General features: G+C 39.9%; 1 long non-coding RNA gene across 1 annotated transcript; it reads right to left on the reverse strand.

Annotated features, from left to right (window-relative positions):
* Positions 1 to 29,212: 29,212 nt before the first annotated feature.
* On the reverse strand, positions 29,213 to 57,454 carry LOC137154148 (uncharacterized). The gene is made up of 3 exons (XR_010920111.1): positions 57,370 to 57,454; positions 45,839 to 45,938; positions 29,213 to 30,084 (listed from the first exon to the last, which is right to left on the reverse strand). It is a non-coding gene; the product is annotated as an uncharacterized lncRNA (long non-coding RNA).
* Positions 57,455 to 72,089: the final 14,635 nt, after the last annotated feature.

The following is a 72,089-nucleotide window of genomic DNA, read 5'->3' on the forward strand; positions in this document are numbered from 1 at the left end:
TGGCAGACCAAGAAGAGAGGAAGCATAGAAACTGGGGCCCTTCCAGGCAATTCTTTCGCTTCCTCTAAAAATAGTATGTCTAATAATAGTATGTTAGCCCAGCACTGGTTTTTGTTAACAACACCCACTTGAGCTCTGCTCTCAAGATTTATTATAGCACCATTAAACCCCTTGGGGTCATTACAATCTTGCCTTTCATCAGGTCTGTACATAAATAATTGATCATCATAAGGATCGAAAACTCTGGAAATGAAGACAACTTAACATAGATATTCTTTATGACATCAATTACAGGGGAAATGATTTGATGTGAATAGAGAATATTTCAAATGGTACAATGATAGCTACTAAAATTACTTTGTAGTCTAAATGAAATGTGTACACTGATTGGTTCTGTTGCCCGTTTATGGAGAAAGTGTATGACGGTTCAATTAAAAAGATGGTTAATTATCTGCACACATAGAGGACCTGGTTCACCACTGCTTTAATGCAGTTTTACACTTGCGTGACTCCATTGAAGTCACCAGCCCAAAACTGGTATAATGGAGGGAAGTGAATCAGGCCCATACTTTGTAAGTAATTTACTGCTGTCAGTTGCAGTGCTGAAGGAGGAAATGTTTTGGCTTGCTTGTTGCTGAGAGTTAAGACCCCTGAGTGTGCATGCTATTGTCAGTGGAATGCACTATGCCAGAGGTGTCATGAGGTTAAGGTTTGAGAGTAGTGGTTACAACAGTAGCTGAAAACATTTGACACTAGAACTTGGTAACATGCTGAAATACTGTAAACAGCATCACTGAACCTGTTGAAAGGATGTCAAAGTTCAAATATTTTTGTATGAGGCAGTTTATGTAGTGTTGACTGCTGAATTTATACTTGTGGGGATGGGCACCTGGAAGCTGGTTTGGTTGAAGAGGGCTTTTTCTCTCATTGTTGTCCGTTGTGGTGTTCATATATGGCATCAGTCCATTCTTCCCACTGGCACAGGCGATAGGTAGTTTGGAGAGTATTCAAACTGTACTGGGAATGGTGTTAAAAATCCATACTAATGGTAAGTATAGAGGTTCAGTGTATTCCAGTAAGACAGGAACAGTGACTGTAGTGCTTGTCTTCTGTTATTTCTTTAATTATAAGGGACTTACTGAGCAGATAGAGTAATAATGTTGTTTTATTTTATATGTCAGTGGGAAGGGTGTTATGCCAAGTGAATATTGGATTTTTAATGTGAGTAAGCAGGTGAAAGTATTTCAGTGAGCAGTGCTGAGTGAAAAGTTGCTGGTCTGTATCTTATGGTGTGTATGTTATGGTCTGGCTATTGTGGTAGGGTCAGACCAGATGGCTACCGGCAAGTGTCCCAGGCTCAGCAAGTCCCTTTTCCCCTGGTAGCTGAGCAGTGGTTACTCCAGATTAATTAACACACTGGAGCCAATCAAGGCCACCCAAGACTCGTTAAAAGCTCCCCTCCAGAGAAAGGGTGTGTCTGGAGTTGTAGGAGTGAGGCAAGATACCAGAGACTGTGTGAGCAGGCAAGACGCTGTCAGAAACCAAGAGGGTTTAGGAGAAGAAGCAGAATGTACTTGCACGGCTCTCTTCTGGCAGCAAAGACTGTGGGAGGGAAATCCCTGCCCAAAGGGGGCAAAGAACCTTTCCCAGGCCTGGAGGCCTGAGGGAAAAGATCCTGCCAGAAGGGGAAGATAGAAGTTCACATTCGGTTTGGCACTACCACGCCCAGTGGGGCTGTCAGAGGTCAAGAGCCTCCCCTGGCAAGGAGGCCAAGAAGGGCCCCTGTCCGAGCAGGGACCAGACATTAAGTCAAGGGGCACAGGGAAATAATCCAGGGAAGCTAGCTGCTTTCCTGAAGCCACAGCATGAGGCTGCTACTTATAGGGTTCTTGGGTTGGAACCCAGAGTTGACCCATTCACTGGAGGGGCAAGACCCCCAGCAAAGAGGCAAGGGCCTCTGAGAACCAGAGACAGGATTGGGACTCAGCAGGGAGTGACCATTTTAGAGAGGTTGTATTCCCCTCCCCCACCACTAGAGGGTGGAAGAACACTAAAGGGTGAAGCAGTTCCCTGATCTACCACTAGAAGGAAGTGCTGGACCCACCGAGCTAGAGGAAGAGCTTTGTCACACTATATAGAGAGCAAGTTCTAGAGGTGTGTGACCTCCACTGAAAATATTTTGCCTGATGGTCCTGAAGAGTTTAGCAGCAGGAAATTACATCAATTGGGTTGTGGAAGGAAAGTGAAACAGTAAGTTTGAGTTCACTTCATATTGAAATCAACAGGACTACTCACTAAGTAAGGTAACACACACAAATGAAGGTGGCAGGGCCTTGAATTTTGACTGAATTATCATATTAGGATATTAATCCTGAATCCATTGATGGATTGTATTATTATTTATTTGTATTTTGGTTGCACCTAGAGGCCCCTGTTATATGTGTCATTTTGTGTAACAATAATAATAATTAACCATCAATTGGTTTGCGAGCAGCACCACGAGTGGAGAGGTTTTTCCATACAGTGACTGAAGGCAATAATGTAAGGAAGCTCTCAGAATGCTTTTTGGATGAGGCAGTCCATGTGGTGGAGAGGTCTGCCGAGGAGGTAGCTGTCTTTGAAGTGATAGGTTTTAGCTTGATATAATTTTCCTGGTATGCTTTTCGTTTAATAAAGTAATATTTTCCCTCTTCTCTGTTCCCAGGAGATTGCCAACTTGAAGCAAGACTTCAACAAGTCTGCACTTCCCTGGGCAAAGATGTGGAGCCCAGTCACCTCACCCCAACTAAGTTTCCATTTATGTGGCAATTCTAGGTAAGGGAGGAATTTAAAGACACCGATGAGAGGGGCTAAGCCAAGGTCCACCACCAGATGGTGAGTAGGTACAATGGTGAGGTTTCATTTGTTGATGTTGCACTGTGTTACACAGCAACACCACAAAACCTTTTCTTTACAGTCTGGCCCTAGCCAGCTGTCTTTTTACTTTCAGATCAGAGGAGTGGAGATCTTAATCTAGCAGCAGCCTGAGGAACATAAGTGTGCACTTTTACCCTTTCTGATGTATTTGCATGAAATCTTGTATCCTAATGAGGATCTTAGGTTAATTTCCTTTTCAAGACCTTGTAAGAAATGGTTATAGCTAGCAATTTATTTTTTGTAAAAAGAGAAATAAAGATTTTTTTATTTTGTGGGAAATCTATATTTTTTGGTCTCCCCCCCCCCCCCCCCCCCCCCAAACACTTGCATGACAGCAGGAAGGCTGGGCATCAGGAAAATCACAGGTGGCAGCAGGGAAGGTGCCTCAGGGGAACAGAGAAAGGTTCATGAAGAGGCATTTGGGCAGCAGGAAGGATTGCACAGTGAAGCCAAACTACACTTGGACTAGGTTTCAAGAAAAAAGTGGCAGGCTGGATAGGCAGAAGATAGGGGAAGTAGGAGGCCAGGCAATACTTAAAATGGCTGCTTCCCTATAGCAGCAGCCATTTTAAACACCACTTATTCATACATTGTTAGGGACAGATATGTACAAATAAATTACCAGATTTCTGTACAAATCAATTCCAGTTTGGGAAAATCCCAAATGAAATAGAATATGGATGTGTGGTAAAGGAGGTTCAGTGCTTAGGACATAGGGTTCATTTTCAAGGGGTTAGAATTGTTCTAAGAGGCTTTATGGGAATCGCAGGGTGTGATATGATATCTGGCTGATTTAGACTGAAGTTTATTTTCTGTATTACATAATTTGGGGCATATTCAGTTTGAAGAATGGATCTGTGGATGTTAATTTGTGACTAGCACGTACGGGGGAAGAAATATAGTTTAGGAATGATTTTAACAACAGATTTCTTTGGAAGGTATGTTCAAGCAATACCACAAGGGGTTATCTTTCTGAAAACAGATATGTCTGTGGGACATCTCTAAATCTCCACTGGGAAAAAAAGCCATCCCAACTGAAAAATATTGAGAGGAAGCAGGGTCTAAGAGGTTACTTGTAAATTCTATTCCCACTGCAGACCGATGTAATTTGCATGCTTGTTAGTTTGGAACCTTTTCAAAGTTGTTTTCCCACTGCAAATAGCAGCAAAGTGCTCTGGGGATGGGGGAAACAAGAATTACATTTTTAAAGTGGGCTGCCCACTACCATTAATGGCCCTTCCAACCAGAGGGACAAAGTTAAGGTTGTGGAAACCACAGTAAGTTCAGTATATCTGGGTAGCAGAAGACATTCATATTCTACACACACACACACACAAAGAAATAAGAGAGAAGAGGGCAGGGTTTGGCATGTGTGAACACTGACACAATTTACACCTGGCAACTGGACGCTAAGCACTGAACTTTTCTAATGATCACATAAGAAGCATATTTTAATTCTAACAATACTTTCCACTGATATGCTTTAACGCGTTTCTATCCATAAGTCTGCAAGCACTTTACAAATGGCAAGTAAGCATTATTAGCCTGATACCTGTTTTCAGGTTTTCTGTGGAGTAGGGGGAAATCACATTGCCTGATTCTACCAGGCTGATCAGCCAACCCATCCCCCACTCAATCCCTCAGAGATTGGGCCTGCATGGGGTAGAAAGCAAAGGAAGGAGCAGGTCAGTCAGTCACTTTTAGAAGACCTGGAGGACAGCAGCAGGCATCCTGGTTGGGCCTAAAGTAAGAAACCAGAGATGGAAGGGGTAGCAAGCCAGTAGGATTTCCCCTAGGAAATACGCAATCAAGAAAGGAAGACATGGAGGGCATATGATGACTTCCCCCTTCTCCCTATAAAAGGGATATGTGAGTGGGGAGGTGAACATTTCAGAACCTCTAAAAACATTTGATTTGAGTTTGAGTACTGAACAAAGGTTCAGGAGAGTCTTGTTTTAGCCAAAGCAGTTAATCAGTCTCTCTATATTACCACTTCGTTCTGTTCCTTACAATCTAACCATAATCACCATTCCCCTTTGCCAAAATAAATCTGTCTTAATGGGAAGAAAACCAAAACAAATGCATCAGTTGATTTACTACCTTGGCAATATGTTAATTGCCAGATGCTAGCCGTGGTTGTAGCTACAGCAGAAGTTGCTCTTTTTCAGTTCCTGTTGCAGCCCCCTTTTCTGCTCAATGAGGGATGGGGTAAAAGGAAAGCAGTGATTAGGGAAAACATTTCTTGTTTATAGCATGGATTTGCTATTTCAGTTACTCCCTTTCCTACCATATTCTAAGTATAACTATTGACATGGGAGGTGTTCCAATCTTCAGTTTTTTAACATTTTTGCTAAAAGCGTGCAGTACATTCCTGCCTCCCCATAGTAAAACTACATACTGTACACAAGCCTGCAGTATCTTACCTCCCTCCCATCAGCAGAATGAGGTATAAAAATCACACTGTAAACCCACCAAAACATTGGAAAAATACATATAAAAATAGGGATGGAATCCAAAAGTTAGGGGCTAGTGACCAGGGTTCAAAAAATTGAGACTGCTTCCAATAAGCATCTAAAAATGTGGATCGTCATTCAAAGTATCCAAGTCTGTACTGAGCTTTGTGGCTCAGTTTCGCAACAGGCCTGGGAACAGACCCTTCTCTCCTCTACCTTGTGCTCAACACTCTTACCCATTGTTTTCTTAGTGGGCAGGATCAGAACTAGTGACCTAGTCAGCCTATTCTGGCAAATCTTCCCAACTCCCACAACTTTTGGGAGGCTCCCCCTTTTCTCCCTTCCACACAAGAAAAACGAGTCAAAATGTCTCTGGTTTACCCTCCCGAGCACATAAGAATCAGGGAATCTGAAGAAATATCACATGATTTCAACTAGGCGGCTTTCTCCAGGTCACATTTGAAATTCAGAATGCACTATGTAAAACAGCCTCTAATGCTTCCTGGGCAGCAGACAGCAGGAAAAGTGTGTCCAGATCTGATGACATGTCCTGATACCATTGCACAAAACCCTGCATGTTTGTAAAAGAACCACAGATTTAAAAAAACAAATGTTGACTATCTTTCATTTCTCTTTGAACTTCTTACAGCGTTCTCCATATGAACAGTTACTGAATTATCATGATTTATATAAAATACCAACTACTGGAACCATTAACCAATTTTTAGAAAAACTCTTTGATCCAGATTTTTAATGACAAATCAGATTTCATATGAAGTGACAAGGGTGACAGCAGCCATTACTTCACCGGAAAATAACAACCAATGTTAAATGGTCTCCATTTAGATCATTTAAGCTCTTGCTGGCATTTTAATACGGTAAACATACACTCTGAAACACACTGCTGAGACGTAAAACACATGCCAGGTGGAATACAGCATCTGCCATGGATAGTTTTAATCCGATACAAGTGTCTATCTTTTCAGTGGCACAAGAACAGCTGCATGTCAGAAGCATTAACTTCCTAATGCATGGCATCCCCAGAATTGTCAGTGCTTCAGACTAACCTTGTGCTTTCCTCCCTTGCCTTCAATGGGATTATTCATTGCTTAAAGTTGGGCACATGCTGAAGTACCATGCCAAATCACAGCCTTAGTGTTGCACACCTAGTGTCCTGTCCTGCAAGGTACTGAGTGCTCTGGGTATCAATGGGACTAGAGAGTGCTTAGCACCTTGCGGAACTCAGTCCCTATAGGGCTCCTGAGTGCAGGCTGAATGTGTCAGGTTGGAGTCCAGTTATCCAGAAGTACCAGTGCTGAGGATAGCAACATTAGTTACATAGAGAAACCAGTGAGATTTGTGAGAAAAGAGAGTCCAAAACTTTGTTACAATTGTTTAAAAACAGAATTGCATTGGCCGGCAGCTTTTGACTCAGTCAAAACTTCCTTGGATTTCAGTGGGAAATTTACCTGCGTAAGGAATACAGAATTAGATTCTATAAAGAGAAACTTCAAATATATCCATAAATGTTCCTTGTAACTGAGTTTTGTAATTGTCTTCATAGTACTACTGCTTTATATTTTTGTTAATTATTTAGAAGTTCAAAAACCTGCTTAATGCATTTTTAAAATTACCGATGAGTTGAATTTTTTTTCCAGTTGTTTGAAGTGTATTTTATTCATGTGTGTATGAGAGAGAGAGAGCTTGTGTCTGTCTTAGTTATAAAGTGCTGCTTTGCCACAGATTTGTTGGGTGACTTTGACCAAGATGCATAACTCCTCCGTGTCCTCATATGTAAAATAGAGATAATGAAAATCACTTCCTTACGGTGCTGTGTTGAGGCTAGAATCATTAATGTCTGTAAAGCACTTTGAGAACCTTGGATGGAAGGCACTACATGTATGCAGGATATTATCACTCAACTAACACTCCTTATCGTACTCGAAAGAACTGAATTGTTATCTTGTGCTTGCATTGTCAATATTTAACAAGAAGAATTCCCCTTCCCTTCTATGTGCTTCACTGTATTTAATATATTTTAAGAAAAGCAGTAACATACAGCAGCTACCCTCCTCCCCTACCCAGTCTGAACCCTGGAGTTGTTCTACTGCTTCTTTAAAAGCCTCTGAAGACACAGCAACATAACATCAAGGCCAACTTCTGCGTGTTGAGAGAGATGATCATTCGCTTACTTTTTTTAAGTTAATTCAACAAAGTGTTCATACGTCTAGAATGAGTTCTTAGACCTATTGACCTATTAGGGTCCTAGGGGTTGTTCTCTTCTTAAGGCCTGAAGGCCCAGATTGGTCAACCCTCCACTGAAGGATGAATCCAAAGTACTCCTAAGGAAGAAAGTTTGAGTAGCTGTATGGGGGAATTTTTAGAAGCGCTCAATGTTGGCCCGACCTTTCTCCTATTGAAGTCAATGAGGAAAAAAGTGCTGCTTGACTTCATTTGGAGCAAAGTTAGGCCTACACTGAATGTTTTTGGAAAATCCCACCCTGAGGGTCGACCAAACCAATACTGGAGGTACTTGAACTGGTTTTCTTTTCCAAAGGTGAATTATGTTAATCCTACAACAAAAAGAAAGTACTTGTCAAAGGAAATGTAGTATGTCCTTTTATCAAGACCTCTCTTATTCAACTGCTGGCTCCAAAATTGATGTTTTCTCCCTTTCGGCGGGTTGTAGTAGCCTTTCAAGTAATGGGTTTGTGTATAAAAAAATCCCTAGTGCCGTTAATGGTAACAATTTAAAGGAGGTAGCCTTGGTAGCCTTGGTAGCCATCAGGGTGACTTAGTAGTATGGTTGTCTTCAGACCAACAAGGTATTTACTACAGGATTATTTCTTGGAATCAGCTTCCTGGGGCCTACAGGTGCTTATTAAATTTAAAAAGGAAAGAACTTCATTCTCCAGAATGGTCAGTCAAAAGACTAAAGCCTGTCATGGGCCAGACATTTACTTACACATAATTGTCAATAGAAAGCACCACTGGGACAGTTGTAAAACTCTCTCTGAGGACTGTTTTGTAGCACCAACACATCAGCAAAAGGGATAGTTGTGATATTATCATAAATGTCTTTTTGGTAAGAACTTCCATTCAGCCAATAAAGGAACTTGTGCTGATATATAGCATCTGCTATCACCTTTCATCAAATACTGAGGAGAAAGGAAATACAGGATACTTCAGATGGGAATCTGATACATGTGCATGAAATAATCTTTGTGCATTTCCTGTGATTGTTAATGAATGACAGTGGGTGTGTTACTGATCTTGTTGAAGTAGTATTTGTGCTAACTGCCATACCCAAGTGATTGCTGTTTGTTACTGTAGTTTGCAGTATTTTTTAGGTAGCCCATTAATTTTTTCAGTAATCCTTACTGAGAAGGCCCTGCTGCTACATGTTCTGCAGCACAGAGGCTTAGGAGGTACAGAGTAAATTTCCTCCTATTTTTCTTAAAAGGTCCCTTATTTATTATTCTTAGGTTATGGTAAAGGCTCATTATACACCTTGCAGTGCCCCAGCATACTCACCAACACTAATTTCCCCCCTTAAAATAACAAATAAATAAATGAGACTCTTTGCTAGGCTCAAGTCCTATTTTTCCATCACTTCTGGTGTGGGATGTTTTGAGATTGTGACCACTTATAATTTCTATCTTGTTTTGAGATATTCACTTATGAGTCATTTAAGTTTGTCTTTGTAAATCATCCCTTTCCACAAGAACTTCAGCAGTGAGGCCACTTGTGTATTGGATGAATGGTCACATCTATTGGTAACAGTATAAAATAACAGAACACAGTTATGGAATCAGGCCGTTTGGCTGGGGAGTAAAGAAAGACCACATAACATACAGGTGGTAGAGGCTGTGCCGCAATGAGGCCAAGTATTGTCACCTTGTAATTATTGAATGCAACACTGAGTCAAAATATCCCTGTATTGGGTTTGAAAAAGTAGTTAATTCTGTGATTATGAATTTCCTGAGCCTAATGTGTGAGCTCATTGCTTCAGCTGGCTCTCCTGGATATCCAGGTAATAGTAATAGTTTATACACTCCATGTTTATAGGAAATGATGGTGGCCATGTTGCTGGAGTGGCCAAAGGGGTAGTGCCCCCAAAATGATTGACGGGTGGCTGGGCCAAATTTGAGTGAGCAGCATTTTGATTTGGAGCATGGGTTTGCAGTGAGATTCAGGTTTGGCGCCTACCATTGATAGTGCAGGGAGAAACTTGCCTGACCCAGCCAGGCCCAGATCCCACCTCGTTACACCAGATCCAAGGAGATCCGCCAGGCCGAGAGCCTAGGACTAGGGACATGGTCAGGGATACCACGTGCACCAGCGTCAGGGCCAGAGCTCAGGATGAGGCAAGACCAGAAGCGACCTCCCCAGCTCCATGCATGGTAGAACCCCACCTCCCATTTCTGCAGAGAAGGTAGTGATCCCACAGGCATGGCCCTCTCTGACACCTATCCTGTCGCCTCTTCTTGAACTGTTTCATCTCCATGGTAATTTTTGGAAGGGTGAGAGACTCCCTTTCAGATTTTGCCCCAGACCCACCAAAACCTCTGAACAGCCCTGGGGAGAGTTGCATTCAATTCTTCTCGGCAGCAGAAAGTCATCTTTGCAGGAGGCCATTGAGAGGGAAAAGGTGGGGTTTTTTTTTTTAATGTGTGTGGGGACGGACTGATGGAAGGGAGAGTATTTTGTTTCCTAGTATGGAAAGAGGATTATTGAGAGATTTGGGAGTCTGTCTTGAAGTAGGAGAAATCTGAAGACAGAAGGAGACATGAGTGTGTAAGAGCAGGAGACCATATTGTTAATGGCAGGGGACACTGTTTGTGGGGAAAAAAGGACAGTTTTCATTTGGAATAAAAATGTATAGTGTGGTTTTCCCATAGCTGATGTTGGATATTTTTATTTAGAAAAATTACTTCACTGCCAACACTAAAAGCAGGACATGAAACCTTTGAAGCAGACTAAAAGTAATTAGAGTGTTTAATTTTGAGAATCACAATGAAACAGAGAAAAGTACAAAATTCTCCAGGCTGTGATCCAAAACCAAAACCTGACTGCCGGTATTTTGGTAAATGATGCTGGATTTTTCCCCACCATCTGTAAGACACTTCCTGTGTGTCCTTTAAGCTCTTGTCTGGAATGTTGAGTGAGCAAACACAAAACAACAAGAAGCATTACTGCACTGTATGTCTGGCACTTGCTGGTTGATATTTTTTAACTTAAGGCCAATAATGCTGCTTGCACTGTTCAGTTGTGTACATCAAATAAGGAGCCAACTTTGGCAAATATGGCTTGCTGCCTCTTCAGTTTTAGAAGAAGTCATGTTACGTTTTAAGCATGAAGAATCCTTGTCCGGGTCTCTGATGGGGTGCACAAATCTCATTCTAAGCAAGATACGAAGGGTTTGCTAGTCCATTCTGGAGATGGAATTAAATTGTCCTCACGCTGTAATGCCTGCCAGAAGTGTAAAGTTTAGTAGAAGTGTACTCTGTGGTTAGTAATCAGGACGCAACAGGAGATAATGGATTCAAAGAGCTGGCTGCCTTGATAGACGGAGGATCCCTCTCATGAGTCTGGAGGGAACTGGATCCCAGTTGAGGTGCAACCAGCAAGATAAGGAGCTTTCCAGGGTGAACACAAACAGACCACCCATAACCCAGCCTTCCTGACATCCTCTTAAAATGTGGCCACCCTAGGTTTGTTTGTGGCACAGCGTGGGAAAGCTTGACTATCCACCAAACTTGATTGTCCAGAGGATAAAGAAAGTCAACTAGTGGAATTGTGGAATAGCTTTGGTGGACTTCCAGAGCATGTTGAATAGGGCTGTGTCTACACTGCAAAACAATAGAGCTTGAACCCTGGGGCTCAGTTTGACTCAAGCTCAGACTCACAGAAAGGCTCCAGCAGCAGGGAGACGGAGGGACATTACACTGCAAAAAAGAGCAGTATAGACAGGGAGAGGCGCTGCTTGAAAGAGTATAGTACTTACCCGAATACATACCCACAAAGTTCAAGCATCTCCTTACTCTACTTGCCTAAAAAGTGCCTCACTGTTTACTCTGCTATTTGTACCCATGTTAGGAGGGCATGCAGTGTATGTATTCTACATGCCATGCTGTGCAGTGTAGACGTACTTTTAGTGCCAATTGTGGTGGTGGTTTCTGTGATATGGATATCTGTACACTTAATACTGGACTGAGAACAGCAAATTCTTCCCACCCAGGGCACTGTACAGCTATGAGCTGGTAATAACTTTTGGTTACAACTGACCTGGCCTGGATTTGAGAGAATGACCTAGAGATAACTTAGTGACCACTTTTTCACATTATTTTTATAACACAGTTTTTACAATTGTTTGATAGGCATATTGTTTGACCTTCTTTGTATTCAATTTTATTGCCCTCTCTTGCTTACAAAGGTGGTGATCCACTAGGAATTTGAAATGCAGAGCCAGGGTTTCAAAAATAGTTAATGAAATGGGTTGATTTTATTGCAAACTGAAAAATTACTTTAAAAATGGATACCATTGATAAACATTTTAACAGCATGTTAGCAAAGACTCTGTAGCTCTTCTGACATGGAGGAATTCCAGAGAAACATCAGAAGTTCTTCTCATCTTACACTCTGTGTGCCAATACTAACCTAATGCCAACTCCATGGAGCGTTGGGAACTGTACAGTACTAAACATTGGTGATATGCTGTGCTCTGTAGTATGTCTGAAGAAAGTCACTGAAGAAACATGTTTCATTACCAGCTGAATGTTGACATTGCAGCTAATGCACTTGTAATAAATGTAAACGTTGTAATTATGGAGAGCTGCCTCAGCATGCTTTATAAGCTAAGGATCACTTTCATTTTGGTGAGCCCAGAGTTCTTGTATTAACTAAGGAAACTGATTAATGTTGTCAGAAGCAGCTCTCATGTTACCGACACATGGGCTTGATCCTGTGCTTATTGCAGTCAATGGCAAAACTCGCATTGATTTCAGTGGTGAATGAGCTGATGTCATGCGCACAAGAGTACGGAGACAATTGTTTGAGGTTTATAATCTCAAATTTAGGGGAGAATTTGAATGAAAATTATGTAGAATGGGTTTTATTACAGTGTTGGGGGAAGACCTTTAAGAGCAGACAGAGAAACACATCATATCCTTAAGGGAAAGCTACAATACAACATACATTCTAAGACTCTTTCTGACAGCCAAATGAACAAATAAGAAGATCTGTTACTAGACATGGACATGAACCAGAGCTGCGGATATAAACATCCCTAAAGTTTAGAAGAATCTAGATCTGAATCTGAACTTTGAGTTGAACTCATCTAGCGCTAGATGGGAATTTTTTGACAACAGATTTTCCTGACTCCATTTACACTTTCTAAATGAAAAGTTCAATTTTTTTGTTTGAAATGACTTTCTTTTAGAAATTTAAGTTAATTTATAGTAAAAAAAAAAAAAAAAAAAAAAGTTAAATTAAAAAGGCTGAAATCTAGACAAAACATTTCAAAATTATCAAAATAAAATATTCTGATAGATCAAAACATTTGTTTTTTAATTGGTTTGTGAAAAAATTGACTTTTCATCACAGTTTGGGACAGGAATGTTTTTTTGAAATCTCAAAAATTTTTCCTGGGACTAGGAAATTGTTTCTAACCCAGCTCTGTTATATGTTCGGATTGCCAAACAGTGCAATGGGCTGAGATGACAACATGCAGGCTTTAAATGTTTTTAACTGTTCTGAAAGATTTTTACCAGTTCTAGGTAAAACACTTCTACAGGGACACTAAATTTGAAATTGCAAACACTGAGTAATGTTAAAAAGATATTTTTTCTGATAGGCAGTCCTTTATATAGCATGTCCTGACCTTATAAAAATGAGTTCTCTCTTCCTCCTGATGTTTAGAATGGAGTTTTTTTTTGGATCTGATAGCAACACTACCCAATATGCTCAAGCCTACCTCTTCTCTCAGTGCACCTCTGCCTATTGCCACTTAAGCTTCAGCGTTGCTGCTACTCTTGCTAGTAAACAATCTTGCCGTGCCTGGGGAAGAGTGTTTATGAGAGCAGTATTAACTAGTGTATGAAACAGGAAATGCAATTGACTATTAACAAACAGTGAAAGTGATTATATACAACATGTTCTCCAATGCACAAAGTAAACAAACTGAACAAATATTTTTGTCTAATCTCTTTCAGTTATTTTAATTAGCAACACCAACAGGTACAACATTATCAGATAAAAAATTGATTTTCAAGTTAACATTATCCTTTTAAAATGCACTAATTATACAGGTCAAAGCATATTGCTCTATTAGCTTCCTAGTTGGTTGACAGCTTCTGGTAGTAAAACTGCTGACAAACAAACTACTGGCAGAGACAGAATCACTTAATCTAAAATTGTAGAGCCCCAGCAAAGGGTAAATCTAATATTTGATAGAAATACATTTAGGGCTGCTGTTCTATAAGAGATCAGAGAAAAATTATCGGATATTACAAACATCTGAATTTGTTGAAAACTTTTGAAATTAGACTGCAAGCTCCTGGGGGCAGGGAACTGTCTTTCAGCCTGTTTGTATAGGTCCTAGTGTGGCTTGCTCTGAGCACCACAACAATACTTCTATTACAGATGCACATTTTCTTGGTTCTTCTGCTTTATTATGTGCTGTCAAAAATACTTTAGGAAACAATCTCTTTTGAAAAAGGACATAAATGGTGTCAAATTACAAGTAGATGAATATAGTCCTTATACATCCTCAGAGATGTGAGCAACAGCCTAAACAAACATTTTGCAAAAGTTTCATTTATTCAAGACTTCTGCTGCTACTCTAGCTGAAGCTTTGCTACTGACTGAGACACACACGTGGCTTAGAGTTAATACCAAGAAGTCTCAGCAGAGGGGAAGTGAAGCTACAGCATGCTTTAGGCAAAAGGACATATCAGAAGATATCATAAAACACATCTTAGACTGGGATTTTTAGTTGAAACCAGAAACTATTATCCTGTGGGTTGAAAAGTAATCTGTGGCTTTAGGCATTTAGTAATTTTTGAAATATGATCTATCCTTCCATCTCCCCTTCCCCAACTTGGGGAGCAATTGTTTTCGCCCACAAACCTCAACTCTAGACAATACACTTTGTAATTAGTTTATAGCAAGATAGCTTTCATAGCCTCATGAAAAATAAAAATAAATAAATAAATACTGGAGAGTCTTTAAAAATGGCTTCAATTTATTTTATTGGTTGACACAGTGAGATAACTGTATACCACTTCAGTCTCTGGAAAAGGCTTGCAGCTTACTACCCTCATTAAATACATATATATGTTTATAATAAATTGATGTAAGATCTTTATTTCCCTGTTTTATGATGTGGTTGTGGGGGTTTTTTATGGAATATGTATTAGTATGACTTTTGGCATGTTATGAATGCTACTTTGCTAAAGCATGTGAACTGCTTTGGTCAAGAGCCACGTTAGCTGCTCCATCAATTACACTTTTAAATGCTTGTCACATTAAAAAGCGGCAGCCCTGGGCCATTGAGGATTTTTTTCCTTCTTTTTAGGCAAAGATTTGTGTGTCCTCCTACTGCTTTTGATCTTCTCCTAGAAATTTGCTTGTCTCTTTTATCGAGTGGAAAGTTCTTTGTCTAAAGAGCAGCTTTATTAAATATAAAAACTCTTTGTGAAACCAAAATATTTGAGGTATTTTTATTTGTATTACTGTCAAATTTCATATGCAGTGGTTAACAATTGACAAATAGTGACAATTTAATGGTATGGCAGAGTGGGACAGTAACTGAGATACTGCCATTATTTCTTATCGGGAAATACTGTGGTATTTCAGTGTTAACTTTTCAGGGGTGACCATTGCACTCAGGGCAGGCTAAACTATTTTCCCTAAATACATTTCTTGTTGTGCAGAAGCTTTTCTGCTTTTAAGAGACAGGTAAGGAAGAGTCTGAAACAAAATATCTACTGCCCTTCAGAATCCATGGGTATTTAATAAAACAACCTTTATGTCAGTAGGCCAGGGATTACTCAAATGGATATAGTGGATCAGAACAGGCATTAAAGACACTATTATAAAATCAGCATCTTTGACATAGGATAAGGGAGATGAACTAAAAACATGAGAAGGAAAAGAAAAGGACAGATGTGTAAAGGGAAAAAAAGTTAACAGTCCTATGCTTTCTAATGGTTCCCACTCACTGATCTCAAATAACACAGCTGGCAGACATATGAAATTTTTATAGCGTATATTCAGGTTTTTCTAGAAATTGCACAATAAATAGATAAATTTGACATTATAGCCAGCCACGTATTTTGCAAGGATGCCTCCTGACACACTGGCTGATTATGCTAAAGCATCTTTCCCTGAAGAAAGCAGTCCATCTGGGAATGATATTATAGTGCAGGCAAATCATCAATTTTAGTGCTATAACATCATGTCTTTCCAGACACAGTATACCTGGAACCCAGAGGAAAAGTAAAATCTCTTCCCCAATCTCCAGCTGTTAGGAACCCCTAAGATATATAAAAGGGAACCTGATCCTCTTTCGGGTTACCTGCAGCAACCTAGTTAATAGCAGACTACTCTTCCTCTGATTTAAGTTACCACTCAATGAAAGAGCTCAGAATCTCCTTTGCTACATGTCCCTACCGTTCAGTGCTTAGTTAGTAATGAAAGAGGTGCGCGGGCTCAAGCCATTTTTTTACTCTCGTAACTGACACACAAGCCCAGAGATGCTGGGGTGCTGAACTGCCGAGCCTAGAGGTGCGGGGGCTCAGCCCTGGCACAAATTAAGCACGGCTAATGTTCCCGCACTGTGTTTATGTTACTTGACTCATCCATATTTTATTATATTTAGTTGTTGGTGATAGTTAGATTAAAATTATTTCCAGATTATAATAAAGGCAACCTTACGCTTAATGAGTGCTGTTAGATCACTAACCATATTAAAACAAAATTTTAAGAAGGCCATATATCAAACTATTGAGGAAGCTGTTAAAAAAACTGCCGCATTATTGGCTTAAAGCAACTGCTGAACCTTGGGAAGTGATTTGTACCACGTTTCTTATGACACTATAAAATCACCAAGGATATAAACCAGTCATTGGCACTCTCTCAAAAAACATATCATGGTAACTCGTTATAACAATACCACTGTGTTGTGTGCACATAATATTTATAAAAGCTAGGCACTGAAAACGCCATGCACCAACTGACAGCTGTGATGTATCATTTTATAAAAGAGAATATACATGACGAAATGTTTCAAAATGAACTCTAGAAAAAAATATACTGCAGATGTTAAAACAATGGGGCTTCCCTAGAATATGCTTTTGGATGACCTTTTTAAGGACATATATCATATATTCATGTATTTACTATGTTTTCAGACAATCATCAATATCTGTGATGAATGCTGCATACTGTATATGGTTATTATAACACTGTAAAATCGTCTTACTTTTCTTATAGAAACCAGAGACATCAGTGGAACATCGACCCGACTTCTCCCCACAAAACAAGACAGGCTGCTAATGCACCCACTGGCTCAGTAGCAAAGATGCTTTACCTGGGATGGTAGGAGAAGACACACCTGAGACCCTGGAAGCTGGGTTTCCTCTGCTCCTCCCAGCGTATGGCTGTGCCCTTGTGAGCCCCAGGGAGATGCAACATGTCCTGCGCAATGATTCCTGACTGTGTCACAGCTGATTGACTCATGCATGTCCAGGGGAGGTCTTATAAACCTTGTCCCTTCATGGGGCATCCAGTGGCACCATGGGGCTTGCTGTTCTCGGCTTTTCCTCCACTAGGTTCAACGCAGAACCAGATTTCTGGGCCTCCTGAAGCATTGGCCAATTGCTTGAATTGGAGTGGAGGGGAGGAAATTTCAGCTCAATGCTGAATTGGACTTGGTGGCAAGTGTTTTTTCACCTTGCTTTCAGTGTCAAGGAGCCCCAAAAGGTTGTGTTAATATTCTTGTGTTGGTTGCAACAATGTGTGGGGCCAATGTCGGCAAAGGGGTCCCTCAGTCTTGGCTAAACATGAGTATAAGACCAAGCATAGAAGAGGGCATCCCCTGCAGATGATATGGTAGGGTTGATGTCCAGTGATGGATACAGCAAGAAACTCTCTCTCCCCTATGTAGCTTGTACCTTCACATGAGAGACGAAGGGCAAGGGATTCAGCACTGGTGTTGGAACATTTTTTAATTTGGAGGAGGGGCTCGAGGTAGCGGCCCCCTTGTGGATAGCTCTGCAAACTAAGTGAAAGTGGATCTATACTGACCTAGTTCCTGCCTGATGGTTTTATTAGAGCTGAATCAATAAAGTTGTGGCCTATTTAAACCACATTGCTTTATTGTTCTGCTTTTCTTCCTTCTGTGTCTGAGTCAATCATCCTTTGCCACCAGACACAAGAAGCCCCAAAATTTCAAAAACAACTTACAATATCAGTAGTGAGTGTAAAATTGCAGGTTAATTTATTCGTACCCTGTGATTACACCCATTTAGAAGGCTAACTTAAGATTCCACCTGCAAATTCTGAGTGCAAATAATTGTGCCAAAATATGCAAGTACAACATTGTATCTGCAATATTAGAGCTCAGGCAGAGGCCTCCTAAAGATCAGGGCTGTAATATTTATTTTTTATTGGGCCATCTCTGAAATAACTATTGGCCACAATCTACATGTAGGACAGAGATCCAGGCTTCCAGCTATTAGTAATAAGACATATGAACAAATACATTTGACTGGAATTCCCAGCTCCCTTCATCAAAAGAATAAGTAAAAATTAGTACACATTTGGTAACAATTTGATTCCAAGTTTAGCTTTATTCCGGAAAGATTAATGATCAGTATTTGAAGATCTAATCTGAGTTCAACCTGAATAACAGAAAAGTTATTTAAATTTATAATGTTAAAGAGGGATTTAGCTTTTTAAGATGATATAGGAAAACACCTTTATTTTCATCTGACCAAAATGATACTTGCTTAACACTTTATTTTCACAACTATACAAAGGTCAGCTGGAAGTTTAGGTACAAGATTTGCTGTAGGTAGAGAATAATCTATAAAACAAAAAGTAGGATGTAAAGAACTCTGAATGCATTTGTCAGGCATATTATAAATAAATTCCGGATCACCCTTGTTCTGGATCAAAATTTCACAAGAACAGTCAATAAGATTTCACAGTCAATCTGGTTTTTAAGCTTGATTCAACCTCAAATTCGAACCCTAAAAACCTATGCTAGTCTATATAAAGACACCACTTTCTAAACCCATTGCTAGTATTGGTCTCAGTGAAGTAGGTTAAAAAAAATGTTTTTAATATAACTGTGTAGCAAGGCGCTGTGGCCTTCCTCGGAGCCTGGGACCGAGGAAGGGTCGCGACGCACCTGCCGTGCCATGCCGTGCTGCCCGCTTACACTGTCTATTGTCAGATATTTTCTGCTACAAGTGTCTGTATGGTAGCTGTGTTTAGTGTGTGTTGGGAGATGTGCGGGGGGGAGAGTGCGGCTGAATATTGTTTAATCTGAGTATTGACAAACTTTTAAAACAATAACTAATAACTACAATAACTAAGAAGGGAAATAAACACTTTATTGTCAAAAGGCCCAAGTCTCAGCTGTCAGATGTCCCTTAAATCTTGGTGACTGGCAGAAATGGAGATTTGATACGCCGGTTCAAACTCAAGGGGAAGAGGTCTTTACATTTCAAAATGAACAACACAGATAGAGGGGTAGAGATGCGTCACTTTTGGAGGCTCACATTCTTCAGGTCAACTTGCTTTTAATGACTTCAGTCAGAGCCTCAGTGAAAGCAAGAGGTGAGTTGCTTAATAAAAAGAAAGTTGTGTGTGGTTCTTGGCCTTTGTCCATGCTCTTCACCTAGGGTGTTTTGTTTTGTTTTGTTTTTTAAATCTCCAAAATCATTTATAATATTTATTCTTAAAACAATCTACTTTAGCAAATGGCAAATTGTATTTTCATAGCCTCTAAGTGCAATACACACACACACACAAAAACATTTTCCATCTGTGTGAATGTTCTCTGTCTTAGGATGAATTCTAATAAATGCCTACAATTTATAATTGATACTTTCAGGATAGTCTCAAGGACTTTAAAGCAATCTAGAATTTAACAGCAATCAACAGAATCAAGACAAAGTGAAACGATTACAGTGGAACATACTAAAAAGTAGGGTTTAAATTGATGCTGAATATTATTCATTTTGACAACTGCAAACTCATATTAAAGATAGCAAAGACTGAGAACACAGCAATTAGAAGGGGTAACACTACGTTATTACTAACAGAAAAACAAATCTGAATTTGAACTAATGCATATACTGCTCCATGAGAATTACAAAATGCATTACATTTCTCTAGCACCTTCGATCAAGAGAGGCCCCAAAATGCTTTTCACACTCTATGTACAAGTTAACCTCAACATCTACCACTGAAACACAACTGTCCCTGGATGGAAATACAGCAGACTTTCTGCAACAGCAACTCTACACAATAATGATTCAGAGGCAAAGTGAGAAATATCTTAAACTGAAACTGTACATGACGTGTAGGTAGATAGAATGTGATGAGAAAATATGTTTTATTGCTTGGGATTAGCGAGACTGGGTTTCAGGAAATCTAGAATGCACTCCTGCCCAGGCTACACATTTACTGCATGATGTTAGGCAAGTCACTTAATTTCCCTGTTCCTCAGTTTTCCCATCTATATGGAAATAATACTTTCTCACCCCATTTGTTGTGAAGTTTAATTCATTAATATATAAAATGCTAGGAGAACCTTGGCTGAAAGATGAGGTATAAGTTCATAGTATTAAAGATCAGGGCCTTTGTTTAGCTTCTTCCTAAATCCAGCACCTCCAGTAAAAACATGTACACTATCATCTTACTTGCACAATGATCCAGTACTAACACAGTAGGAAGACTGCACCAACTGAGTCAGCAGCAACATCACTCTCTAAAATGCCTGGTTTTTCTTTTTTAAGATCACCTATCCAACTACTGATCAGGCAGAACCCTGCTTATCTTATGAGAACTGAAAAGATCAAAGCAGAAGGTACTATGGCTCCAGGCCCTTTTTCTTTTAGAAGAGGCTAAATTCCCTAAACTCATTTCTGTGCTGCTTTTTAAATTAGCTACCTACATCTGGACTGAACAGAAACTTATCTTTAGATCTTCTCCAAACAAAGAAGAATCAACTGTTCCCCTTTTTATTGAGAGGAAGAAATGTAATGACCACAGGAATTCATTCTAATAGCACCCCTGCCATACCTGAAAGCAAAGTAGTTGTTACTACAAAGAGTCTGGTGCAAATATATAGTGTCAGCTTTCAGGTTTCATCTAAACTGACCTTCAAGTTATCAGAGTGATCAGCCCTGGCCAACCTACAACACTCCTCATGGTTTACTTACAAAAAGCAAGGAGCTACAAAAGACTTGCTTAACTTCACCATTCATATCCATCCATCCTGTTCCTCCCTCATTTTATTGTCTGTTTAATAAGTTACAAGGTCTTTGGGACAAACACCTTGCCATCTTGTGCTGACCATACTATGGGCACTGCACAAATAATAAACACTCATTTAGAATCAGAGAAGTAATTTTCTGTTAGGCCAATCCTAGGTACGTCAGTTTCCAGGTGGTATCTGGTGGTAATGGTTAAAGAAGCATTGTAGTCAGGCAGTTCCAGCCAAGTGTAGTTGCATTTCAGTGTTTGGGAGGGGTTGGGGGAAGTGATCCCTAAGAATACTCTCTATAAAAGGCTTTGGAATTCTTCAGTGTGAAAGTCATTATTATAAATGTAAATAAAATTTGGGGACATCTAACCAGAGGTACTGTAAGCATGTTGTTTTGAAATCCTTAGGCCAGTGTTTCTTAACCTGGGGGTTTAGAGGGGTCGCAAGTGCAGAGCTGGTATTGGGGGAGCCTGGAGCCACAGGGGCGCCATGAAACTAAGTTACATGCCTCAGCCCCGTGGGGGTGGGACTCAGGCTTCAGGGGTACAGTAGTTTGGAAAGGTTAAGAACCACTGCCTTAGGCCTTACCTACTGTCACAGCTGTTCAGTTCAGGGTGGGGCAATCCAGACCAGTGATGGGTTGTGTCACCACTTGTCCTGCAACCCTGGGTTCCTCACAATGCTTTGTTGCTCTAGTTCCCAACATGCAATGCTCACAACCAGCCTACAAGAATACAAGTCACACCCTGTGTGTCTGTGTGCTACAAATCCCTGGTTCAGCAGCTCTGATCCCAGCAATCTGTCTACAACTCCACTTTGGCTTTCATCAGCCTTGGTTACAACCAGCAAGGTGACTCCACACACTCCCAGTCCTAAATTTTCCCAAAATGGCGTGCTCTGTGATTTCCAGCCCTTCCTGGACAGTTCAGAAAAATAATATGGTTCTTTTGTTCCTCTAAAGACACAAAAGCACATCACAACTTGTTAACTTAACGGGGGTAAATACACCCTTCTGTCTAAACACAGCACTGAGCTGGTTTATAGTAAAAATAAAACAAACATATTAACAATCGGACACAGGTTAAGTGATGCCAAATAAATGGAATAAAGTTAGAAAGGGTTACAAGCAAATAAAGGTGAAAACACTTATCTAAAAGTCTAAAATTAATCTAGCAAGGTACAGGCTTTGTTTAAGATAGCTTCTCCCCAATATTCAGTTTCCAGAGACTTCAGCCCCCTTTGGTTGAAGGACCCATTTATCTCCTCTTTGAAGAGCTCAATTCCCTTGTGTCTGTCCAGTGATACAAAGATGGCTTGTCTTTGCTTATATCTTCCAAAGTTCAATGACTTTGTTTCAAAAGGTAGGATGACCTCATGCTATTCTTCCCTTCCTGTGTGCTTCCCATCTCCCTGCATGATTTCTATGTAAATGGGGCTTCCATTGTTTCTGATTCCATTATACCTAATTTACATAGGAGACAGGTAGATAGCTGTGACACTCCCTCTTGCTTGGGCAGACTGTACAGTCTAATATCAATGAGTATCCATAATTCCTTGTATAGTGTTAATACACATATTTCTCAATGAGGTTACTCACCAGTGTGTCATTAGCTTTCAGAAAAGACCTCACTCTATATACTTTTATAACAGAGTAATATCGTATACTATCAATTGATTTAGTTGCTTATCACCTGAGATATCTCCTGCCTTTCTAGACCAGTAAACCTTTGAAATGTATTCTTTGAAAATTACTACCCAGACCACACTTCTCGCTCTCGCTGGGTGTAGACGCTATGCTGTCTTCTCCCCTTGCTTGTTAGATTTGATGGGTCTGCTTACGCAATGTGTAAATACATTCTCATTGTCTCTCAAAAGTATTTTAGAAGTAACTCGCTGCGATGGAGTGAGGAAATTTTCTTATGTTCTTAATGGTTTGTGTGAAGGGGTGTGTGACTCAGTTTCCCTGTGTGTTGCTTGTTTAATGAGGTGGTGGGAGAGGGTGTTTGCTGTTGCAGAGCACCAGGAGTGACCTTGCCTTGCAGGCTGGACCCCAGACAACAGCCTGAACTCTATGGAACTTAACAACCAGTGACCTGAGGACCACCCCTTCTTCAAGTCCACCGCTTCTGGCCAGCAGCAGGACAAAGGAGCTGAGGAGAGAGGGCCCGGGTGATCTGTAAGGCAGCTGCAGCCGGTTCTTTCCAGTGAGGGCACAGAGGATGGAAGAGAGGGGCCTCATGTGCTCTGTTTGTCCAGGAAACAAGAAGAAGGTCAGAGGAGGAGCTTTTGGGGGTAGGTGATAAAAGGGTAGTCGGTTAGAAGGAGGGGGCTTCTGGACTGGGGACAAAGAGCATCCTGAGCCCATCAGGACTGGGACAAGCCCATTTGGACTGTGCTGATACTTTCCAGGCTTGGAGGCCCTGCGAACTTCCTGTGCTGAGTTCAGACATTCAGTAATCCCTTCTGTTTTACCCTGGCTGAGAGTCACTGCAGTCTAGAGACTGGGGTTGCATTGTTCCTTCTGGGTGTGGAAGCCCTGGGGGTCCAGAGACAGTGGACTCCCTGAAGGGGCCTATGGCAAGAGACAGACTTGCTGAAGCTCAGAGAGGTGCGGTTTCAGGAGGCGGAGGAGCCTAGGGCTTAACACCAAAACAGAGTGTGACTGCCGAGAAGAGCTGTCACACTGAAGGGAGTCCCTCCCAGGGACCATACAGAGCCGAGAGAGCACGGCATCCTGTGAGTCCATGACACTCACAAGTGATTCCTTTGTCTAGTGCAGACCTATTTACCAAGTCTCTCTGGCATATCATGTTTACACACACTTTAGTCATAATTTCAGCATGTAGTCGTAACTCTTAATACCCACCCTGTACAAACTCCATGCCAGAACATTAATGATCGGTGACTTAAATAGTTTTCAAATGACACCTCAGATGGCATATTTTATGCAAAGATTATTACAATAGTGTGTAGTGTGTGAATTCAGAGGTACTTAGTGCACACCTGCCTGTAAGAGAACAACAGTCTTATTACTAGTGGTGGCCACTTTTAAGGGTTGGAATGATTATGTCCTAGTGTACAGGGACAGTGACTATTTTATTATGCTCATTAATTGATGGAAGTGGTAGGTATTTTAAAACCACCACATCTGTAGTACTACTGACATTTCACACAAAGTAAAATATATTAGCATAATGTTTAGGGATGGCTGTCTAAAGAAAGGATTAACTTGAGAAAGACAGCTTTCTGAAACTGAAAGAAATCGTCATGACTTAAAGGAGTGATCAGCCAATGAGAGATTTTTCTGATAATATAATGCTTCTAGTCTTTGTTTCGCTGCTGAGTATGTCATTTGATACCCTGATGGAGTTTGGAAGAAAAGTTCTAAGAAAAGTCAGAATTTGCTATCTGGTACATTAAGTTCAATTAACTTATTAAACGAAGTTGTTTTGTAATTCATCTTTGGATTATTAAATACTATTTTTTCAGATACAACATGATCTACTTTTCACTTCTTAGATGTCAAAGTTTTATCTACAGATGAGTGAAAGGGCAATAACTTTTTTATGCAATTATCCTCTGAAATCTGAAGGGCCTAGTCTCCCCTCTGAATGGTATTTTTAACTTCTGTTACTCTCAATGGGAACTACATGTGCATATTCAATAAAATGCAGACCTTGAATGGGTGCCTCCCAATTCTGAGAAGATTAACATAGCAGTTGAACATAGGAAATCACTTTAGTTAATATTGCATTTAGTATAGTACTTTCTAGGGCAGTTCTAAGCATGTAGAATATGTTTGTGTACACTTAAGAGCTCTAGAGACCAGGCTGAGTTACAGTCATTGTATTCCCAAAACTATAAAGCAAAGGCCAAGGCCAACTGCCCTAAAATATCTCCTCAATAGAGAAAGAATATGGAAAGGAAAAGAACAGATGGAAAAGGGGATGGCCTAAGAACTTCACTAGGAGTTGTTATGAAGAGTTGAAAAGTTGACTCCACAGATATCATTGACATAGTGGGTTGAATACATCAAATAGAATATGTTGTCACTTTAAAAATTGATGAGTTGTTCAAGTTTAGGATTACTCAGATGGACAACCATCAGATGATGAAACTGCATATGAAAACAAACTGGAGAAATTTAGGGTCCTAATATCTGTCCTTGCTTATTCCATCATAAATCAATATCTACTTAATTGAAGTCAGTTGAGTTACAATAGTGTAAATGGGAGAAGAATTAACAACATATCATTAAGACCCTTTACACTACCACCATGGTAAAAGTGGCCTTAAAGTAAATGAGAATCAGGTCTTTACTGAGCCATGGTGTTGGGAATTAAAAATGGGGACTGGACACTAGGTTAGATGTAAGATTTTAAACTACAAAAATCACTTAAGGTATTCTTACAATGTTTCTTAAAAACATACACCATATATTTTCCAAATATAAGCAATTTAAATGTATGTAGTATGGATTGTATTAAATTTCAAATAAATATAAAATATTTACAAAAAGAAATCCAGACAACGTCTCATAAACAACCTAAAACAGGTTGTTTTCCACATGTTATCTAATAAATCTACAGCATAGAACTTAGGGTTTTGTAAGTTATCTCTGGCATTTAATTTAACCTTCTTCCTTGTCAGAATACCACTGCAGAATGACTCCTGAAATGGAAACATATTATTCAAATCTGAATTCTCCATGTCTATATTCACATCTCATAAATTCATCCCTTCTATCAATAAAATGAAAAACATGCTCTGATAAGCCCTTGCATTTGCATTTATCACTTTCCCAAACCAGCAATACCAATTTTGAAAAATCTTCAGGCAAACAGACAAAAATGACTTAAAATGAATAGGTATTGTGATGTGGCCTATGCCTCCACACTGGCAAATAAAGGGTTAACAGGGACCCCGAGGACCCAATTACTCAGTGGGAGAGAATGAGACTGGGTGGTTCCTCCAAAGGAAAGACCAGTGATGGAGGACAGACAAGAGAGCTGCAGGAAGGAGTTTATACCCTGGAACTGGGACTGAAGGAAGCGGCAGCAAAGGGGAAGGGGCATGCATAGGCAGGCTCTACATAGGCCAGTTAATGCGCAACGCACTGGTGCACATTAGAATGTACACCTCACTAGTGCACATTACCACACTGTGTAGACAAGCCCTAGGAGACACATGAAGAAGGATCCTTAGTAAACAAACAAATCCCAAACGAAACCCTAAGAAAAGCTTCATGGAGAGAAGAAACTCCAGGGAGAGGGGACTGGAGAGCTCCACAATAGATACCTGCAAGCTGGCAAAACTAGGAAGAAGCCCAGGGAACAAGAAAGGGAAAATAAGACATACCCCCCTCGATACTTATCACAAGGGCCCTGGCCTGGAATCCAGAGAAGAGGGCAGGCATGGGTTCCCCTACTATCCTCTTGCAGAAAGAGCAATGTAAGCCTCGGAATGGGGCAAGGACTACTGAGCCTGGACCTGGGCCGAAGGCTGGCTATCTGGTCACTTAGTCTTTGGTTTTTTTGTTTAGCCTTATTTTGGTACTCCAGAAAGGGACTAGCCATAGGGCTAAGGTGTGGAAGTTGCAAACTGCAATGCTTTATGTCAGGGGGCAGTATGGCAGTGCGGGCATTTAAAAAACACTGTAAATGAAAAATCAGCCTTAAGCCTTCCTGGCATGGAAGAAAGGACGCGGCAATGCAGAGTCAGAGCCATCGTTTTCAGATTTTATTTTGCCCAACTTCTTTCCTCCCCATGCTCCAAGAACTGCTTTATCCGCTTAGTGCCAGGGTGTGAGTTTCCATTGGTGAGCGCTTATTCACCCACGTGTTCTCACTGACTTCTATGGAACTGCTCAGACGAGTAAATTGCTTTCCAAAGGGACACACAGTATTGTTCTTAGATGATGCAGATAGCGTTAAACTGACAAGATTCTGGACCCACGTTAAATCTGGTACCCAAAGTTCTTATTGAATTTGAAACATGCAAGACCAGCTGAACTGGGCCTAAGCTCTCAGGTAGCCTTTTTTACCTGCATTTTAAACAGATGCCACGAAGCTTCTGTGGTTGCAGTCCTGAGGTATTTATCACAGCCAATTCCCAAGGACTTCTTGAAATAATGAGTTTTGCTTTTGAATATCTTCGAGTACGTGCTGAGATTTTTTGTACAAACCCATTGTACTATTGCAACCAAGGGAAAATGGTGTGTTGCTATTGGCCTGAAAGAATCCATGTAATAATTATGATTCATATTAGGGAAGGTACCTTTATCAGACTCCAGGCGCTCCTTTCTAGTCTTTCATTTAGCTAATGAAATCTGAGGGAGGCCATACAGGTTGTCTTTTTGTGTCTTCACTTGGCCTGCTCCATTGCCTAATTCCTGTTTAATTTAAGAAGGGCCAATCCAGTCCCATATGTGATGCTGGCTGGATTAGGGGGACCATTTAAGATAGTATGTAACATCAATATATCAAAATTACAATAATTCATATGAGATATGCCATATCAGGTATCAAGTATGACAGTTATAAATTGGCTAAGTATGACAATATTGTTTATGTGTATGTGTCATATTTGTGTTGGAAGTTATGCGTATGTTTGATGTATCTGTATTTCAACTTGTGCTGTGTTTCTGGGTGACTCCCGAGACAGGATAGCAGCAGCAAAAAGCTGCTTAATGGCCCATTAAGGAAACTCAGGTACAATGGGCCCAGGGAGAGAAGCTGGGGCTACACCTGATGAGTCACCAGGACTTACTCATGTGACCCTGGACTCCATCTTATTTCTGTAAATTTCCACAAACAGCATGACAAAGACCAAGGGACATAAAAGGCAGCTGCACCACATCCATATTGTCTTTAGTTTTCAGTCAGTCTTTAGTCTTCAGCCTTCAACTTTCACCTACCTCCAGATCAACTCATCTGCAACTGAAGCTGTGAATCAAAGGACTGAGACCCATCCAGGTACTGGATGTACACCAGATGGACTAAACAAGCCTGCAAACTCCACAATTCTTATGAAAACCTGATATACGTAGACTTTCTAATCATTTGTATGTATCTGATTGCTTTAATCATTTAACATTTCTCTTATAGTTTGTTTCTTTCCTTTTATAATAAACCTTTAGTTTTATTACTAAAGGATTGGCTGGCAGCATGTTATTTTTGGTAAGATCCAAACTAATATTGATCTGGTACTGCGCCTGACTTTTTGGGGGAAGGAGAACCTTTTTGGTAAAGAGCATGGAGTTTTAAATAATGTATCTCTTTACTGGACCTAGTGGCTGATTGGGAGCCAGAGACTGAAATGCAGGAAAGGAGGCTGTGTATACTTTGTTTTAATTTCTTGATAACCAGTGTGGGGAATCAAAAGCACTGTTTGTGGCTGGTTGGGAAGTCTGACTTCAGTGTTACCCGCCAGTGCTAGGAGAATCTGCTCTCCTTTTACAGCCTGCCCTGACCTTGGCATTTTCAGGTGGCTACCCTAGGCATGGACAGGTCACACCGCACATGAAAGGCCCTGAACCAAAGGCCTGGTCACTTTACCCATAGAAATGCCTGTAGGGTGAAGGAATAGCCTTCCTTCCCACTCCAAATGTTATTCACTTTTAGATTTTTATACCACACCAATTACCAAGGTGTTTGAGCACCTTCTGTCCCCCTCTGCCACACCGAACCTGGGCTTCCACGGTATGGGAAGTGGGATGATAGGGAACAAGCCAACAGTTAATTTCCCTCGCCCTAACTCTTCCCACTCTACTCAACCCCCTAAGACTAATCTACTACATCTAGCTCTCCATTGCTCATGAAAGCAGACAACCTAGCCCACCATGAAATGTACCCAAGAAACCAGCTTAACTCAGAGGAACTGTGCTGTGTTATTAAAGACCCATAATCTATCATAGTCAAGTAAGAAACTAAATAATTCACATCCTAAAATGATGCATTGTTTTTTAAAAACATTCAGTACATAAAGCACATTCAAACAGTGGTATGAAGTTGACTGAAAGCCAGGAAATTCTATTTAAGTAAACTTAACTTATGCCATTTCCCCACCCTCACCTTTTTTTTTTTTTTTTAAAGTTTGAGATCAAAGGGATCAGACCTAACCTAGAAATTCCTGAATCATGTAGGTCTAATGTATTTTAAATATAGTTTTTAAAGTAGTTAAGTACATATGTGATGAACTATTAATGCATTAGGAGAGGTATTGGTCTTTCTGAATAAATTCACTATCTCCTTCAAACATTGAATATTATTATAACATGGTCAACAATTACATCACTCTTTATCTAAGTGAACATATATTTTCAAGATATTTTTACGAAGGAAATGTGTGTTTATTGATTTTATGAGTGAAACAACTTTAATTAAGGTATCAGGCCCACTGCCAAAAATTGCATACATGGCTATTAGTATGAGCTGCTTCCTATAACAGCCCAAGAAGTCATCATCAAAAGCAGATGCTTAAGTCAACTACAGCATACATCCTGGTCAGACAAATCCTAATACTGTACTTTTTGTGACATATAGATGCTTTTCACTTTGAAAGCAAACTCCACTAAACACAACGCTGATCTTAGTTTTTCCACAGAATGCCATATAAAATCATTTAAGCTTGAAAGTAAAACTAACTGAGCAAGATTCTGTTGTGAAGATTTTTGTGTCATATGATACAATGAATCTCACCATTGCAAGATGGGATATGGAGAAGAGAAGCTGAGATTCTGTCAAAGATGCAATGTAAATGCCTTCCTGTTAGCTTGCACTCTTCTAAATATGGTTGAGACTCATTCATTTTCCCCCCAGGTTTGACTGAGGTTATATTTCATGTTCAAAGATAAAGGGGGTAATTGGGAATGAAAAATATTAGGGTTGTGCAATATATTTCTGGCTATTGTCACTTACAAAGTTCTATATGTTTCAGTTCTTTGCATGAAACATTAAACTGAAAATGCAACACAAACAACTGTAATAACTAGTGAAGATGAAACATCGATTGTTCAGATTTGGTTTACTTCATATCTGCTTTTAAACATTCTGATCTGCATTCACATCTCTTACTATAGAACTTGGTCTGGGAACCCCCGGGGGAATTTCAACCATTCTTCTGGTACTTCTTGGTTCAAGTTGTTTTGCAAACAACAAAGTAGCCCCTCTCGTGATATTTCATTGCTTCCACACAAAACCAAGGAGAGGCGCTCTATAAAAATGAAAGAAGTTAGTTATGTGACCGTCAATAAAAAGTTAGTTTGGGATATAGGCTGATTTTGAGGGGAAGGCTCAGTGAGTTATTTACCCAGAATAGTTCACATGTCATTTCTCTGATTCAGTACTGAACCTTAGCCTGGTATTAAGTTGGGTACTGTGCTGGTTGAGTTTTCCTCTTCTGGATGAGAAGTAAAACTGTTCTAAGTTCAGGGGCATACTCTCCTATGGTGTCTCAGTTTAAAGATAGCCAGTGAGAGTATGTGTCTGCATATCACACCAAATATGTATATATACTTACACACACTACATATATGAGTAATAGCCATATAACAAATTACAATTGTTGTGCAACTCTGACTAGGTAGCCGGCTCTCTGCCCACTAATCCACTTCCCTGGGATTTATTTTAACATTCTAAACCCCTGATCAAACCATGATATCAATTTTTATTTAAACCGATATCCCAAAGAGAGGCTCTCGTCTTTCCTCGACATGAAGAATTTCCCAAAAATATACATAGGTCTGAGGAACATATTGAAAATATTCAATCCCTCACCAGTGAAATGTTTAAGATTGTTTATCTCATGGTCTTCCACGGTAGAAATGGGATTTTTATGCTACTGGAAATGGGAGAACCCTAGTTTTCAAATGCTAGCTTCTAGCCATGGAAAGTATTGTGGTATCAGAATTTAAACTAATAGTACTTATATTGGGGAAAAAAGCTATTTTAAGTCATTTGTAGAGCTATTTTAAATGGATTAATTTTAAATTTTCTCTCCCTTTGAGCCCAGCACAACTGACATGAGATCTTGACCCCACTGAGGTCAGAATTTCACTCAGACTTTTCATGAGGCAATATAAAATAAATATATTTTTAAAAGATTAAACACTCAAGCAGCTTTGCAGTGAAGCAGTATAAACAGAGCACACTATGGTGCAGAATGGTATAAAGGGTTTATCAACACTTGTCTGGGAAAACCAGCATAATTTGCTCAGGGTATTATTATTCTTGATTAATGCAGCAATCCCAGATGAGTGCCAATAAAATCTTCATATCTTACCTCATAATCATGGTTTTTCCTTATATATAGTGTATAAATGAAACATGATTTTTAATATTTATAGTGTAAATTATACACACACACACACACACACCTATAATATGAATGCTCACACACACACGTGTATGTATCCTGCCCATTGGACTTCAAAGTATCAAAATGTAAAACCAGTAGTCAGTGTTTAGCAAACATTTGACAAGTCGTCAATAAACATCTGTATTGAGCCTTGGAGAAAGGCTGTGCAAAATTCCTCAGGAGAAGACATATAACCAGCAGCTGCTTTGGGTTAAATCATTTTACAGATTTTAAGACATAGTTGGAAGTTCAGAGCTATCGACATGTAGTACCTTGAGTCACCGGTAAGGGGAACTCTCTTTGCATTAAACCTTCAAACCTTTACTGCTTTGATTGAAAGTGTGGTTATAAAGATAATGTGACATTTTGGTTAAAAAAAAATTATGTTTAATCAGAAGGCAACCACAGATAAGCAGTTTAAAATGAAATCTGAATTACAATTTCAAGTCTCCACTTTTTTATACTTCTCAATGAAACTGAAGAGGAAATGTGAATGAATCTGCATAACAAATACAGGCATTAACCCATAAAACAATCTTAAATAAAAAGAAAAATAGAAGGAAATAGGTTTTGTCTCTAGGTTTTAAAATATACCATATTACTCATAAATGCAGAATACATTTCTCTGATAACTGTCATTCTTATTAAAATAATGGAAAATAAATGGTTTAGATGATGATAAAAAAAACTTAGTAATTAGGTAATTTTACCCTTTGCTGAATCAATCTGTTGTGTTCCTCTGGCTCTAAAACTGCACTTTGGAAACCTAGAAATTAATGTTTTAAATATTTTGATAATTAATAGTTCTGGGTAAAAATAAAGATAAGTCTCATTAATATAGGTGCAGCAGGATCAACTTTTGAAAGACGTTTTGGTAGCTTGAGACCCATAATTAACCCTTTTGCTTCCTCGGATATGTTTGATTTATGACTAAATTGCTATGTTTATGGCCTCTGATCATACAATGGGCATCTCCAGAAATGATATAATTTGAATATGGTGCAATGGACATAGCATGAATATTTGTATACTGAGTGGGCAGTAGGATTAGTGCTCCCAGGTCGAGTAGAAGTGGTAAATGTTGAAGAATAGTATGCAGTGAAGCATCTATTTTGGTTAAAAAAGACCTGCTATTGACTCACTTCTATAAAATATGAAGTGCTGTGGAACTGCTGCAACTAGTGTGAGTGCAAAGAATCACCTCCTGTCCGTTTCCAAATGAGTGCTCTTCCATTTAGCTCAGGCTAGAAAAGACTCCTCATTTAGCCAGATTTTTTTTCCCCCAGTGCTAAATATTTAACTATATGAAACCACGTGCTAGTGCAGAGATTTAATGCAGGCCATAAAATCTAAATGTAAATACCACTCTCAGTCAGAAACCAGAATTTCTGCCATGGTTGTTCAAATACCCTTCCCTCCAGACTTCCACTTAGAATGGCTGCCTTTTTCTAACTTTTGAATACACCATAAATGCACTACACAGATTGACAGCACATCAATATTCATTAATAATTCACAACTCTGTCTGAATTTTTCCCTACATGTAATCACAACTCTAAATCTTTGGAAACCTTCTTTTATCTAGCAGGAGAGAGAAACCATTTCACTCCTTCCACTCTATATTGTTTTTCAGTCTGTTCTTAGGTGCATCAGGAAATATATGGGAAAGTCTCTCTTGGATGTTTCTAAACGTTCAAGTGCTTAATGCTATACTGCAGCTGCATTTTGCAAACGTGTGCTGTTATTCCTCATTTAAGCCTTTCCTCGGATGCATCATGTTGTATTTATAAAGACGCTGTGTGAGTGGAATGCTTTTGCCAGCTGTACATGATTAGGAGGTTGCAGCCCTAGCTTTCAAATACGGATCTTGCTTCTGTAATCCATGCCTTCATCACCTCATGATGAGACACTGCAACATGCTAGATGTAAGGTTACACCTTAAATCCACCCAGAGAGTGAAGTTGGTGGATCACTGATTTTAGTGAATCACTTATTAAGTGTCGTACCCTGCTAGCAGGGCAGCTCCTGTGCTCCCAGAACTGCACTGACATAGTTGCAGTGCCTGCCTCTTGGTCTCCGAGGGACGCTGATGGTCCTGGTTCAACATATAAAGCCCCAGACAGCCTAGGGCATCACCGCTCTTCCTGAGCATACTTCTACGGTGAAGGTCAGCAGCTCTTGCAAAAGTGCCGTAGGTTATTTAATTGTCGCAAGAGAGACAGGATGGCAGAGACAACATTGGCTGTGGAAGTTACTCCCTCATTGCTCCAAAATAGATTGCTAAGTATTCTAGGGAGGGCTGAGGGTATGCGGTTTGGGGTATACTGGGATGGGATGTGTCTTGCACATGTATTTATTAGCTGATATCTTAACTGCTCTGCTGAATCTGCATCTATGTCCTCTGCTCTAACCCCCAGACTATAGGTTCTGGAACTAGGAGTGCTGCCACACCCCCTGGCTTGAAGTGGTTTCCATTTTTTAGGATTACCATTTGGTTCAATGGCTCTCATCATCCCCGCTATACAAATTATTCTAGCACCCCTGCACTGGACAAAACGCCTTCCCTGTGGCAGCTAGTTTTCTTACTCAGAAATAACAACACATGTATTTGATTTATTTGTACGTATTTCTATTGCACTCCTCACTGTAGTATCTGAGCATCTCAAAAGACATTAATAAATTAAGTCTCACCCTTGAGAAACAGGGAAGCATGATCTCCCCATACATCACAGCCTTCGTCCTTTATAACACATCAGTCCTGAAAAGACTCCTCTGGCTTCCCAATCCATGGATTTATCCTTTCCACACTCTGTCCATTCTCTGAGCTCTTATCTTCCTAGTCACCAGACATACCTGCACCCTTTTAACATTTCTGGATGGAATCCTGGTCCCATTTAAATCAGTGGAAGTGTTGCTATTAAGTATAATAGGACTCCTTTCTGTTCCTTTTTAACCTTCCATGGTGGCCAGATGCTATTTCTGAGGTTGTACCAAAAATCTGACAGCTTCTTTAGCTATCCATACTTCAACAGTTCCCTGCTTTCCCCACACGATCTGAAAATCTACAAATGTCCTGGGATTCCTAGCTACGCCTCTAATCATTCAAATCCGATGCTCTGGGAGCTACATTTTCCTTATACTAAAAATAACCTTACACTTACATATTGCAAACAAGCATCTGTTCATCCTCTACTGGAAAGAAGCCACATTTGAGGTGGAACACACACACACACACACACACACACACACACAAATGTTCACCTATTCATTCAATGCTAGAAATTAGTTCAGGGCACGCATACTAAGGGGGAGCAGCTCAGGGAAAGAAAGAGTGTCAATGGCAGAGCCTAGCCTCCTGGTTCAGTATTGATAAAAGGGGAATATTGTTCCCGATTGCAACACCACCACTCCCAACCAAGCATTAAGCAGACCCATGCTTGCTTAACTAATGACATCTGATAAGATCACATCTGGAAGCAAGGTAGCTCTCTATTAAAGCATAAACTTCTTGAAACTTGACAATTTTACCTTTCTTCATCTCTTTCCTAGTATATCAACAGACACCACGTATACGGTATATTGTAAGCCAAATACTTGAGATGCATTGACGGTGAATCTTTTTTTTTTTTAATTTCTTTGTGAAGCCCACTATCTGAATACTGTGACTTATTATATAAAACTCAATTTCAATCACATTTCCATGATCAAATTTATTTTCAAATTTGCAGAGCACTCTGGGGTTAAGTCAAGAATAGGTTATTTGCAAGCATGTGGGAAGGCAAGGCCCTCTCTTCAGAGATCTTACAAGTGAAACAGATAACCTGCAGATGAGAGAGAGGGAAAGATGCCATATAAAGGCAGAGTGGGATAGTGGTGACTATTAGGATGCATCTCAGTCCCATGATTTTTATTTAGATTTCTTTTTCTTATCTTCCCCTTCCCCTTCTTCCTGTTGCGTGTATGGGTGGCAAGGATTTCCTAGTCTCCATTTCACTCACTTTTATTGTCATTCCACCCAAAGTGTGTGGGGTCGTCCCACTTTCCAGGTGTCAGTTGCATATCCCACAAGCAGCTTGTAATGCCACTGAAGCATCCCCAAAATTATGTTGGGCTGATGCAATGATTATGGTACTACATCACCAGAAAGTACATTTTTGGTGGCAAATTTTCCATTAACTTGATTTGATCTTTGAATTTCATGAATGAGCAACTGAAATAAATAGTAACAAAACACAAACAAAACAGAAGTTTGGGATGTGATTTCTTTTTATAATTAAATATAATTTGGGCTGCTGGTTTTAGTCTACATTATGTGTACAATGTTTTAAATAAAACTAAATTTTTACTTTACGTTAATATCAACATTGCAACAACTTCCTTCCTAAGGGTTGGCAGGACAGTCAATATTGCTCTGTTAAAGCCATTACAAGGTGTTTAGTCACAGATCTGTTTATTAAAGTCTCCATAGTCAATGCTGTTTTCATTATCAGAATGTGTTTTCTGAAGAAAATAGCTATGTAAAATATTGGGAAAATGATGGGGAAAAAATAGACCAAATGCAGCCCTAGTGTAACTATATTAACTTTTAGAGTCACACTAGGGATGAATTTGGCCCAGTACTTCTACCTTCCAGCCAAAGCAGGCTATAACTTTTTTCTCTGATTGGGATTCCATTCCCATTGTAAACACGTTCATAATACAACTGTTCATTTAAAAAATATCCATTTGATAAAGTCTCAATATTACAGATGGCCATGATGTTTTGTAGCAGCTCTGTATCCTGTCAAAGATCTCCTTCTTAATGCCTTTGTACCAGGTCCCTGGACAGCTGTTACAACATATCATGTGAAAGATCCCATTTAATAATGTCTCCGCATACTACACATTGGCACAATCCTGTATTGATACAGCTGCAAAGAGTGATTTGCTTCTGTAAGGACTGTAGGCTCCATCTTGCGATTACAATAAAAGAAAATATAGCAACGGTTCTATTATGAAATTAAGTTGGTAGGTAAATCCCATACTGCTACCTTCTCTCTGACTCTGGGAATCATCACACACTTCTTCCATAGTGAAAAGGTACTCCTGCTTCACTAGAGAAATACTAAAGATAAGAAACCCGGTTGCTTCTTGCTTTGAACTGAAGATAGACGACCATACTATCAGAATGCTGAGTAGGAAATTCTAGTTCTTATTTATCATGTCCCAGCAGAATGTAACATAATGGGATTTGATAAAGAGAAAAAGGCCTTTTTCTATGATTGTGACTGAAGAATGCATTGACAATCCTAATCAAACTATTGGATATGCTAGAAGAGGTTTTTCTAATGTAAATGTAAACGCTATAATCTGCATCTGCAATAAAAGCAGAAGGTTGCCTCAGTACAAGAATAATTTTTCTGTAATTTTTTTATTTCTGTAATATGGCTGTTCTAAAAAAGTTTGCTAAAAGGTTACTAGATTTTCCATGGAAATAACTACCCTATTGTTCTTTTATAAAGAAAAAAGTTAAACACACTGAAGTCTCCTAGACTTTTAGATTCTGTTTGCTTATCTTAGAAACAGCCAAATATGGAGCTTTATTTCTGTAGGAATTCCTGTGCCATTTTTATTTGGTATTTTTTAAATAGGAAAATAAGTTTCCTGTTTAGAAAAGTAAGTGTGGGGACCTGTAATGGATTATGGAGGATTTTATTTCTACATCCTGGGTACAAATGTAGTGACTGAAAGTCATTGCCGTGTAGGATCATATCTTGCTTGCCTTTCTCAAGTCCCTTTGAATTCAGTGGAACTACTCAGATAAGTAAGGTGAGAAATATTCCACCCCTAATGATGGTTTGCTGGTCCTATTCCAACAAAGCACTTAAATATGTGCCTAACTTTAAGCTCATGAGTTGTCTTGTTGAAGTTAAGCACATGTTTTGAGTGCTTTGCTGGATGGAGGCCTACATGAATAACTGATTACAGCACTTTTAGTGAACAGGATTCCATCATATAAACCACCCTCACAAATGATACTATCTGATGTAAGGAGAGAACAGAATAATACAGAAAACAGTATGTAAGATTGAAGGTACATCAAGGCCTTGTACATTGTGTTCAGTCCTTACAGGAAGTTACTCATATGCATAAGTGTTTGCAGAATCAGTGTCTTTACTATGTCTCCTGCGTCAGCAAGTTCCACAGCTTCATTATATATTGCACAAAAATGTATTTGCTCTTATCCATTTTGATGATTTGCCTTTTAATTGTGTGTACCTCTGTATTCTTGTGTTATGGGAAGATAAATAAATAAAGAGCAGCTGATTCTTTGTTTCTTACTCATTTTCATTTCCTTTTTCTGGACATGTTCTTGTTCTGCTATATCTTTAGTGAGAGGAGTTCAATGGGAATTTTTTGGTGTATTCAGTTACTCACACATAAGAGTTTGCAGGTTTGGGGGCCGTATCTTGGGGGGCAGGGGTTAAAAAGGCTACAGTGGTAAATGAGTAACAACATCTGTACTTACATTTACTAAGATACAGTAATAAAGGATATCCGTCTTAATGACTCAGTGGATAAAGTGATTACTAGTTGGGGATGGGGAAAAGTTTCCCTTGTGATGTTGTATTGAATTGTTAGCTGCATTAAGGGTTTTTATGCCAATGAAGCATCTAATATTGGCCACTATGGGACGCGGGATGCTGTACATCATCACTTATCAGTCTGTTCTACTTCTTTCTAAAATATTTATTTATTGTATTTTTTTCTGCTGCTGGAGTCCTGGCTTATTAACAACAAACAAAATTATAGTATCTAAAACTGAAGAGCTCTCTCCTACTAGTTATTTAAGATGCCCATCACCATAGTATCTAGGCTCCGTTGGTATCTATCAGTTTTAAAATACAGCAGATTAATAGTGACCCTATAATCATAGCTAATGGGGAATTAAAATCATGATTAGAAACAATTATTGTATTAGCAGTTTAGTACTATATGAAAGTCATTGTGTCCTTTTAATAAGTCACTGCTCAGTCATAGCTCTTTTAATTGAAACTATCCTGCCAGGTACTAATTAAAAAATTGTAGTCTTGTAAGTGGTGCCTTTTATCATCAAGGCATCCCAAATTCTTTTTCAAAGTAATAAGTTAGATATCGTGTCTGTGCGTACAGGAAGCTGCCACTGTGCACTCAGCAATCCACTGTCACAGGTTTGGAGAACCTAATGTTATTGAGATGAAGAGCTGACCAGAACCGGAGACAGAACCAAGCTGCAACCTGGATTTCAGTCACCTCAGAGTCTCAGGATGTTCAGATTTGTTGCTGCACTCTATTGGAAAGCACTGAAATTCAGTAGGCATCAGTCAGAGACAGGCAGAAGTCTTATCTAAAGGATGTCACCTCCAACAACATATCACCTTGCTGATACTGCACTGTAGTGTTAGCATCAAAAGTCTTGGTGTGGGGTGCAGCATCGTGCTCTATGACCAAAGCATGAAGCCATGTGTCCGGCTTGCTTTCTGAAGCAGGGCTTGTGTTTACGCACAACTGTCTCCCACCCACTGTGTTGCTTCCCTCTGCCTGCCTCCTCCCACTGCCCTTTGTGCTGTCTTTCCCCTCCCCCTGCAGCTGCTGTATTGTGCTCTATGTCTCCAAGAGGCAGGCTAGCAGCCCAGTGAAATTGATATGACTCCAGGGCTCCAACACCAGCACAGAATACTGCAGCGTTGGGAAGTGCAGTCAGTTTTATTTATGCTACTGGAGTGACAGGGAAACAAAATGGAGGCGTATGGGGAGACAGGTAATCTAACACAGACGTGGGAGGAGGGAAAACACATTGAGGCTTCAGGGAGATAGAAACAAATCAAAACAGCAAAAGAAAAATTGCCTGGACTCAGGGGGAGGGGAGTTGTGAAAGATGGACACAGAACAGTTGTGCATGGATGGAAACTCCTAAGTCATGACATCTAGAAAGGCTGAGTTCCTCAGCAGGTGCAGAGGAAAATGTGACAAATACTGGTCCAAGTGAGTTTGTGGAGAATCCTTGGGAGTGGGGGCAGGGTAATAGTGAACAGAAGTTTCATGTTAAATAGGAGGAGGTGCAAACTGATTTACTCAAGCCAGTGCAATGACAAACTGGGCAAACTACTGATTTCCCATGGAACTCAAGTTTTCCCCCCCATAGGCCTTAGGTAGCAAGAAGCAGCTCATAGTCTTCAGCACCAGTATTGCCAAACACAAGAGTTCAAAAATCATGAGCTAAAAAAAAAAAAATCCCATTATTTTAAAGCCAAATAATACATTTGGGGGTCCATTTATTTGCTTTTTGCTTTCTAAGTCTTCAGGGTGTGTGCAAGACACATTTTCAAGGTTTTCCCTGAAGCATGAGCAGAAACGTAATTTTCAGAATATGAAAGTAGAAGTTCTCATGAAATCACAGGATTCCAGGAGTTGAGGCTTTAATTAAAAGACACCAACTATGGTGAAACTCACAATAAAACAAAATCACAAGACTTGAAAATACTGCACCCACTGCTGGAGCATGCTTAACAAACATCACACTAAAATTAGTGGAATTCCCATGGCCCTCAGGGGCCCCATTGCATCTTCAGGATTGACAGCATTAAAGCAACCCTGGTCCTCAGCCCCATCTGGCTTGACACTGCAGACTGCCCCATATTCATCAGAGGTGCCTGGAGGCTAGTGGGGGGAGCCTTGTTGGATTTTGCCTTGGCTTTCATGTGTGTGACCTCACATGCTACCTGATGTCACATGATGCTGCAAGGGAAATAGTCATGCAAATGAACTGGCACTACAAGAGGATCCACCAAGTAGCCAGGAGGAGTGGGGGGTGGGTGTGAGAGATTGTGCAGCGCACCTCTGTCAGCTGACAGACAGGACTGGGACAGAAATGAGGATGCCAAGTGTAATGCTGACTGGAAAGGAGACAACAACAAAATAATCAAGACATGATATCCTAACACTGAATGGTAATATTTATGTCATGACCCTGCATTAAAAGATGATGATGATGATTGAGGATGATGGAGTGGCAGTTATGCACAGCCTGGATACCAACAGAGTAACAGTATCAGGACATCGTTCTGCAATTATGTTTTGTTTCCTGCAACCTCATTTGATAACGAAATGGCTCTCCAGCCATTCAAGGCTAAGTACTATAGCACTACAACATCACGGTTCTGCAGTCAACAAAATCAGCTTTCCCTGCTACAGAAGACAGAGCTGAAAGGGTTAGCTTACGTAGAGTGTAGAGCTGGGCAAAGAAAGAAAAAGAAGGAAGAGTAAATTCGCCGATTGGCTTTCCTACTATTCACAACCCATTGCATTCAATCATTTGGAAACCTTCAGATGAATGTGTTCTCTTAGCAGCACTGTTCATGGGGAGCAAGTGTTGCAGATACCAGCATTAATACATAATCAGGAGTGTAGAAGTGTTTCTTTAGCCTCCTTGGAAAGTCCCTTTTTATTACTCATGCAATAGGCTTGATCTGTGGCAAGTGTTCAAATAATTTGCATACAGAAAAAAGGGGACTTTTTATAAGCTTTGATCATTCAACAGTTCATTTTTGCAGGAGACCGCTTTCTCAGGGAGTGGTGTGAGCTTAGGTACCAGAACTAAGGTTACTGGGGATGCTGGCACATCCCCTGGCTTGAAGTAGTAACAACAACCCAAATACATGGTTTCCACCTTCAGCACCCCTCCTATAAAAATTGTTCCAACACCACTGGGTGTGAGACACTGGAATGAACTCCCACAGGAACCAAGGACTATCGCAAACCTCACCACCTTCCGCTCCAAGTGCAAGGAGCGCTTCTTTAACATTAACTTCTCTAAGCAACACCCAGCAAAACACTACCCTGCCCAGACACTTTTTTCTCCTAGGAAGAGGATGAGAGGAGGAATAAACCACACATGACAGATGTCAGTCATTTGAGAGACAAGGTGGGTGAGATAATATCTTTTCTTGGAACAACTTCTGTAAGTAAAAGAGACCGGCTTTCGAGCCACACAGAGCTCTTCTTCAAGTCCAGGACTTCACATCAGGACTACAACACCACGGCAAACAACAGAGATCAGCCATGTCACGTAACACTACTGGAAGGTGCTCAGATACTACAGTAAGAAGGATAATTTAAGAACCTAAGAGACTAAACTCATCATTTACAATGAATGCATGTAGCACCTAGTCAAACATGAATTATTCTGGCATGAAAAAGGGTGAGTCAGCAACGTTACAAACATAAGCCTCGAGTCACAGAAGCATTTAAATACAGTATCACAATGAAGGACTCAGTACAAAAACTGAAATAGACTAAGTCCATTAATGCCCCCAATTCTGGATAGGATTAGAAATTCTGGGTGGGATGGGAAAGGATTGAAAACCTGCTTGTCAAATACAACTTTAAAAAGAGAGAAATTTAATAAGTGAATGGGAGTCATTTTGATCCACTAGTGACTGGCTAATACTTAAGGGACTGATTTGATGAGTTCACTGATGTGAAGATACCTTTTTAACCGGCACCCTCTAGATACCTATGATATATACTAAAGGTGAGCATCCACAACTCCCATTGAAATCAAAGCCAGCTGAGAGCGCTGGGCACTCATAGAATTAGATCCCTGCTTAACATCTCCAACAGTTACACACTGGTCTAGATGAGCTGACATTGAACTTGAAGAAACTGCCTCAGCTGTATCCGCACATAAAGCAAAACTAAACCTGGCTGTTTGCATAATATTGCCCCTTTAGCACAGCCCGTTACCAATATTTCAGGATTATTTCCATTAGGAGGAGAAATGGATGATGCGTGTCAGGTATATTCTTTGGTGTAATCCTGTTTATGTACAAAGAAAGTACGCCATGCTCTGTTTCCTGGAACACACGGAGACAAACAGCCGGCAGTTTCCTTGGCCACAATTTCCAAGTCAGCAGCTCCACTCAGTTCTGTGGCCTAAAGAGCTCTGCCTCTCTCCTTTCTCTCAGGGCCATGCCCATGACTGAGTCTATCCTGGCCACTGGCTCACCTCTCTCCCACCCCTCCCCACAACCTGTCAAATGAATCCCTAGCTTCTCTGTTAGCAATCAGGAAATCCTTCAGCCCACACTGCTTTTGCTTCTGATCAGGCCTTGCCAGGCCATTGCCTGGGCTGGTGGCTTCTCTTGTCTTCAGATATCTCCCTAGATAGAAAGTGTTGAGTATTCCTTCCATTTAGCTGGAGAGATGGTGCTTAGTACACCCAGCAGCTTTTACAGGTCTGATTGTTTATAACTCAAATACCTGTTTGCTGGAAACCATTAACATCATCCAGCTTCACAATAACCATTATACTTCACTTTACACCACCTGTGAACAGATACTTAGGAGCATGGATCCTAGAAGTTAGAACAGAATGCTTCTGTGAGGACACACTAACCCTCTGAGCTAAATTTGCTGTAATCCAACATTTTAAATAAAGAGATCTTTTACATTTGTTTCAAATCACACATAACATTTCAGTAAATGCTGCACAGAGATTTATGGAGAACCCTAAACACAGCCCACTTTGTGACTGATACTCAGTGCTAATCCCTTTAGGTTTTGTTTTCCGAAAAGCCAACATTGTTACTACTTCTCTGGTCAAAGGTTACGCTTCCTGCTCTCCATCAATGCAACAGACCTGTGAGTGTTTTTAGATATTAGCCAGGTCACTTTCTTGCAAGAATCACTCTTGCCCATAATCTGATTACTGTGACTAGTGAAATTAATGCTGTTATTAAAGAAGGCATTACCTAAGTCTTTCCTTTTTTATGTAGCTGAGATAAAGAAACACAGGCATCACACTCTTCCATAAACGATCAGTACATTTTCAGAGTTGTGAGACACTTTAATTTTACACACCCAGACCTGCACAGTTACATGTGGCTTGGGAAATCAGCAGTTCAAGAAAAAAAATCAGGTAGGGAGAACCACTATTAATGGGAACATACAGGCACACATCACAGCTTACATGAGGCGTACTGTATTTGACCTGTTTATCAGATGAGAATCTACGCATTGCATAATTAAATCCCTTCTATTAGGAAAAGCAAGACTCTAAGTGTTAGTGAAGTAAGGCGACTCCATCATTTGACATTTGTCTGATTTAAATGTAATTCTTTGGGTTTAGCAGAGCTTTGAGAAATATAGTTGTTGGTCTTTTCCGAGTGCTCTATGGGCTTTCCTTTTTAGCCTGTTAGTCAAATCTCTCAGAGTTTTGTGTATCAGATTTCTGTTACATACCAACAGTTAAGCAGTGAAGAAAAATAAACCAAAATTTCCATATGCGCTGAGATATTTACAATACACAGATGTTTAGATCAGTTCTCGGTTCAGGTGTTGGGGCTGGTTTTAACATCAGCTCAAGACTCAAGTTTTTTTAAACTTGTAAAACAGTCCAGTTCACCTCTGCCTGAACTTGGACCTTCTCAGAAAAACTCTCTTCTCTCTTCAAAGCTCTGTTTTCCAACAGAAATCCTTTCCATTTCTGCTCCTCCATGCAGCACAGTTTGTACTGAGTTGTGATGAATTTCCCTTCTCTACATATTTCAGTCCTTATTCAGGAAATTAAATCCCTTACAATAAGTAAAAGGACACCACAATAATCTGCCTATATGCAGAGTTGGATTTAGTCCTCAATTTCAACAAGCTTTCATTAAAGGTGGCTAAACAAACATCTCAGCATCTATCCACTCCACTAGCCATCTCATATTCTTCAACTAGCTTTCGTCTTTGTTTCTTCAGATAAACCCTCCAATCTTACATCATTCCCCTAGGGCAAACTTTGAAGGTCAACTAATTTAACAGAGTGAAGTTTAATTTGCTGAAGGAGAGGATTATTAATTTGTTCTAGTTTTTTTTGTTGATCTTCCAAATCTCCTACACACTTATACATCTGCAGCTTACCTCCTGTGAACTAGTGTATATGTTTTTCAAATCCCTAAAATATATTGGAAAATAATATTCATCGCCTCTTCTGGATATTTTGTTTTATTTATAAACAGTGTTTTAAATTCCATTCTTTTGTACTTGTAGCCAGATTTCCCCATCACAACATCTATTGCTGGCAATGAACAAGTCATAAATGTCAGCACCAAGAAGTTCATTTTTTCATGGCAAGTCAGAGAGCGAGTAGAAGAGAGGCAGTTCTACACAATCAAAAAGTGATACTTTTGGAGATTCAGTGGGCCAAAATTGAACCCTGGTGAGACTTTATTGACACAATAAATTTAGAGCATAGTAGCTTGTTGTTTATTATTAATGTCACACACAGAAGTGTAGTAGTATGTACTTTTCAGATCAGATAGTTTCTATTCCAAACAGCCTACAGTCTTAGGCCCCACAAATGCATAGTGGTCCACCCTAGAATATCTGATTGCAGAATCAGAGCTTTACAAGCAATGCAGTGAGTAAGAAACAACAGGGGGCACGGGATGAGGAAAAAACAAGCATTTTCAAACGTGTACATGCTTATGTTATTATATCCCTTTCTCCAACCTTTGGAGGTAGTTTTTCTTACATTGTCAGCTCTCCGGGGCAGGGATCATGTCTTTGTATGTGTTTAAACAGGACCTAGCACAATGGGGCCCTTTCTTTACAATAAGAATATTACAGTAACAAGGTTAATTACAGTATAGTGGATGCACCTCTTAATGGTGCCAGTAAAATGAATTCTTTATAGTAAATTAACTCACTTCATGTGCGTAATTTAAGAAGGGGCTAAAAAAAAAAAAAAAAGGATCATAACCTCAAATCCCAGAGACCCTAAATAATAGCATTATCCACAACACATGTCAAACAAATAATTAATGTTTTGGCTTTGGAAAATTGTCCAGGAAATTGGATGCTCAATGAAAGTTTGCTGGTGTTTGATCTTTCTGGAAGAACCCATCTATTGCTGCATACACAATGCAGCTTTCTAGCACTGCATATCTTGTCTAGGCCTAGGGACGGTTACATCTATTTACATCATTCATGAGCCACCAAAGCTATTTTTAACTGCAATTTCCTAATGTATGCACTATGTCAGCAAGCTCATCCCCTAGCCCTGAGGCTATTGGTATGGACCAAAACTATGTCTCAATCTCAAACAAAGCAAAAAGCGCAAAAAAAATCACAAACCAGATGTAATGCTACACGCTGGTCTTATTACTATGGTCTCTGAAGGTCCTAGAACATTAACCACAGGAGAGCTGGAGTTATAATACTGCTGATGCCACTGCTTCTTTTGCAGTACTGCTGCTGTGTATTCAGCAAAAGAAGAACTACTGAAGAATAGCATGGTATTGATGATGAATGACAACTTAAAATAAATTGGTTCTATAAAAGGCTCACAATCAGGTAATTTAGGCCCACACATTAATGAAAAATAAGGTTTTAAAACATATTACAAATGCTTTCATGAATAGAAAAAAAATCAATTAATAGTTTGTTTGAATTTAAATATTCCCCGGTACTCTGCAACACAAAAATTGCAGCACTAATTTAGTTCACTGACATGAGCAAAACAAAAAAAAATTGCCACAGTAATAAATAAACGTGAACTACTCTGTTTTCACGTGGAAGTTAGATTTCTAAATATTCAGGTTCGTACCTTGACTAGCATGCAGTTGATAATGAAGAGTTAGTTCAGTTTATCAGATCCTTCTTCTCGAAGACTGGATAACCACCAGGGTTAATCATGCTGACAAATTCTACAGAAGGAAAAGGACTATTCTATTACCGTTTTCTTCAGAACCAAGAACAATATTTTCTGCCTGTCACAAATACCAAACATCATCAATGTTTTCTACTTTGAGTTGACAGACATGGCCATTTCTGTGAGCTGTTTGCAAGTCTTACACTCATCCTGCATGCAAAAACACAGATGTTGCACAAAAATCTTTTTCATTTCAATGAACATTTTGAACCAACATTTTAGAGTAACAGCAGTGAGATATAAATGGCATGTGAAGTGAAGAGAATATGCCTAAGGATTCTTCCATTTGATATCCCATTCTGCTACTTGAATCATATTTAGTTCAAATGTAGCCAAAAAGATCAAATATATGAATTAGCAAACAAAGTTTGCTAGTCATTATTTGCTATCCATGCTGTATGATTGATCATTGACAGTACATGGTGCTATCTGAATACCGTCTAGAACAGCACTAAATGACATGATGGACAGCTGTTACATGTAGCTTGTTTTTTCTCTGATCCTCTTCCCAGGGAGAAAATTGTGTGCAATGTTTTGTTTTGTTTCGGTAGGGTTTTGTTCAATTTACATGCTCTGTGTTTATGTTAGAGAATGCAGGGCAGCGTACCTTGCACTTTGAAATGGAAGGTGGTGAGGTTTGTGGTGGTAGTTACTTCACCAACCCCCAAGAAAGCCAGCACATAAGAGCTTTAGTCTTATGGTACAAAGTTTCTTTGTGCCTGAGGAGCAGATCTGTAGGCCACAGTCCTCATCCCTGAGCTGTAGGTCTTCTTTCTGATATCCTGGACCAAGGCCACTGAGTGCCTTGAAGATAAGGACCAAGACCTTGAACTTGCCTCAATATTCTATGGGAAGTCAGTGCAAACAGCAAAGGATAGGTCTGTTGTGCTCATGGTAGACCATGTTTCTGAGGAAATGAGTTGCTATTACAACTCCTTCCTTTCTGGCCTTACTGGAAAAATCTCTTGTGTAGCATATTTCTTTGGTTCTGACAATTGCATCTGCTTTGTACCTCAGTCTGCTGCTTCATATTCCACAACCACATTGTGAGCTTCTTTTCAAGCAATATGTCCATTTTAAAATTGCTCTTGGCTTCTTATCATTGTCCATTTTTATTTAATTGATTTTATTTCTACATATGCATCCGACTGCTTTACAAGGTAGAAAAATACTGGACTTCTTGCTATTCTGGTCAAAGATCCTGGGGCATTTTCTCAAAATAGGACTGATAGTTCTAGTGTTTTGACCACGTACAACTTTGGTTAACTACATTTTATCCACTGTACCTTGTGTTCTCCACTCTCCAGTTTTAGATTGTTGTATAGTGTTGCTGAGTACTGTTTAAGCATTTTGCTGCTGTCTACTCAGAGCTTGCTTCCTGGTGGGCCGTGTGTGTGCTCAATAAATTGACGGTATTATTAATGCAGTAAATGTCTATCCAGACAGGATGGCTATGTTTTTTTTTCTTTTAACAGAATCTATTATTCCTTTCTGTTTCCAAATAGCAATGTCATATATATTGAAGAGAACAGTAATTTTTAGACACAAAGCTTGAGTTATATGGTGGTGCTGTATTGGCTTGTTCTATTTAGTAGTAATTGTAGATGGAGACTTACCACTTAGATTTTCCCATGAATCTGAAAGCATTTGTGTGTTCTCTGTGACCAAAGTGTAGCAGTTCAGCATATTTCAGTCACTTATATTTGCTCTCCATCACACACAGAAAAGTTGTCTTTCTAACTCTTGGTTTCATTAAAAAGCTTTTAATGATCAACACACAAGATAAAGGGATCAGATTCCTGTATGACAGGCACTACAGCAACATGGAAATCATGAAACCCCACAGAACTGTAACTGTGTAGCATGAGAAATAGTCTGTATCCTGCCCTTGGGTTTCTAGTGTGTTATAGTAATGGAACATACCATCATTCTACATCTACTCTTTATACCTACTTCATTTACTAACACGAGCACAAGCAGGTCGTGATTAGAGTATATAGGTATGGAAAGACATTCTACCAGTTAATGTAATGAAGCAGCATAATTCATCCTTTGTTCTCTGCAATATGTAGAGGGAAGCAAATGTGCATTAATCATGCAGAAAGCAGAAAAGGGAGCTGTATGGAAAGGGAGAGTGATATGATGTGTACCCCTTCCCCAGCCTCATATAGCTGGCAACAGGGTCACCTGTTGAATAATGTATATTTTGACATACATGTCAATTGACAGGTAGTGCTGACAAAAAGGGGGATGTTAGGGAGCAGCCACTTATCAACAGAAAGGCATGATCAAAGTGTTATTACATTTAAAAGGTAAAGTAATGCTGACTCCAGGGGCGTGTGCAAGGAGGGGCAAGCAGGGGCATTACTACAGGTGTCGCGAACTAAATGAAGCTGTTCTGTCACATGTCCATTCACTGCACTATACTTTCATTTCTGAGGCTGCTGCATTTCAGTGGTAAGTGAAATGATCTTTGTGTATGCTGTACAGTGCAGGGACTTCTTAATTCTGGAAGACTCAGTATATACAAAATAAATCATTGTAAAAGTAAATGAGCTAAACTTCACAGATCTTGCTTTGACAAAACTCCCATTGAAATCCATATTGAACACTGAAACCAGTGGGAGTCTTAGCAGGTAAGATCAACAGGATGTGGGTCAACATATTTGAGAGAGGAGACTGGAGCCATATGGAACTAGACATGTTTTTGTTCCTTCTGGATAGAATTTAGTTTTTTGCCAAGTCTTCTCCATGATCTCTTTGTATTTTAAATAACTAGGATAAATCCAGCCCCTGGCATGTCTGCAGCGCAGATCCCAGCTAGGGTTATATGGCTCAGCAGGGCCCAAATCAGAAAATCCTAATCAGATCCTGAGTGTTGCCCAAGCCACCAACTCCCATTCCCTGAAAACATTTACCACCCTGAGTATTAAAATACTTAGGGTCATCCCTGTGTATATGTACTTAAAAGATACACTGTGCCTGCCTCTTTCAGTACAGCAAGAAAGGGTGTAGAATGAATTCCTCCCCAGCAGCCTATTGGCCAAGGAGAAGGAATATAGGTGCACCTGGCCCAGAAAGACTGAACGGATCCACGTGGCTTAAGAAGACTGTCCAAACTAATAGCTTCAAACTGGAACCTAGAAGAAAGTCCTAGTGCTGTGCAACAGGGACAGGAATCTTTCCCAACGCTATGTGAGAAGGACACAGCTGCCGCCCTGAATCCCCTTCCAAAGCCTTTCAACACTCCACAAAGTCCAGATCTTTATGACACAAGGGCCTTAGTCTGGGCTCTTCTCTTCCCACACAGGAAGAGAAGGGGCACTAGAATTTGTGGAGGCCATCTCAAGAGAGGGCAGGGCGATTATCTGCATGAGCTCCCTGCCTCCTAGGACCTGAGCACAGAAGTGTGTGCACAGAGCTGATAGCCTCCATCCTGCGCCCAGGCCATCCATACTGTGTAAGAGAAGGTTGGCCGTAGCCTAAAGCAGTTTGTTTTTAGAAGGGCTGATGCTGGAATGAAAGTAAAGTCTAAGACACACAATGCGAGCTAATTGTTTGGGTACAGAACCCTCAGCCCTGTTGTGGTGTGGCAGGCACTTCCATAGCTAGCCTTGTACGGTGGGAGTGGAAGAGGGTAGCAGTGAAGGCCTGCTGCTTGGCTACTGGGCTTGAACATAAGCTATGTAGATTTGTGCTGTTCACCTACCTCTAGGCCACGCCCCTGTGCGAAAGCCCACAGAGGAGAACAAATTAATTCAGTGACTCCAGAAGAGCTCTTGCACATTGCTCCCCAAACCCCAGCTCCTGGTTTCCAGGACCCGTAGGGGTGAATCAAGAAACAAAACAAAAAGCAAGCAGAAACCGGGCTCTATGCTCCACAGTTCCCAGTCACAACTCTTCCTCTAGCTCCCCTCCCTCAAGCCATGGTGGAGCGTTGAGGCCAAGAGCTGCGCTATCAATGGCTGCCATTCCACTACCACACTCTGACCACCCGGCAGAACATAGGAGCTAATGCCACTTAAAGGAACATGCACTTTCTGCTAGACTTACTAGTTCTTCCACAGTCCCGCAAGGGATGACACTGCTTAACGTCACTCATGTTTTCCATCCAGACCTTTGGCCACGTATTTTTGTAGGGGGAGGATGATGGCTGCATGGAATAGGGCATCCAAGGTAGTCAGCTTTTCTCTTCACGCAATCCTCATGGAGCTTTGTTTTGCTCATGTTTATATTGCCAAAAGTAAAGGCAGGGAACATAGGGGCCAAAGTCATTGTCATAACTGATCACATCATTGATCCACCTAGTCTATTATTCTGCTTGTGGCAATTGCAGTTACTTGATGCTGCAAAAGAAGTCCTCTGTAGATTTGTATTTGGCTAATTTTCAATTCACAAAAATGTTACAGACGACATTTATCATCTTACATACTTTCAGTTTATATTGAATAAGGCCATAAAAATGATTAAGTGTAAATATAAAAGAAAGTCACAGGAAAATCAGTTCTGACAGATGTTCACTAGCCTGATACACTAGATATTACTTGCTTAGTTGTTTTCTCTTTTTACCACTAGCTGGCAGTTAAAGGAAGTCAAAGAATGTTTTCCTTATTACCATTATACTAAATATCACCATTGTTTATTTCAATTTCAGTTCCTTTCCTTTTTCGTTCTTACCTTGATTTTTTTGTCATGATTTTATTTTGCTTGCTTTTGGTTTTATTTATTTTTTTTTTTTTTTTACAAAAGCTGCTTTTAAAGTGCTTTATATTTAAAGCAGATCATAGGAAACAAACCTAACTAAACAATATCTATCTCCCTGAAAATACTGTACTGTTCAGGAAGGTAACATGGAATACACAAGCTATTCACACTCAAAAGTGCTACAATAATATACAAAACATACTCATTTGGAACATTCTAAACCTTGTGCTGGTTGTATGTTAAATTTTTAACATTTACTTTTAAATATTTATTTGGAATTTTGGGCTACATCTTTTCAAAGACTGAATTAAGAACTCAACTGATCAGTTTTAATGATATGTTGCACCACAATCTTTGAAATTTGACACTTCTTTGGATCAGATAGACTTTGAAAAGCAAGAAAGTCTGAATTGTTGAGGTTTTTTGGTTTTTTTGCTTTGCTTTTACCAAAATCTCTGGGTATATATTTCTAAATAATAACATAAGTTAATATTTCAAGATAGTATTTCTAGTAACACTTTTGCTGCTTCGTTTTGTCTCCAGCTGCCAAGAGAAATTTGAAAAGTATCATACTCACTATTCAAACTGATAACATGTGAGAGGTCCAGAAGAAACTGTTTGTAAAATTTCTTACACAATATGTCTTGGAGTGCTGCTTTGTGTCATGTTATGCATTTTTATGTCCTAATCTGACATTATGAGATTACATGATATATTTGATCTTTAAACAAGTATTTCTTTAAAATGTTTGGCAGACTTATAGCACTTCAGGTATTATTTTTTATTATGGACAGATAAGTTAAATCTGCAAACAATTTAATGGTCATATATCTCTACCCTTGTCAAGTCAATCCTCCCAGCAAGTGTACTACAGGCAGGAGGAACAAATTAATAGGCTAATCCTTCACGGTGCTAAACACACTCAACTCGCATTGGTTTCAAATGGGAATTGAAGTCTCTCAGCACTTTGCAGGCCTGGCCCTCCAATTAGCTTACTTTACAGTCTCAGAAACACAGTATGTTCGTCTTTCCCGAATGTATTTCAGGACTAGAGCCATCCTTTAACTTTGCCTGCCTGAAATCTGAATAGGAGCTATGCAGTTTTAGAGCAAAATGCCTCCACATGATTCTCAGCTCCAGTTTTGGCTGACATTTTTCTTTCAGCTGAGAATTCTGACCTCAGCTCCTCTGAGTACAAGATAATGTGGTGTTCTCATTAACACCTTACCGCTGTTTCCAAATAAAGTACCGCACACTACCATTTACTTTACCAATGTCAGGCAAATCAAAAAGATTTGAGGGGGAACACTCTTGACACGTGAATTCTAGAAAATAAGTACTTCCTTGCTTGAAGAGATGGAGGAAAGAATAGGACCTGGGGTACTCACATCCCAGCATTACTAACATTAGCCTTAGTAATACTTCAGCTAGATTGTTTCAAGAGGGCTTGAGCAAACTGTATGCCTTCTTGGTGAGAACATGGATGTTTCATCTCTGCAACCAGGATGTCTAGTTGGAGAACGTTTGCAGTGGGCTGGTTGGAAATAAAGATTTAGAAGCCAGGATGATGCTACATCCTGATTTAAACTGATTTACTCTGTAACCTAAAGGGAATCATATCACCTCTTTCTCACTCTATCAGCACATATAAAAACCTGATAAAAAACAAAATCACACCAAACACCAGCTACTCGGCCTCAGAGACGTTTTCCTACATGTATAGGCTTTTGTTTAAAAGGTATAAGCGGGACAGCTGCCATCTCAGGAAGATGCAGATTCCCATGTACTGTAATGATTAAAATATTCCTTTCACTCCCCAAAGCCTTCATATTTATTCACTTCTCCCTGAATGTTCATCACTTATTTCTGCGTGAGGAACAGGCAAGTGACTCTACACTGAACCGACAGCCAAGATGCTCCATAAATCAGTGGGGCAGGATATTCTATAACAGTGATAGGGTGCTTCCATTCCATCTCTGCACAATGTGCAGCAGTAGGAAAACCCAGGAAGAGCACAGAAAACAATAATGGGAACAAAATTCACCAAACCCAGAATGCTCCATATCCTTGCCCCATCTCCGCTCCATAAGCAGCATCTTTTGGGTGGGCTTACCCGCTGAGCAGATAAGGTGTGCTAACATGGAGCAGGGGCAGAGAGAGTCAGGTGCCTGGCCACCTAAGAAAATGGGAAGGAACATGCATGACTACAAGGCTGTGGGTTGCACAGCGTTCCCCCAAGGCCTCCGCAGGTGCACAAAGGAAAATAGCCCCAGGCTGCTTTAATGTATGCAGGAAATGTATTGTAGAAAGGGGAACATGTACAAAGGGGTTGTGGGAGTGAATGGAAGGTCAGCACCAGAACAGTAGGTCCATTACTAAGGGAACTACGAAACAGAAACCAACCACACCAAGTCAGAGTGCGCATGAGGACTGTGGAGATCCTGTGTCTCAAGAGACCTCAGAGCACCACCTTGCCAGCAGGAGGAGTGGGATGTTCAAAATGCAGGATCCAGATCTGAAATTTGCCGCTTGTTGGGCCTTTATCTAATACCAATCAAATCTATGAACACCGTAGCTGTATGTGAAGTTTCACTTCTTGGAAGCCATTGATAGCACCAGGGGGATGACATGTAAAGATGTCCTACTTTAGGTGTATAGAAAAACAAATGCCACATTCTAACACTGGCCATTTAAACATGTTCATTTCTTCAGGATCTTTTACATTAGAGTCACAGAAAGAATATTTTAAATGTTTCTCCATTGAAAAGTAGCTTTTTGCTACGTAGGTATGTTTCATAGAACCACCCACATAATGCTTATGCTCTAATAGCAGATTACTAGTGAAACAGCACTTTGCTGTAATAGCAGATTGGTGGTGAATACTGATGTTAAAAGCTGTTTTTAACATTTAATGAGTATGAAGTAGAGCTGAGTGAATAATGGGACAATGCCTTCGTGACCACGTTCACTAAAGCAGATTTCAGGATTTGATTCAACCCTGCTTCTCATCCCATTTATCTGTTTTTTCTTGAAAGTTCAGGTTTACTTCATATACACACTTAGGGAGGAGCGTCTAATTCATGCAAATACTTGTCAGCATCAGGAGTCTGATATTCACACCAGAAGAGCTGGCATATACATTGTGGCATATATTGGCTTTGTCTGTTTGACTGTGAGGGTGTTAGGAAGCAGGGAGACAGCAAGAGAGTTAGAAAGCTAATGATCACATCACAAACAAAATGGAGATGGCACAGGCAGCAGTGTGGAGAAGGTCAAAAGAAAGTCAGATGCTCCTACAGCAGACTGATCTCTTGCTTGGAGACATTTTAGCATGCCCCAGTTCCAGAACATGTAATAAGGTTCGAGTGGTGTGGCCACAGATACATTAGTACATCATGTACCTATGCAATTTGTGTCAGGCCTGCCCAATTTATCACAATGATACCAACTCCTCATCTATGGCGTGAGTGTATGAACACGTGCACATACACATCTAATTTCCTTAAGACAATTTTAGTGGCTTTGGTTCTTGAGATGTAATATCTCCTCCTTTCAGGAGTCCTGAACTCTCAGCAACACTACACTCAAAAAACAAAGGAAGCCTCTCAGTAATCGTTTCCTGATTTGTTAAATGACTCTGAGCTCTTACAGAAAGTTTACTAGAAGGGAAACTTTAAAAAAATGGGTGGTGGAAACCCTCTTATTAGTTACTTACTATGCTTCAGTGCTGTTTCGAATACACAGGATCATATAATAGTTTATTTCTGTATTTATTTTAGCACCGGTAACAATGCCTTTAGTTAAAGTTGCCTGACATTTTCTACCTTGTTTTGGTTGCTTATAACTTTGCTGAGCTTTAATAATTTGAGCTGAAATTTTCCTTGCTGAATGTCTGCCTCAGGCTGATTTTGTTATTATTATTAGTTTCAGCTAAAATGTTTCAGCCATTTCTGAAAGTCAGGTTAGTGACAGATGCATTCTTTTGCCCATGTTAAAAAATTTCTTCCAGCTTTTTTTTGTTGAGAAGCTCTTGGGCCTCCATTCTGAATTAAATTTGACAGAGAAGACAGCCTGGTGTCAGAGATACGCTTTTTCTGTCCCCTTGAAAATCTACCCAAAGTTGGCTAAATTTATAAATCTAAAAAACCCCACACTTCAGTTTGCACATGCTTAGTAGAGGGCTGTAAGAATTTGGCAGCTAAATTCTCCAAAGATTTCATTCGCAATGAGCATGATCCAGCCCTTCACAACTGCTACATGCTGACAAGACTGTGCATCCATCATCCCACAGAGCAACTGAGCATGCTTCATATTAGGGCTGCAGGGGCTGAGCAGGATTTTCCCTGCAATTGGTGTTCTCAGGGGCTGTTGTGGTACTGGACACAAGAAGAGAGAGCAGGGAGATGGTCTCTCCTCCTACATTCCTAATACCTCTCTTGCTGTGGCCCAGGCAGTGAGAAGGGGAAGGAGGAAACACCTGATTCACATGCAGTGGGATGAGAAATGGGTGGAGAGTGGGAAAGGAGTTTGCAGGAACCAGAGTGTGAGGAGATGCCAGGGGCAAGAGGTGAAGGGCAGGGAGAAGCAGAGGGGGAAGGGTAGTCAGGAGCATAGGAGAAGGGAGATAGAAGGCATAGGATAGAGAGTTGAACAAGAGCAGAGGGAGACATAACCATGATTCAACTCCAAAGCACAGATCATCCTGTGCACAAAAAGAGGCTGGGGTCCTGTGGAAAAAAAATAGGCTGTGATCATGCAATTAAAAGGTGCGTCATAATACATAAACACAAGGGGTGAATTAAGGTTGCACAGGCAACCTTCACCAAGACATCGGCCTTGCAATCTTAATGTTTTTTAACACACTTTTTTGGCTATAATTTTAGCATCTGGTAAAGGCACCTAGAACACTGTCTACAGAAATCTAAATAAATAAAGTAGGTAAATATTTTTGAGATTCCATTAAGTGCAGGTAATTACTGATTTCAAGGCATAAACTGATACCCATCCACAAGGATCACAAAGGAATTGTTTCCCTCTTTGTACAGCACTGAATAGTTGACTCAATTAATTATGGGAGGTTTTTGTACCTTGTTCTGAAGCAGCAGGAGCTGCCAGAGACAGGATGCAAGACTTGCCATTACATTTGGTATATAGGGTTTGTAATAGCTTAAATACATATACCTTTCTCTGCTCTGATTATTTCAGTGAATTTGATGACGATAATTTGAAATCCTAGATCACCTTCGATCTGAAAGCATTAGTTCAACATTACTAGATTTAGCCCCTGATATATCGATATTTTCACCTCCATTTTATAGATGGAGTAACTGAGACACAGACAAGTGAAATAACGTGGTGAAGAACATTTTTAACCATCATTCAGGCTTTTGCAATCTTTCCTTTCAAAAGGTAAAGGCATTAAATCATCTTGTGGCCTACTTTCTAGCAAAATTTTATTTACAGTGAAAGACCACATTTACTTCTAAATCTCAGTCCAGCAAAGAATTGAAACATATGCATAAACTTAACTATGTGGAAATTAAGCACATGCTTTAAAAATAAGGATAGACCATTGAAGAGGTGCCGTTCATTCATTTTATTTTGTTTTTGTAATTCAATAACTTAAAAATAAACACTAAAAAGAATTGTTTTAACATTTTCAGCAGAAATAATAATTTCTGAGACAGAGACATTCCATGTCAAGTAAATAATATAGCTCAAACACACCATATAGACTCAAACCAGAGTTACTGAGTGAAGTTCTTTGGTCTGTGTTATATATCAAACAGATCACACAGAGGGTGACACTAGATAGTCATAATGGTCCCTTCTGGCCTTAAAAAAAAAAAAAAATCGATAAAAGTTTCATCCCAGAGTGACTGTAACTAAAAAATAAACTCATAAATATAGGGCTTCTTAATGAACGCAAAGGAGGGCTCAAGCGTGCCAAGGTTAGTGGATGCAGTTTGAATGAATCTCTCTTTTTTAAAATAACATTTTTCTTCTGCTTACAAATAACCCAGAAAGCCAAATCTGGCATATAGTCAGTGAAATTTACATTAGTGTTTTTAACGTTATCTTTTCTCTATGTAATCCACTGGTTTAAAATGTTGAAATGACAGCTAACAGTGTAATATAGGTTATCTTGCTCATACAGACATTTGATATGATTAAGTACCTCAATGTACTTTTTCTATATCAGTTTTAATACTTCCACTTACAAAGGTTATTATTTGAAATCTAAAAGGGTAGGGTTGTCTTCCTGAAAACAGGATATCAATTATAACTTTCTTTTGTTGAATGAGCAGTGACGTTTCCTGAGTGGAGTGTGTTGGATTGTACACATATGTATTCAGGGAGTTTCTTCTTATGTGTGAGAAATAAGTTCTGCTTCTAACTTTCCAGATGTTTTTAACAGCAGAGGGACAACGTGAAATATTATTAGGAAGCAAGTAGCCTAGTATGCCTCCACAAAGCAGCAGCTCAAAGAGATTGTGAACTTTTTTGTGACATTTTTAATAGAGTGGTCTTTGAGAAAGAACATAAGGCCTAGAGAGCTGGATTGTGAAAGTGTTAAGTAGGTGTTCACTATTAGTATTAACATTCTCTATTAAGTCCTAAAGAAAAAAAAAAACAAAGTAGAAACCAACTTCAAGGTTTGCTTTTCTCTTTCCCCTTGCCTTTATTTTGAAATGATAGAAACAACTGATAGATATATTTACCTTAGGGAAACACAGGAACGAACTTCTTTTAGAGCTGAGAAAAATTGCTGCAACAGCAAGCTGTGAGACTCCATTTTGAGTCAGGTGGAGGGGGTTGATGGGCCAGACCCTGTTGCTGGTGGGGCTAAATGCCTGACTCAGCAGACAGGTTCACTCTATTTTAGCAGCATAGTCTCTCTTATCAGAAGAGTTTCCCTGCCCTAAATCTAATTTGGGAGCCTAGATTAGTTAGAAATGCTCATTTTGTTTTTGGAATTTAATATAGTCTGGGGGCATTGTGTAGCTCAGAAGTTCATTCCTGTTTGACAGCATGGATTCGCTCTGAAGCAGGCTCCAACTTGTGAGTGTAAACTTATGGTTTAGCTCTGGAACTTTTTCTAGCTTTAGGAGCTTATGCCAGTCCTGGGAACTGCTAGATTTCTCACATCCTCCAAGTGCAGTGTGACAACATTTTTACCAGTTGATGGATAATATGTGATATCACTTTAAAAACACAGTGTAATTTTTGGTGACAAGAAGAAACTGTGAACACTGTCTGTCTTTATCAATAGGAGAAAAGAGTAAATTTATTATTGTTCCCCTTGTCAACTTCTGTTGATGCAGTTTGTAAATCTCTTCACTCTTAAGTGAAATGGACCCCATGTGTGTGTGTATATATATATATATATATATATATATATAATAGTGTGTGTGTGTGCATTTAAGGGCCAGACTGTGCTTTAAGTAGGGTGACTAGATGTCCTGATATTTGGGGCTTTTTCTTATATAGGTGTCTATTATCCCCACCCCCGTCCTGATTTTTCATACTTGCTATCTGGTCACTCTAGCTTTAAGCCACTGGCCATGTTGTAAAGAGCTGAGAAGCACAGAAGTGTTCAGGTCTTGCCACCGAGCCCCCCAGGGGCACCAGAAAAATGCATGTTGGATCAGGAGCTCAGTCACCCCCATTCCCTCTTCTCAGACTAGCTACAATCGCTGATTTATAGGGAAATGAGACAGTGGCCCACCCTCCCTAGCACCCTTTGAGAGACTAGCATTATGTCTGTGCTTCCTAACCACATTGTGACTGGCCACAAGATTGACTCAACGTGATCAAACTCAGGCAACGTTTGGAAGCTATACAAAGAACAGAGCTCACAGTTAGCTGTAGATTTATTGTTGGGATACTCGCCAGGCATTTAGGAAGCCCAGCTTCAAGTCGCTGCTCTGAATCAGGCAGAATAGGGACTTGAACATGAGCTTCCTCAATCCGAGGTGAATGCCCTAATTCCCAGGCTATGGCAGGATCTGTTTGGCTTGTGTTTTTTGTGAAAATTTTCACAAGGTCTAATTTTCTTTCCAAGTCAGAATGAAAACAAAATGCAACACAACATCTCAACATTTTTCACATAATAGAATTGGTGTATTCCAGGCAGCCTTAGTCTGCACTCGGAGGTGCTAGGAAAGAGGTTACAATAATTTCACTATAGAGCTTTTCCCTACCACAGGAAGGAGGAGAGACAAGAAAGACTGAAAAGCCAAAGTTTTTGGTGCTCTGTTTCATGTCGTTTATTGCTTTGCTTTGTCTCTGCCACCTGCATCGCCAATAAAACAATAAGGCTATTTGAAAAGGTAGAGCAGCTTTTGTTTGACTAACATCCTGCTCCTTGCAAGGCATTTGTATTTCAATGTATTGAACATTCATTATGTATTAGACACTTAACCCTGTAAAAATAGATCCAGGAAAAACATCTCATCTCTTTGGCTACCTGCATGCACATGCATAGCTGATAGCTTAGTCCCCAGGCCAGGGATCGTCAGCCAGGTCCTCCACTGTGGTCCAGCTGCTTGGTGCCACTCCAGAAGTGCAAAGCAGAAGGCAAGCTGGCTTAGCCAGCTGCTGAAATCCAGAGGCTATGTAGAACTCCAATTGATGCTCAGGACACTGGGAGCTTGGCTGGGGAAAAGGAGCTGAGGCCAGACTACCTGTGCACCCCAGTGATCAGCAGCTGCCAGGACAGCTCCTGAGACTGCTCTGAGTTGAAATGGGAGCTTCACTCACCCCCATCTAGCCCTAAAATCAAGAGGGTGTCAGGTCACCTTTGCTCACCCCACTGCAGCTGTGTTGGGTATTGCTCCGGCGCAGCTCGGCATCAGGTAGACTCAGAGCACAGTCATTTTAGGTCTGTGCCACAACACGTCTAGCTTTAGCAATAGTTGTTACTGTTTGTTTGTGAACTGATGAAACCTTTAACCAAATTTCGAAAGAGAGAAACTAGAAAAATTGGGGGGGATGCCAGCAAGCTACACACACATGGAGCTCATTTGGAATGTGGGCAGACGCAATTTTGTACCCAAAAAACATAAATCTCTCCTGCCCTAGCGATGAATTTGTATTATACCATTGTATACAACAGTGTATATCAGTCCCTTGTATTTCTAAGCAAGTCCATGTAAGACAGCAGACAGCACACCAAAAACATTATGAAGCAGCCTGTCAGTAAGGATACAATAATAGCTCATTTCCTGACCATTAATTCAGACATCATGCAATCAGTCAAATGAATCCATTCTCCTTTGCAGCTATTTTGGTGACTGCTGCCCTATTGTCACCAGTGGAAGGGACCCCTGACTCAGTAGTCCACGTCTTTCTTTAATTAGAGCCGGTGATAACCCATGGATAGATCAGTTTGCTAATGGAAATCTATCAGACAGCTTAGCTTCCTGGCATCAATAGATTACTGTCTATACACAGAATATCTTTGATATAAAGACAGCTGGAATGGGAGGCAGCAGAACCTACCTACTATAGACAAATTGAAGTTTCTATGTGCAGCTTCCCCACACAGACTGGCAGGTTTTTTGTGCAATCCCATACTTCCTGCTTTAATATTGACCTCATATCAAAACATAAGATGATATTGGTGCCTTGAGACCAAGAATCCTTTGAAAATTGCATGCTTAGCCTGTCTTATTTTGGTGAGAATCATATCAATGCTTAGTGTTCATTGTTCACAATAACACTCCACATCAATCAATATTTTAATGAAAAAAAACTTAACGGCTTTGTTGCTGCCTCAGTCCCTGGTATATTATGGGGGAAAAAACCAGAGATATTTTCTATGCATGCTATAAACTCCACTAGTGTTTTATTTCCAAATGGGCGTCCCACTTTCTTCTCCACAGGATTAACAGCATTCTTATCAAGAACAAACAAGCCTGAATTTCATCTGATTTAATGTTTAATTATTATTATTTATTATTATTTCCTATGGTGTGCACCAACATTGTAATAAGTAATTTTACAAGCCAGAACACAATGCCATACAGCTGCTGGGATTATTCTAAAGCCCATTCAACAAAATATTGCACCGCAGCAGTAGTTACTTTTCAGCATGAAGTTTAATTTTCCCTGCTGCTCCGCTGATCAATAGAGCAGACTCTGCATTGTGCCTGAGAGGCACCGCCAAAAATATGTTGCAGAATGAAGCCCCCTTCGATGCCTTCTACTTCCTTCTCACAGCATGAGAAAAGGGACTGGTGCAGGACCTGGAACCCAAATCAGCACTTTTCTCTAAAGAGGAGAGAGATGAGGTGGGGCAAGGTACAGTGCAGAACTGGAGTCTTGTTGTATCTGCATAGCCTCAGGTTCAGGGTTTGAAAGCCACGTCCTTTTTACTCAGAAGGGAGCACGCAGGTTTTTCTGACTACTTTTGTATCTCTTCCCCGTTGTTTTTAACACAACAGGGGATGATTTGATCCACACCAGTGGGACTGCAGTTCTATTAAATATTGAGTGTACACAATTGAATTTGTAGAGAGATGCCAGAGATCTCCTGGAGGGCCCCGGGCATATAACACTACTCTGCCTGGAAAGGTATAGAAACGGCCCTGCTCACTTTTAGTCTATTTGAGGTATTATTTGTATTGCAAAATCTCAGCTATGTTTGCAACCAGGAAGTCACTTAAGAAGCTGTGCTTACACATGATTAACATTTTTTTATTTAAAAGACCTTCGTGACTGTCTAATAGTAGGAAGATGCACCATTATTGTAGCTATGTTAGTCCCAGGATATTAGCGAGACAAGATAGGTGAGGCATTATGTTTTATTGGACCAGCTTCTGTTGGTGAGAGAGAGACAAGCTTTTGAGCTCACACGCAACTCTTCTTCAGGTACGTTGCCCCTGGGGACTGGAAGTGTGAAGGCCTAATCCCCCATCCACTTACATCAACTCTCATGGACTTCCCTGAGCAAGGCTTTTTTCCATTTTCCCATTGTCATATTCTTAAGAATTCCAAGATACAATAAAAATATAACAGCAGCAGTAAAGAATAATCTTAATTTGGAAAGACTGGTTAGTAAATTGCTTATAAACAGTGTAACAGCGTTACCGCTGCCTGTTCAAGCTTCGTTAGCACACTGTGAATTACCTAGCCAGTGTGTCTTAGCATTATAAACCACTACCATTGATTATACAGTGTTCGGAACCCTATGTGAAGAACACTGGAAGCCAACTCACATATCAAAGCAGGGCCTTCTAAGAAGGCTCTGAATGTGGAAGGCAAATTCCCTGGTGCTTCATTTGACAAAAAGATGGATTAAAAAGAACTCTAAGGCATCATTATTATCACTGGTGTGAAAGACTGCTTTGCTTATTTGTGGTAATTAGTGATTAGTGCTTTAAATAGCTTCAGCTCTTGCAGATATTTAGAATTGATGTACCAGTATCTATAGTTTCTTGCTGAGGGGTGGCTCTACTTGACAAAACATTGACTCAACCAGAGTGCAGCGTGAAGTTGTTTATGAGGTCAGGATCTACAATATAGAAAAAAATATTCCTTGCACGTGTTTCCTTTAGGAGAAAGAACTGTTTCACAGCTAATGCTATACAAAGCTCTGTGCTAAGATTTTAAATGGAAAGTGTTACTGATGAGCTGCCAAGGTCTTGTGGGGCTCACATGAGCCCCTTGTTAACAGAAACAGCCCTGGGGCTGTGTTATATTTACTCTATTAATTATTATTGGTATTATTTTTATTTATATGAATACCTAGTGGCCTCAATTGAGACTGGAGCCCTAGTCCTAGACTGTTTAAACTGTATTGTCCCCTGCTCTCAAGAGCATGCCATCTAAACAGCTGAGACAAGCAGAGGGAGAGAGAGGAAGTATTATTTAGCCCCATTTTACAGATGGGCAACTGAGGCACAGAGTGATTAGTGCATGGAAATATGTTTCCACACATTTTCTAAAAACTTTAAGTGAAGATGAGCAAGAATTTTAACATGCAACTCCCAGCTGTCTGTATCTTTTATGTAGAGTGTGCTGAGCTTTTACAGCATTGCATAGATTTCAGATAAGTGTTAGACATATTAAATATTATTTGTTCAAAATTTGACAAGCACCACATCATAAAAATGGTACTGTCCAGCAAAAAGTACTTGAAAACACTGAAATAATGGCATGCCAATCCAATTATAGGTTGCTCTTTATTGATCAAAGGCATATATCTGACCATTCTTATCAAGAAATTGGATAAACCTAGTAAGAACACAGATGTCCTAGTCTCCATAGAGAAATACAAAATGTCCCCTAGGAAACAATGGATTATTCTTAAAGGAGGAAGTGAACAGAAGGTGTTTTAAAAATGTTGGCAACTCTTGTCCATCCAGCATTGAGCAAATGGGTTAAGAGCAGACCATGGAAGGAAAAGGTTTTATTCAAATGAGATCTCTGGGATTTGTGATTGTTCCAGAGACCTGCAGTGCTCTTGGGGGTCATTTCTGCACCAGTCAGCTAGCAGACATAGCTGGACTGTCCACTATTAAAGGGTTAAGTTAGGATTTTTTTTGATAAAGGAGATCAGCTCTAATTTTGTATCTGCTCCTGTCCAAGGCAATGTTAATATGTCATGCTGCAGTTTTTTAAAGAAATTTAACTGTGTCGGAGACTAGAGGAAATTCAGAAAAGGCAATTATTGAGGGGAGAAGGTTTATCTTAAGTGCTCAGCCAAGAAAATAATTATTTTAATTTATATTGTGGTAGTCCTTAAAGGCCCCAGCTTCATTGTGCTCGGCCCTGTACAAGCATATAACAAAATGATGGTCCCTGCCCCGAAGACCTTACAATCTATGTATAACTAGCTAACGATCTTCCGTGTCATTTATGCCCTGGAAAATACTCCACCCCCTCCCCAAAATATCTAAGGGATGTGGAAGACCAGGAGGAAAGAAAATTTTTCTTTAAGGGTGTCTAAATGCTTCAGGCTAAGAGCCAAAGGGACAACCTGTGTTTTATTATTTTATTTTATTTTCAATACAGAAAATTCTCCAAAAATATTTTACTGAACCAATGGAAAGGGATATTATTGGGTTACTGGCAAATAATAGTGTCAGCTGCATATAATCCAATCCAGCAATTAACATCCCTGACTTTTATACTGGTAAAACAAATGCTGGAGCAAATTATTTGGGTTCCATAGCAAGCGTAAATAAGGAAAATCAAGGGCAGCCTGACCTAGTACCATTTCAGGTTACTGCCCTTAGATTCATAACCATTAATAGGGATCTTGGATATTGGGGTCTGATACATGTAACTTGTCCACGTGAGTACAAATCCCCTCTGCTCCAGCTCAATGAATAATCACCATTCAGTGTGAGGAAAGCCCTTTCAACCAGCTAGGGATAGGATAACTACAAAAGTGTTATTCTTGTAGCAGAGTGAATTGTATTGAATAACTTCTGCTATCAGATCCCTGTCTAATCTGTATAAATTCTACTGATCATAGCCCTCAGCCCAGTAAAGGGAGAACAAGACTTCTACATCCTTGCTGACGACAGAAACAGCCTTTTCTGAGTCACAGTGTTCAAGGTCCTTATTGTTTTTGCATGCAATAGTGACCTCACACCACCAAACCCAGCTGGAGGCGAAGAAGAGAGGGAGTTGTTTAAGGTATCGGCTAACATCGAGACCAATCTTTTTTTCACACTCGTTTGTAAAATTCAACCTTATGCCTCTCATGGCCCAGGGCTTTGCCATGGGCAAATAGCCCACTCTACGTCATCGGTAGAGCTGTCGTTTTCCATAATTCACGAGCACTGGGGCAAGGCGAGGCACTGGGATCTTGGATAAGTACTCATTCATTTCCTCCATGTTTTTTGAAATGTCAGAGGTGTAAAGCTGAGAATAATAAAAGTCAAATTTCTTAGATATATCTACTGTGTTAGTAAGAATATTATTCTGAGCATTTCTGATAGTATATAGCATCTCAGTGTGCTTGTCTTTAATTGGTATGCAAGGAGTTTATCTACTTTACCGCCTGCACTTATCAGAAGAGATATAAAATGGTATAGCGATAATGGTTGCTTTCAAAGAAAAAGATATGTTCTTTTCAAGGGTGTAAGTGTAATAAATCTTTCTGGTTTAAGGACTCAGTGGAAGAGAGGAGATTCTGTTCTGCTGACAACTAAATGTGGTAACTTTCCTAAAGGAAAACAAATCATGTTTCTATATCAAAATATAGTAAAAAGTCATTGAAATGTGCTATTCCAAAATGTGCAATACAGAATTTCTAGCTGACTCCTCTCACCAATTAAGACACACTTGCATCAGAATTTGTTTTTCAAATGGTTAACAGAGGCAATCTGGCATTGATTTAGAATATTTTCAGTCTGGAAATCTCTTGCTAAGCTACAGTTCTACTGAAAAACACTATTTTAAAATAACTAATCAGCTTTTTAAAAATCCTAAAATGTATTATAGGAACTAATTTGCACTGGAAATAGGGACAACACTGATTTAATTACCATCTCAAAAACTTGAGGCACTGCTGTAAAAAGATTAGTGAATATCTTACAGTAAAGTAACTACGGAGTCTTTTGAAGGGTACTTTGATAAGGTAATTCTCTCACAGTGCATATATGAAAATAATTAGATATTTTTGTGCTTGGATATTACAGTGATGAAGGCCACCTAAATACCTAGATAGATCAGTCAGTATGGTACCTCCCAACGCTCACTTTTTCATACAAGCCTAGCAACTAAGGCTAATGTGAATTGAAATAATCATTTTGTCTTGCAGAATGAACAAAAAGTTTGAATAATGGCCTGGCCACCTCCAACAAATCTCCCAACTATTAAAGAGCAGACTGCTCCTGAGTACCATTTGCTGGCACCAAGCCTTTTTTTTTCTTTTCTTTTTTTTTAATCTTAGCAATGCGCACCATACAGCATATGACTAAACATAATACAGTTTGATTTGTGTTGCAGTGGTTCTCTGAAGAACAAATCTGTAAAATTACAACATGTGAAAGTGTAACACAATGATATAAAATGGCAGTGGCATGGTTCATATCTTAAACTGACAGACTGATGGTGATTATTGCAAGGACAATGCCCTGCATATGTCAAACGATTTGCAAATAATTTATGTCACCTTATCCTCCATTATTATTTTTGCAGAGGACATAAAGTGTGTCACTAATATTAAACTGTCTGCAAAAAAAAGCCTAGCTCAGCTTTTTCCTGGCTGAAAATGCAGAGCCATCTGCACAGAGACAAACATGCATATGGCCATCATTTGTCCAACATCTTACACAATGTGAAGGTTTTTACTTGAAATGCCAACCTGTGTGGCAGATGATGTATGTGTTTCTTCAGTCCTGTGATTACCAGCACAGAGCTGCTGTGCAGTGCTCGTCACCTCATCAGTTCCACAAGCTGCACTCCAAGGTGTGTGAAGCATTTGCAGCAAGATGGCTTCTGACATGCAGCAAGGCAAAAGCATTCTGGTGTGAATATTTGACTCCAGATTTTGTTCAAATCAGGGTCATATTCTGACCTGTAGAAATTAGTGTGGGTAGAGATTTAGCACTCCAAAACAGCAATTTGAAAACTAGAATGAATATATTTTAAAGATGGGAAAGCAAAGGACGGTGCTGCTGTCTCCTGGGTAACTCCAGGCAGTGGGGGAGGAGGAGGGCTTTCTAAATGACCTGCTTTGGGTTATTTTGGAAATAAGCAGAGGCCAACACAATATTTGTCATTACTATTTGTAAAGGTTGTATCATATTATCTGCAGCCAGTAATGAGATGGATTCTTTGCCTAGTTCCTGAAGTACTTAATTTATTTCTACTATAAAATACATTCAGTGAATGGCTTTAAAGGATTATTTGTGGTAGGATTTTGCGGTCCAAGCAAGGAACTGGGAAGCAGGACTCCCAACTTCTATTCCAGATTCTGTCACGCTCACCTGCGACAAGTTATTTAATGCCTCAGTTTGTGTATAATTATACCCCTCACCTACAGCGCATGCCTAAGTTATTAATATGTGTTAAATGCTTCAAGCGTCTTAGATGAAAATCACTAATTTCAGTGTAAATTGTTTATATTTTAAAATTACTACATAGTGTTGTAGCCAAATCACTACCATTGACTTTAGTGCAACCCAAAGTTTGAATTCACTACAGTGATTTGGAGGGTGCTCTGAAAATATAGGGTTAATGAAGCTTCAAATCTGTCCCTATCGCTATTCGTTGTCCTCTCTCTTCATGTATTTTGAGAATTTTACGTCATCAGCTGTATGAAAAAAAATCCATTACTTGCCATGTGCAGCTTTTCTGAGTCTGCCCGTAAGTAAACAGGTTATGCTCATTGTATTTATTAAACTATCTGATGTAACTAAACTGGAAAATGCAAATGAAGAGGAGAAAGCTGCATTTTCCAAATGATTTTGCATCATTCATCATTTGGCACAATTCTGCTTTTCCGTGTAATTTTGGGGGAAAACAAACAAACAAAAAACCCAGCAAAATGGCCTGCCTAAATGAATGTGTCCCTTTCTGCCTAGTTACAGCATTAATCGGAAATTACAGTTAAATCTTTGATTTTAAGAGAGGTAGACATCACAATAATCTGTGGCACACACAGCGTGGTAACCTGCAGATCATTTGCATCAAAGTCTTTTGTTTCTGTAGTCATAGAGGTTTGAAGCATTAGAATGACTCCGCGAAGGTGGCAAGACTGCATAAATGGGCCCTGATGCAAGGGCAGAGATTATATTCAACATGGGGCAGAGACTTTTGGATGGTCCTGCTGAAATGGGGAATATTTCTCTACGGAGGTGAAGGAAAGGATTTCAGAGACAGAAGCTTGGTGATGTTTCTTGAGGGTGCCACCGCTCTCCCCACCCCTGCTTTTTTCAGGTATAGGATGAATGACTGGCTCTGGGAAGAACATACCACAGGGGCAAAAATGGACTGGAATTACAATAGGGAGTTTGGAGGGAGGAGGGCCCCAGGCAGGATCCTGGAGACACACGGGAAGCCTAACAAAATGGCATCCACAGAAACTTGTGATGCAGGAATTATCCAATCCTGCCACCAAGTCATTTCCATAAGAACTGCAGCAGCTTCTGCAGCAAAAAGCAATTTTGGAGAGAGTTGTTTGACAGAAGCAAGTTTGAACAGAACAATGTATGCACTTACATGTGGGCTTATTTTTATTATAATAGTGCTCAGAGACCTCAATCAGGAGGGTGGCCTAATGCTGCTAGACATTATATAAGGACGCATGAAAACACAGTCCTCTTCCCTCCAAAATATTGCATCCAAAGAAAACAAGTGACACACGAAAGTGTAGGAGGAGGTAAAGTCAAACATCCATGAAATTTTAATAGATGAAGTACCAACTCTCCCCAGCTGACCACAACAGGGTCATCACTGATTTATTTCTTGAAAGTGCTGCAGAGGTAGGTCCTCAGAGAGTTGAAAGAGGAAAAGGTAAGTGACCTTTATGACATTATGGACCTCCAGATTCCCCACTGTCATATGATTATGAAATGTTTTGTACCATACATGACTTGTGAGGTATCACTTTAAAAGTCTTGATCTGTTGAACATGAATAGCCTGTTGGACTGTATGTACTACCATTATATGTGAAGTGATGAAGTTTTGCTATGTGTGTATACTGAAATGTATTGTGAGGTTGGGAAACGCCTATAGCTGGCCTTTCAGGAGGAATGAAGGACCAGCCAGTCATGGGCTGATGGCCCACTAAAGGGAATCCATGTGCCCAGAGGCCATCCCAGCAACTTCTCAGCGAGAGAGCACGTAGGTAATGGAGACTCACCCCCATGTCACAGCAAGGATCTTTCTAACAGCTGGAAGAAGGTATAAAAGGAGAGAATGACATCATCACTTGGCCTCTCTCTCCTCCTTCCCCCCACCCCCACACACTGGAAGAAGATCTGAAAGACAGACTTTGAATGGGGGAAGTTTGATCACAGGCTGGAAGGGAGTCCAGTCTGTGTGCTGAGGAACTGTAACCTGCTTGTACCATCTGTTAGGGTGAGACACTGCTTGATTCAGATGTTTAAGTTAGACTGAGTTTCTATTTTTGTTTCTTAGATAACTAACTTTAATCTCTATGCCTGCTACTTATAATCACTTCAAATCTATCTTTCTGTAGTTAATAAATCTGTTTTATATTTTACCTAACACAGTGTGTTTTGGTTGAAGTGTGTGTCCACTTTCCTATGAAGAAGTAACGAACTTATTAATGAGCTTACAGTGGTCAGGCTTCTGACCAGTGCAGGACGGTACAGTTCAGTGATGTAGGGCTGGAGCTGGGAGGAATTGGCTGAAGTTCTCTATTGATATTCATGTAACTCACTCAGGTGTGTTCCTGCCTGTGTAAGTACAGTACCTGGCAGAGGCTTATAGCTTGACATTTGCATCACAGTGTGAGACAGCCCAGTCCAGTGGCTCTGGAGGGCTCAGTGGTCCCACAGTCCAGGTTGCACCCTGGGGACCCTGTCACAACCTTACAGGTCAGTTCAGTTAAGGCACTTCTTGACTAAGGAGTGGCATGGAAGAAAATGCAGACATGTTTGTGCGAGAAGCTAACCAACAGATGGAGTACAGGCATTATGGATATTGGGGAAGAGGTTACAATAATCAAGGCATGGGAAGATGAGACTTTAGACTATATAGACAAAAAAGAAAAAAGGACAGATCTTATAAATCTTCTGGAGGAAAGAGTGGCAAGGTCTGGACATTGTCTGGAAGTACGGGGTGAGACACTGAGGAATCAGAGAAAGTCTCTAGGTTACAGGCTTGAGTGTCAGGAAGAAGGGCATTGCTGTCAACAAGGATTAGGAGTGGGAGAGTATGACCAGACGTGGTTTAAAAGGAAAGATGTGTTCTTTTTTGGCAAGATAAGTTGAAGTTGGCAGTGAGACATCCTTCAGGAGATGTCCAGCAGGTTGAAAAGCAGGATTGGATACAGGGAGACTGGTCAGAATGTTGATCATGAGTCATTGGTGTAAGACGGGGTAGTCGAATTATGTAAGCAGAAAAAGTCACATAAAGAGAGGATGTGAAGTCAGCAGAAGAAGGGCCACGGTAACAGGCAACACTGGAGATTAGACCAGGCCACAATTTGGTTGGATTAGCTGGAATCTGGACAGCCTTATTTTCACCTTCATACAATTTTTCCAGTCCCTGTTGGAAGCTAAATAACGAGGCAGTTATGCCACTTGCTCCCCCTATGATCTGCAGCAAAGCAAGTTCATCCACTTCTTCCACCTTCCTCACAGTTCCGATGACAGTCCATTTAGATAGATGGATGCTCCTTTCACTTGCAATGGCATTGGCGGCTGCTTCTCCCTGCCCAGTTCATATTAAATCCTCTCATTCTTGCTTCTCCCCTTCCATCTCTCCAGCATCAGCCCCTCTCCAACTGATTGAATTCAGGATCAAGGAAGACTGACACTTTGAGTAGTGCCTAAAGTCTACAGAAACTAGTTGTCTCATTCCTCACTCTTGGGATCTGTAGATTAAGACTTTCTTATATACCTTCCTTAAACTTCTAGGCCTATCATATAAAACTAACAAGTATTGATAATGAGGTCTTAGATTTTCTTAGATATGTTTGTTTTAATTTAATTATTTTGTAAAAGAAAAATTAATTTCCAAAATTTATTTAGTTACAAAAATGGCTTTATAGAAACAAAAGGACTACTTTCAAAGTCAACCTGAATAAGAGAAACAAAATAGTATGTAACTGCACTCATGATTTCAAGTCAACCCCTATACATACTAGATTGGAAGATACAGCCAACATTAAGATTAGTGTAAGCAGTTATTGTGCATGAACAGTAGGCGCTTTTTCAGTGTTAATAGCTTGTCTATTACAATATGCAGCAACAGATGAGGGAGTATTTGACGCTCTATATGCAAAGAGCCTGAAACATAACATGTTTTAAGCAAATGAATTTGAATTACTGGAAGCCACAGAGAGCCTCTAAAAACACCAAAGTTCTATTTCTCCTCTTTCCAACCTAATGGACAAAGAATTCAACCGAAATTTAGCCCTCATATTCCCCTCTCCTGGGGTGAGACCCTGTTGAACTACATTTCAGCTTGGTGTCTGTTTTTACATATGATTTAGAAATCTCTTGACAATGACATTTACATTGAAAGTGCTGACTGACCAACCCCTCAAATTGGCCGCACTCAGGCACATCCAATTTGAGACAGGATGTGCTATGCCACCATAGCATGAAGGGTTTAGAATTACAGCCGTACATACAGACACTATTCTAACATCAGAATCAAAGGGCTGGTCTACACTTTACATTTACTGGTATAATTGTCTGTCGGTGGTTTGTTGGCTTTTTATTTTTAAATATAAACCAACTTAATTATACTGGTAACAGGCCTAATATGGTTGCAGTTATACCAGTATAAAAATGCCTTATATCAATATAACTTATTCTGTTTCCTGAACCTCATAAGCACTTTTATATTAGTACAACTGTATCCTCACTAGGGAGTTTTGCTGCTTTCACCATAGAAGTACACTTAATAAAGTGGCAAACTTCCAACCCACATAGTTAAGTCAACATTTATTTTGGGGTTATGACAATTATTGCAGGATTCCCCTCCACCCACCCAAGAAAAACCCTAAAAACCCTTTATTTTTTAAAAACTAAAAGTGTTATTGGGGTGCAAGTCCAATATTATGCACTTATTATGAGATTCGGACTTCATGTTAACAAAAGAGGGAAGAGACAAAAGTAAGTAGTAAAACATGATCTACATAGCAAGTAGGACTAAGCTAGCTAGTACACTTTATTTCCAACGCCCGCATTTATTGTAAGACCAGATAATGAGTAGCACTTTTCCTTTGTAACAATTCATTAATCCGAGAAATGATCCTTACTAGTGTTTAGATGTTTTACTTAATTTGGTACTTCTGGCCCACTGCCCCACGAGTGCCAAAATTATTATTTCTCACCCAGCGGGTGATAAATAACAACTTCAGTAATTATTAATACTATGAATTTCTCAACCTGACTAATGCAAAAAAAAAAAAAAACACTTGAAACCTGCAGAACAAGTGGGTGATAATTGTTGTGAGAGCCATTGGAGCTCTGCTCTGCCTGTAAAGAAAGAAAGCCACAGGAAATGAAGCGTTTGCTAGCAGCCCAGCTGATCCTCAGAGGTTTCATTAAGTGCAGCTCAGCAGCATTCTCCATCCTTAGATTTGTGATAGAATTTTTTTTCACAGTACCAAGCTTTAATTATCTTTGGGAAACAGAAGAGTGACATTATTTTTTTCTGAAAAAGCCAGAGAAAATAGCGGATAAATATCTCCTTAACACAGTTCAATATTGTAATATTTACTGGTTGATATATATACAATATCTTAGCAACACCATAGCCAAGAACTCCACTATC

The sequence above is a fragment of the Emydura macquarii genome, unplaced genomic scaffold, assembly GCF_026122565.2.
Source record: "Emydura macquarii macquarii isolate MOO-44397 ecotype Brisbane River unplaced genomic scaffold, CSIRO-AGI_Emac_v2 contig_1253, whole genome shotgun sequence".
Classification (NCBI taxonomy): domain Eukaryota; kingdom Metazoa; phylum Chordata; order Testudines; family Chelidae; genus Emydura; species Emydura macquarii.